At 43.7% G+C, this 60,948-nt stretch overlaps 1 protein-coding gene across 1 annotated transcript; it reads right to left on the bottom strand.

Moving 5' to 3' along the window:
• Positions 1 to 826: 826 nt before the first annotated feature.
• LOC118082805 (cysteine-rich venom protein helothermine-like) lies at positions 827 to 50,810 on the bottom strand. The gene is made up of 9 exons (XM_035110633.3): positions 50,752 to 50,810; positions 19,974 to 20,286; positions 17,014 to 17,075; positions 13,806 to 13,925; positions 12,717 to 12,804; positions 7,652 to 7,800; positions 6,428 to 6,522; positions 1,523 to 1,611; positions 827 to 1,228 (listed from the first exon to the last, which is right to left on the bottom strand). Exons 3-9 carry the CDS (start codon positions 17,071 to 17,073, stop codon positions 1,101 to 1,103), a joined length of 729 nt encoding a protein of 242 aa, XP_034966524.2. The 5' UTR covers positions 17,074 to 17,075; positions 19,974 to 20,286; positions 50,752 to 50,810; the 3' UTR covers positions 827 to 1,100.
• Between the last annotated feature and the right edge of the window lie 10,138 nt (positions 50,811 to 60,948).

Genomic DNA, 60,948 nt, shown 5'->3' with positions numbered 1-60,948 from the left:
TCCACTAACATTTCTCAGCCTGCAGATTGGCTGTGTGCTTCTGCCCAGAGCCGGGCTGCCTGATATTTGGATCCTTGCACTGACCCAATGCTAGGCTAAATTGGCTTAGTTGCAACCAATAAAGTTCTGGCCATTTCTCTTTCTTTGTGGGATTGTTGCTGTCCACACTCTGAGCAAAAATGGTCAACAATTTGCTACATTCCATAGTCACAAGGAAATCAAAACATTTTCTTTTGTTTTCTCAGGCTCAAAAGCTTTATTAGTTTGTAAAAGGTAAAGGTAAAGGGGCCCCTGACCATCAGGTCCAGTCGTGTCCGACTCTGGGGTTGCGGCGCTCATCTCGCTCTATAGGCCGAGGGAGCCGACGTTTGTCCGCAGACAGCTTCCGGGTCATGTGGCCAGCATGACAAAGCTGCTTCTGCCGAGCCAGAGCAGCGCACGGAAACGCTGTTTACCTTCCCGCCAGAGCGGTCCCTATTTATCTACTTGCACTTTGATGTGCTTTCGAACTGCTAGGTGGGCAGGAGCTGGGACCGAGCAACGGGAGCTCACCCCGTCACAGGGATTCGAACCGCCGACCTTCTGATCAGCAAGCCCTAGACTCTGTGGTTTAACCCACAGTGCCACTTGGGTCCCTAGTTTGTAAAAGGTAAAGGTAAAGGGGCCCCTGACCATCAGGTCCAGTCGTGTCCGACTCTGGGGTTGCGGCGCTCATCTCGCTCTATAGGCCAAGGGAGCCGGCGTTTGTGGGATTGTTGCTGTCCACACTCTGAGCAAAAATGGTCAACAATTTGCTACATTCCATAGTCACAAGGAAATCAAAACATTTTCTTTTGTTTTCTCAGACTCGAAAGCTTTATTAGTTTGACTGCAGATCAAACAGAGAGGAAAATTCTAATGTTAAATTCATTTTTGTAATAACTAGAAACAATTACAATTACATGTAAAAAAACTATTAGAAACATTTTACTTATAAAATGGTTTTGACCTGTAGTAGTCTATGGATCAATAATAATCAAAAATGAACAATAGTCTAATTTAGCAAAGCATATTATTTTAATACAAAGAGATGGTTGTTATAAGTAAGAAATTCAGGAGCCTTATATTATTTCTGTGGGACATTTGCAAGAAGACTGACAGTCTTTCATTATAGGATGATCACATCCCACTTGATCCTTTAAGCTCGCACAATTGCTATAACGATTTCTTTCCTCCTTGCATGGATTGGCTAAAAATGAGAGAGAGAGAGAGAGAGAGAGAGAGAGTGTTACATACAGGAGAAAATTTAAACAAAACAAAACAAAAATGACTCTTTAGGAGAGCCTCCTGCTGGATCAGACTAAAGGTTCAGCATCCTGTTTTCCACCATAGCAAACTCTGGTGTTGAATATTTGTTTTTAAGAGAAGGGTTATGGTTTTCATGTACAAGGATTAGTTGGATAATTTCAAAAACTTCTTTAGGGGCACTCAGAGTTTGCCAGTATCTTTTTGCCTCATAATAGTTTAACATTCTCAAACTTACTGCACAATCCTTTGTCACAATCATTTGGGCAGTCCCCACAGGGTTTTCCTGCTTTGTAGGGGGTGGCAATCTTGCCTTCAATGTTCCCTCTGGAATGATAAATGAAAACCAGCAGTTTATATCTTTTCCCCCCTATCAGTTGAGATCACCTCTTGAGAGATGGCCTTCTTCAATGGCACAAGTTGCTCAATCTTTCACACAACAAATATGTTAAGAGGGGAACGGGCTGCGTGGGGTATAGAAGAGAACAGCTGGCCAGAGGGGCTGATGCCCCCTCCAAAAAACAGGTGTTGGCCCCTGGTCATGTGATCTGCATCAGGGATGTGGGATCCTTTCCAGCCCAAGGGCCACACTGCATTCGGGAGAGCTTTCCAGGGGCCACATTCCAGTGTTGGTTAGGGCCTGAACAATTCATGTAAAGCCTAGTTTCAACACACATTCACACACCCCTCTATCATTCATCTAGGCACCAAGCGAGTAACTTGCTCCAACAAAGGCCGGGGGCAGACTGAGACCTTCTATTCAAGCGCTTCCTCCAGAGCTGCTTCAGAGCCTTAAAGGGCCAACTCCCTGGCCATTGGCACTCTTCCTTCATTCCTTAACTTCACCTCTGGTGTGCTCCTAGTGCCTACCTGTTGTGCTCGCCTGCCTGCCGATGGCTTCTCTTTCTCCTTCGCCTGCTCCGAGCGAGAGCGCGGCCGGGTGGCCTCCTGCCTGCCTGCCTTCCCTTCCTTGCTCGGCCATGCTCGCTCCTCCTCTGGCTGCTGTGAGGGCTGCGTCAAACCTCCAAAGATGGCAGGAAGGCGGCCCAGGGAGGGAGGGAGGGAGGGAGCAGAGCCGCGGGGCCTTGCAGGATCAGGGCGGCGGGACAGTGAGGGCCCGATCCGCAAGGCCGGCAGAAGGTCGCCACCCCCAGCCAGCCCGTGCAAGGCCCCACGGCTCCGCTCCCTCCCTCCCTGGGCCGCCTTCCCGCCATCACTCCTCCGTGGCTCCACTCCACTCGCGTATTTTGTTTTTCTATAAACTCTGCGTGAAGCGTACTTTGAAGGGCCACTGGGAAACTGGGGTGTATGATTTATGTTAGCACTCTTAATACCCAGTGTTCCCCAATATTATTTCCTAATATTCTTATTGGGCATAGTCGGAAAAGAGATTCCCAAAAACGATGTTTCTTTCTGTATGCTACAACAACTGCAAGAATGTTGACAGCAAAGAAATGGAAAATGCAAGAGGTACCAACTGTGGAAGAATGGCAAGTGAAAATGATGGACTATATGGAACTGGCTGAGCTGACTGGGAGACTCTGAGATCAGAGAGAAGAGTTGGTGGAAGAAGATTGGAAGAAATTTAAACTATATTTAAAGAAGTATTGTAAGATTGATTAATATCAGGGCCGTCTTAAGCGCCCCTGGCGCCGTGGTGCGCCGGATCTCTCCGGCACCCTCCCGCCCCATTTTCCAGCGCGGTGGGCGGGCGGGCACAGCGCGATCTCTCCGGCGCCCTCCCACCCCCTTTCCCAGCGCGGTGGGCACAGTGCGCAGCTGCACAGCGGACCGGCCGGCCAGCGGGCGGGCGCAGCTCGCGGCGCCCTCCTGGCGGGCCGGCGCCATGGTACCCTGCGCCACCCAGCCTGCACGTAGGGCCGGCCCTGATTAGTATGAATTGATTTGGAAGCAGGTGTAAGCTGTAGGTTTTAGAATTTATTGTTTAGTTTTTATAAAAGTTAAAAATTAAATTGTTATAAAGGAAGTATTTAGAGTAAAATTGCTAAAGAAGATATATAATATGAGCTAAAGATAGGATATAGAAATTGCCAAAGATGATTGAAAATGAAGCACAGATAGGGAAAACTCGAAGGAAGTCACCCTAAAACGTGAAGAAAGGATAATGAATTCAGAAGTTATATTGTGTTTGTTATGGTGTTTATTTGATATGTATGTCTTATTGTTATGTATTTGTTCTTTTGTGTTTTAAGAATAAAATGAATAAAAAAATGGGAGGGGGAATTCACAGATTATTTTACAGTTCCAGCAACCATCCAATGAAATCCATATGACCTTGGCCAGATCATTCCAGCTTTCAGCAAGGGGCAATTGAGAAAGAGCATTGCTACCCAAAGTTTAACTGGCAGGCACTGAAGATCGGGGCTTAATCTAAGCCAGGCATCCCCAAACTTCGGCCCTCCAGATGTTTTGGACTACATTTCCCATCATCCCTGACTACTGGTCCTGTTAGCTAGGGATCATGGGAGTTGTAGGCCAAAACATCTGGAGGGCCGCAGTTTGGGGATGCCTGATATAAGCTAAGGTTGAAGCTCCAAACTTCTTTTCTTAATGAGAGGTCAAGTCTCAGGGCTGTGTGTGAAGTGTTTTTTTGAGGATATGCCGATTCATTGCTGTTGCTGTTGTGGAATCATATTCAGCCTCTGCATGACTGTGATTAGAGAAAAGGGTTACAACACCCGCTTCCTTGCCCTGCAACACGCCTGCAATGGCCCCATAGCTCTCGGAGCTCAGCCTGCCGTCACCCTGCAGTTCACAGTGCCACCTGCTGGCAGTCAAGTGAACTGCCATGAGACAATACTTTTACATGTTTATTATGTAAGATATATTCAGCAATGAATATGAGACATAGGGTAGATTTAAACACAGGGGGGGAAACGCTATAAATTAGACAGAAATTAGATCATTTTAACAAAAGAAAAAATCCCTATGAGAAATGTAGTTTTACCAAATTTGTATCTATCTTTTCTTTTCTTAAATACTCTTCTACATATTTCCATTCTGCCTTGCTTTTTTGTACCGAAATATTTCTGATTGCTGCTGTCATCTTTGCCAAATTCATAAACTCCACTAATTTTTCTTCCCATTCATCAATTGTTGGTACTTTCTCCCCTTTCCAATTTTTGGCTATAAGGATACCAGCTGCCGTGCATGCATATAGCAGTATATTTTTTCCAAATTTGGTGATATGCTTCGATTGAAATACATATAGAATGAATAATAAATTTATAATAAATAGATAATGGGTCAACATAGCAGTTAATTTATGTATAGAGATAAGCATATATAGATATATTGGTATATGGCTATTAGAGAAGAATTAAGGTAGACAAATTAGACTAAAATAAGTAAGAAAAAGAAGAGCAGGATAAGAAATAATTGAAAGTGATGTTCAAACAATAGGAAGTCTTTTTAAAAATATATTTGTATGGTATTTTTTGTGTCTTTCTTTTTTGTATGAGTCCCCCCCTTTTATGTGTATGCATATGTACATATACATTATATATATGTGTGTGTGTGTGTGTATATATATATATATACATTTTATCTTTTCTTCTTCCCTTCCCCCATTTTTTCTCTTGTATTTTCTCTGTCTTTATTTATGATTTGGAACTGGTTTCTGTAATTTCAATTTATGATTTTGTGTTTGTAATTTTAAAATATGAAATAAAGTTTTTTAAAAAAATTAAGAGAGAGAAAGAAAGAGAGAGAAATGTAGTTTTAAACAATTCCTTCTCTCTGGCGCCATCTGGTGTTGCATGTTTAAAACCCATTCAATTCCTTGTTTCTTTACTAAGGAAGCTGTGTCCCTAGTGACATATGAGGAAGGCCGCAAGTAGGGAAGCACCAATATGAATAGGTAAATAAATCTAGTGACAGGTTATGTGCTGCATCCAACTAAATAGATTTGTTTTGCTTAACAATTTTCCTTTCCTCCTGTAAGAGGAAACCACCACATAAGATACTGCAGGCTGCATTGAAAAAAAGAGGAAAGCAATTACTGAAAGGAACTACAGAGCAAGAGTACTTCAAGCTTATAATATGTTTTGTTTGCGCTTTGGAGGTCAAGATTGAAATCTGCCAACTCTGTAGGATTGACCCCTGCAGTTGGCTGCCCTCCTGGAGTTGTGTCATTCACATGCCCCCCTCCAGGCACAGGGGACCACATTATGTAGAAGAAAATCCCAGGTGGCTGCAACCAAGAGAGAAGGCAGAAAAGGGAAACTCATTCCCATATGCACCAGAAAAGGATCCTTGCTGTACCTCCCAATGCTGACAGAACATATAAATGGCATGAAGCAGACTCTGGTGGGCAATAGGTATAGAGGAGGGGTTGGCAAACTAAGGCCCACAGGCCGGATCAGGCCCAATTGCATTCAGGATCTGGCCCGCAGACTGTCTGTGGATCAGCGTGGGGGTTCTGTTCATTCAGGCTGCACCATTTCCCTCCCTGCGCCATTCCATCCTCTCCCTCACACACACCGCGGCAGCACCTCCTCCCTCCCTCCCTCCCTCCCTCCTGGCTTCTCCCTGCCTTGCCTAGAGGAGGAAGGGGGCTGGGCTAAGATGGCTGAGCACCATTTTAAGCAGCCCCTCTCCAGAGCCAGCCCTTTCGGGCTGCTAATCTTCCCTCCACTGCTGTTGCCACTGCCCTGGTGCTCCTGTGGGCCAGAGAGCGGAGTGGACAAGCTTGCTCTGCCTTCCCATGAGAAGCAGCAGCAGCGTCGGTGGTGGCGGCAGCAACAGCCCCAGGGAAGGTAAGCGCAGCGGTTGGGGCTGGGGGTGGGGAGGAGGACTACTTGCCCCCCTTGCCTCTTCTTCCAGCTCCCCCCCCCCGTTCTGCTTCTCCGGCCTGCCACAAGGTCTGAGAGACAGTGGACCGGCCCACGGCTATTTTTTTTTGCTGACCCCTGGTATAGAGCTTGGAGGAAACTGGAAGCAGCAGGATGGAGTCTGGCTGAATCTGGTTTTCCAGTTCCCTGTGAGGATTTCTCAAAAAAGTACAATGTTATTGGTCAATCCTACAAAATACAGGTTGGCTGCTAACCCTAAACTTAAACGTTTATGTCCCAAGATAAAAACAGCATTGCAAGAGGCAGAAAGTTCTTCTGTTAATACATACCCAGGACAGTACTGGCAAACATAGTAGTACTGGTATTTTTTGTCTGGGCAGAAGGCAATAGCACATCCACATTTATAAGAATTATACCAAACCACCTGCGGATACACAAATGAACATGAATGTGATCACACTGGAAATCTGAGTGCACACCATGGCAACCTTAAGGAGTATTGAAATGGACCCTCCACCCTCTCAGTGCTGCAATTCTGTTGCACAGACCCCAATTTCCCCTAACATGTACAGTGCAACAGGTTTGCCTTTAAATGCAAACTGAATAGAATTCCCCCTCCTACATCCCTACGGTAGTAATAATAAATATGATTTATTACAAATCAGTCTAAGAGACATGCACTGAGGTGAACCTCTCTGACAGAATCAGCAGTTTGTGCAATGTATTCAAACTTACTTCCCATAAAGAGCTGTTCAGGAGAAAAAAAACGTCTCTGTCTACCTTGCAAATGCATTTGGGTCCATGTGATTTGTTTTAAATACACTGGAACCTCGGTTTATGAACACCTCGGTTTACGAATTTTCGGTTTACGAACACCGCGGACCCATCTGGAACGGATTAATTCGCTTTCCATTACTTTCAATGGGAAAGTTCGCTTCAGTTTATGAATGCTTCAGTTTATGAACAGACTTCCGGAACCAATTACACCCATGCTTCGGGTTAAGTACGCTTCAGGTTGAGTACTCCGCGGACCGTCTGAAACGGATTAATCCACTTTCCATTACTTTCAATGGGAAAGTTCGCTTCAGTTTATGAACGCTTCAGTTTATGAACAGACTTCCGGAACCAATTGCGTTCATAAACCGAGGTACCACTGTACTCTTGTGAACTGCTTTGAGTAATTAAAGATAGTGAAATAGTTTATTTTAAAAATAATAATTGGAAACCCCAATGAGGATGAAGATGTTATGAGCGAATCAAACATAGCCAGGTAATGAACATTCAGCAAGGCTAATGCATTTTGGATATTGTCATTGAATTTCAAGCTTAGGCTTAACTAAAATCAATTTCAGCTGATTTTGAAATTTCTTGACAGTATCCTCCGTTACATCTCTTGGGCTTTGAAAACTGACATATTTTGATTTATTTGTTCTGCTATAATAACTGATATCTGTGCTTGCTAGTCTGCCCCTTCCAAACACTTTTGAAACAGTTAGTTAAACTTTGTAAATAAATAGTTCAAACTTTCTAACCTGTAACCAGTGTCATAGTACCTGAGTGTAATGGCCAATCACAGCTCCTTTTGTCTTTGCTCCAGAAGCATACAGAAAGTCAGCTTCTTCATTATACCAACTCTGAATGGCTTTATTCCATCCCACGAGGGAAGTTGACATGAAGAGATTTTCACCACAGGATGTGCCATCTGCAAGTGGAAAAACAATTATTTACAAGAACTTGAAGGCTTGCCTACTTCTGCATGTGCTTCAGGCCTAATTGCCTTCAGGATCCGGCCTGTGGACTGTCCGTGGATCGGTGTGGGGATTCTGTTTGTTCAGCCTCCGCCATTTTTCCCCTGCGCCATTCCACCCCTCCTCCCTCACACACACTGCGGTGGCACCTCCTCCCTCCCTCCCTCCCTCCCTCCCTCCCTCCCTCCCTCCCTCCTCCTGGCTTCTCCCCGCCTTGCCTAAAGGAGGAAGGGGGCTGAGCTGAGCTGGCTGAGCGCCATTTTAAGCAGCCCCTCTCTGGAGCCAGCCCTTTCGCGCTGCTCATCTTCCCGCTGCCACCACCCCTAGTGCTCCTGCGGAGCGGACGAACTCAGAAGCAGCCCCTGGGTAGGTAAGTACAGTGGCTGGAGGTGGGGGGTGGGGAGGAGGACTACTTGCCCCCTCGCCTCTTCTTCCAGCTCCCCCCCCGGTGCCACTTCTACGGCCCGCCACAAGGTCTGAAGGACAGTGGACCGGCCTGTGGCTAAATTTTTTTGCTGACCCCCTGGTCTAGGACTTAGTCTCTTTTCAATAAATCCTGTAATGACCTTACCCCTAATTCTTCTTTAAAAAACTTTACAAAATTTAACGTTCTTCTTTTTAAGTATGCCTCGGTTTGAGTACTTTCAGGAGCAGATGAAGGCATTTCTTCTCTCTGCATACTTCCCAATGGTCATTCCTCCTCTGGTCACTTTTATAGATACATGACCTGACTGTCTGTCTCCAGGCAACTGTGGTCGTCTGCAAGGGATTCCCACAAGGTGGGGTTAATATTGCCAGCCTTCATGTCTTTATAATGCAGAGTTGGTCTGCTAATGCACTTGGTGCTGGAAGCCAGCTCCCCATGGAGCATGTTCTTTGGGATCCTCCCAGCTTCCATTCTGTGTACATAAGCAAGTCAGCTTGAACTGGCAAGAGAAAGAGGAGGAAGAGGATCCCGGTGGGAGGTGGAGCTGGGGCTGGGACACACTGGGGCAAGCTGAAGATGGGGAGGGAGAGGTTGGTGTAGGAAGTAGAATAATAGAATCATAGAGTTGGAAGAGACCACAGGGGCTATCTAGTCCAAACCCCTGCCAAGCAGGAAACAGCATCAAAGCATTCCTGACAGATGGCTGTCAAGCCTCTGCTTAAAGACCCCCAAAGAAGGAGACTCCACCACACTCCTTGGTAGCAAATTCCACTGCCAAACAGCTCTTACTGTCAGGAAGTTCTTCCTAATGTTTAGGTGGAATCTTCTTTCTTCCAGTTTGAATCCATTGCTCCATGTCCGCTTCTCTGGAGCAGCAAAAAACAACCTTTCTCCCTCCTCTATATGACATCCTTTAATATATTTGAACATGGCTATCATATCTCCCCTTAACCTTCTCTTCTCCAGGCTAAACATACCCAGCTCCCTAAGCCATTCCTCATAAGGCATCGTTTCCAGGCCTTTGACCATTTTGGTTGCCCTCCTCTGGACACGTTCCAGCTTGTCAGTATCCTTCTTGAATTGTGGTGCCCCGAACTGGACACAGTACTCCAGGTGAGGTCTGACCCGAGTGGTACTATCACTTCCTTTGATCTAGATCAGGCATCCCCAAACTTTGGCCCTCCAGATGTTTTGGACTACAATTCCCACCATCTCTGACCACTGGTCCTGTTAGCTAGGGATCATGGGGGTTTGAATCCATTGCTCCGTGTCCACACAAACCAAGTACTCACAGGGTGACAGAGGATGATGAGGGAGGTGGGGGTCAGAGCACAGGAGGCAGAGCAGTAGGACCCAGAGCCAGAGGGGCTCCCATCTCCATGAACACGGTGGGCCCTGAGGCGTACAGAACAGTGGGCAGGGCAAAGGAGGTAGAGATAGGCCAGGGCCCGCAACCCAGTTCACTAGCTGGCCAGGTGGGGCTTTCTAGCTCTGGGAGGAGGTATGTGATTCCTCAGCAGGAGTAGTCTTGGCGCAGGTGAGGGTCACATGCCTAATCAAACCCAGATGCTGCAATCAGCAGGCATAGTAGAAAAGGAAAGCAGAGCGGAGGTGCTCTGTCGCTTCAACTGCCCCTGTTGAAGGACCTTAGCTTGGATGCTCCAAGGATCTCTGTGTTTCAGTTTGGGCTCTGGACTCGAGGGTTGACCTTGGACTGGAGGCTTTGCATACCAACTTGCGGCCAGGTAGGCCAAGGGTTCAGGTCATTAGACATCGCTGAAACTGAAGTGTGAACATGTTGGGAATGTGGTCTTGGGAGAGCACATCTCTGAGACTCTGTCCTACCATATGATGCCCAACATCTTCCTGACACAGCACATATGGAAGGCCTTGAGGTGTCGCTCTTGACGGGTGTTGGTTGCCCACAACTCGCTTCCATAAAGCCGTGTACTGAACATGCAAGCCTGGTAGACTTTCTTCTTGGTTTTTATCATTAGCATCCTATTCTCCTATACCCTTTCAGAGAGGCGAGCCTTTGCCATAGCTGCCTTGTCAATATGCTTGCCCAGTTTAGTGTCATTGGAGAGATTACTGGTTATGGTGGAACCCAAGTAGGCAAAACCATCTACCACCTCAAGCATGTGGACACTAATGCTGTTTACGTGGAGTGCTGGTGATATCCAGGATGTTTGTCTTTGTCATGCTGATGGTGAGTCCGTTGCTCCCTTAATTGTTGAGCTGAAGGCATGGGAGAGCGAGGGAGAGAAGAATATGCCAAAGAGAGTTGGGGCGAGAACACAGCCACTAATTCTTTAATGTTCCCATCCTTATCAATACGGAAAGCAAACACCACCATACCCATATAAGAAAGTGGTTCGTGGGGACTCAGAGTTACAAGATTTCTGTTTCAGTCTGACTGGAGCACTCCTGTTACAGATTAGGGATGCATTGCATTTTGTTGAGAGTTTATATTTGTTGCCTCTCATGCAGACCCTTTGGCCACCTCATGAGAAGAGAAGAATCCTTGGGAAGACCCTGATGTTGGGAAAGATTGAGGGCACTAGGAGAAGGGGACGACAGAGGACGAGATGGTTGGACAGTGTTCTCGAAGCTACGAACATGAGTTTGACCAAACTGCGGGAGGCAGTGCAAGACACGAGTGCCTGGCGTGCTATGGTCCATGGGGTCATGAAGAGTCGGACATGACTAAACGACTAAACAACAACAATGCAGACCCTGGGGGGTCTTCTCAGCCTATCAGCTTTGCGGTGAAATACATCCACCTCTAAATGGTAGAGGCTTCTGCATACAGGGTACACAGAAGTACGCTCACTTGTAAAAATGGGAAGGAAATAAATCTAAATAAGCACAAACCAAAATAGCCTGCCTGACAAGGACCGGCGATCACCGTCTTGCAGAACCCACAGAAGATTGGAAGCATTGGGTCATGGAATATTGAGCGTGCTGGCAGAGACTGAGAGGGAGAGAGAATAAGGGCTCATCCACACTTCTCCTTATCTTGCTGCCTCCCCGTGGGAAAACCTGCTGTTTACCACTGAATCAGAACAAACAACAATTGGTTTTTCTGCAGATTGACATTTAGTCTGATTCAGTGGCAAGTGGTGGGTTTCCTCAGGGAAAGTGGTGGGATGAATGAAAAACTACTCAGACCTGTGCTTGGGAAGCGGAAAACCTCTTGGGAGCCTGCTTTGTGGGCACAGGACAGGCAGAAGTGGGGACAAGCCCAGAGAGGGAGAGACAAGGGAAGGAGGAGGAAAAGTACAGTACCTTCTTGAGCTCCTAACTGTATCCTGGAGGGCAGGATTTGGAGACAGAAGAGGAAAGGGAAGAGGGAAATGTTCCTTTTCATACTCTTTGGAAAGTTTCACCCTGCTATAGACCAACAAAAGGCTCAACTTCAGGTCTGACACCTATCTCAAACTTTAGCACTTCAGCACTTTTACATGATAGTGGGGTCAGCTTTCAGGATGGTGGGAAGGAGAAAAGTGTTCTTTCCCCATTTCCCCCCTTGGAGATCCCCCCCCACCCCTGTTCTGTCAGACTCCCCTTCAAGTTATAGCAACACTGCAAGATTTCACTGTAGTTCCTCACTTGGGCATTCATTCATATGTATAAAAGTATAACTTACAGCACCCAGGTTGTTTCCTGGATACCATTTGCTATAGATGGCAGAGATTAAGGCTGCTGGAAGACTTATTGGAATATATGTGAGACATTTCAAGGAGCACAGTCTTGGCTTGTCAAAAGAGAAATACAGTGGTGCCTCGCTTAACGAATGCCCTGCTTAACGAAATTTCCGCTTAACGAAAGGATTTTTCGAGCGGAGGTTGCCTCGCTAGACGAATTCGTTTTATGAAAAATTCATCTAGTGAATCACGGTATCCCATAGGAATGCATTGAAATTCAATTAATGCGTTCCTATGGGCAAAAAATAATTTTTAAAAATTCAATGCATTCCTATGGGATTCGCTAGACGAATTTTTCATTATAAGAAAAGACCCGTGGAACGAATTAAATTCGTCTAGCGAGGCACCACTGTATGGCTAGGTTTGCATGTATAGGGCAGCTTCTGTGGCTCCAGTTCTGAAAAGGCATTCCCAAACCCCAAACTTGGGGAGCAGATTCCAAGACCTGCATATATTGCCTCAAGTGTGGTATGAAGATATACGGTAAATTACATTCAGCTGCAAAGGCCAATTGGCATATTTTAAATGTGCCAGTCATATGTTTATCTTTTGATATTGGACTGAATTAAAATAAAAGTTCAAATTAATTTTTTTCAAAGAAAAACATTGCATTAAATATTTGTTATTACATATTTGTTCTCGTCTTCAGCAAATAGATTTCATGTCTTCTAACAAAATTCCACTTGAAATAATCTGTTTGAATTCATATTTGCTGGAAGAGGGGTTCTTTACTTACTTAGTGTTCTATCAGGTGGCTCACTGTGATCTAATGTACATTGGTCTGCCCACTGTTGTGCCATCTTTCGTATATCATCATTCCATTCCTAAGTACATATAAAAATACATTAGTGAGTTACAAGTTTATAGAATAGTAATGCCCAGAAATGCATCAATTACCAGTGGGTTTTGTAACTATGGTGATGTTGATGTTCTAGCTAAACACTGAAAGACAATTTCTCAGCTATTGGCAGAAGCTTGGTTCAATAAATCATGGCCAATGGTGGAAATCAAGCCTTTTTAAAATTATAGGTATTTAGAAGCACATTATGTTCCCAGGATTTCTTGCTATGCTTCTCTTATGTAATTGAATGAGGTGCATTTTTGTTACTGCATTTGGAACTTAGTCTATTTTTGCAAAGAATGGAAGAAAGGAAGGAAGAAAGATTTATTTAGCAATGTTTTTGACATTTCCCCCCTGTAACCAAGCATTTAAGAGTGGAATTTGGGTAAACAGCAATTGCAAATAGGTCACTTCATAGGAAACTCATTGCCAGAAATGGCTAATGTTGCCAAATTCATTCATTTATTATGTTTGTGTATCTTGTCTTTCCTCCAAGGCAGCATGTGGGGTTCTTCTTCCTATTTTAGCCACAGAACACTGTAAGGTTAATTAGGCTGAGAGCCAGAGGCTGAGCCTTGGCTTAATGGTTTAGTGGTACTTCAACCTGCATCTCCTTTAGACCTAGTTTGCCACTCCAATCCTTACATCACACTGGATTTACTTGTGTAGTAGTTTATGTACTCATCATCAGTTAATAGAGATAGTTGTAGCTCCTGTTAATAATAATTAATAATTCATTTATTAATAATAATTCATTTGTTACCCACTTTTTACAAAAAAACAAAATTTCAGAGTGACTTAACAAGATAAAATGCAACAGGTAAAAACAAAACCATGTTGCAATATTCTACTATATTTTGCTCTGGTTTCATCATTTTCCTACCTTCAGCAAATGATGATTCCCCCCCCCCCCCGCAATTAATTTTAAAAATACCAGTATTGTTCCTGCATACATGTCTGTTGGGTTTTTATAATGTATCTTACCATCTTCACCATGTTGCTAGCAGGTGGTTGGACTTCTCTGCGTAGCTTATTGTGTGTGTCCACAATCTCCTTTTTCTGGTCTTCATTGATGGTGCTCAAGTTAGTGAAATGGTCAGAGACCTGTAACCAAAGAGACAGTGGCCAAGTGTTCAGATGCAACCATCGCAGACTGATAAACCATGGTCTGATAACAAGCACTGTGTCTGTGTGTTCCCTCCTTCTCTCTCTCTCTCTCCTCTACCTTTCTCTCACTCCCCTTTGCAAGTTTTCTGGCTTTGCTAAACCACAGTTGCCCATTACATCAGAGCTAGGAAACTGTGAATTAAGCATCAACTAAATGCTGGTTTGCAAACCATAGCCTAACCACATTTACAACTTAAGCCACACTTTTCTGGTTGAGGCATAATGGGAAACAATGGTTTAGTTGTTGGCGTATTTAAGCAAACTACTGCGCAACAAAAAGCGTTTTAAGGAGACTGCAAAGTATAATCAGGAGTGGATTTAATTAAATAAAAAGAACAGAAGTTACACTAATCATAAGAACATTACAGAAATGTGACCCACCACCCAGATACACATTTCTGTGGAACAGTAATGAACCTCAAACTGTAAATCACTCAACATTAGTAAACCCCAGAAATCTTACACCAAGGAAGTACTCAAGGCGTAATGCTCTGGTCCAATAATGAGCCATTATGGGATTATTATTATTATTATTATTTTGGGGGGGGTTCATATTTATGGAGCAGCTTTTAAAATGTGAATCATGTACACTATTATATACATAAAGTGAAACAGAAAGAAAATAAATTGGGATTGCGTCTTTATTGACAAGCTAACACAGGGATACAGATAAGAGTTCCCAGCAAATAAATATTTTAGTTGATAAGTCACATGAAAATAAACTCAGCCCAGAATGATGTACATTTGGAAACATATATTTGAACCAATGTCCCAGATTTATTAAATATAAACTTATAAATAAACAGTTAACAATAGCATTAAATTTTTACAGTAGAGAAGGACAAGAATAATGTTATAAGAGGATTATCAAGGAAAACACAATTATAGAGAAAAACAGAAGAAGAACATGCAGACTGTAACCACAGATGAAGTATGGGACTTTTAATTTAAGAAAGAAACTTTGTGGGGAAGTAAAATATTGGGTAAATTTTTTTGGGGGGGGGGGCATTGTTGCTTCTTCAAAGAAGAGAAAAACGACTATCACATGAGGGGTTGATGTCCTAAGGCAGAAAGTGGTTGGTGTATGGTAATTGTGGTTATCAACGAAGTCATCAAAACTGGAGAACAGTATGTTAGGCATAATTGTTTAATTGCACATTGAAGTGGAGGATGTTTGTATATATGTCGGAAAGGGTTTAACACTGGAAAATTCTACTAAGCTAGAAGGAAGCTCTCTCTGAGCTCTAGCTGAATTGTTGTTCTCTGCTAGCATTTGTGTGAGTGTTTAACTCCCTTAATCATGCGATTCAGATATTCCATTGCGAAGTCACCATTTTGAAAGGGAGCTGGCTTGGCCATTTGCTCCCAGGCACATTCAGGGAAGGATGCGATGATGAAGCGTCTCAAGAAGCTGAATAGCCTTCGGCTTGATGCAGGCTAATGCAGACCATGGGAAAAACAGAGCCTTGATTTCAGCTCTGATCGTAATTAAGTTATATATTTAAGAAGAAGAACCTATGCTTGAATATGCATGCTTTATAAAACCTTCTGGATGAAAAACATTGATGTTTTTGTACCTGTTTTTGAAGAAGTTCTGGTTAGTAAAACTTTGAATAATACTTATGAGTCTGGCCAATTTTTGTTCCAAAAGGACTTAGTTTCTATGCATCCGATTGCTTCATGCTTCACAATATTAATATCTGCAATACAGTAATATTGCAACTTATGCACATTTAACTTGTGTGCATTCAGATTTAAACTTGTGACAAGAGAGAGAGAGAGAGAGAGAGAGAGAGAGAGAGAGATATGATATATTTATAGATATACATATATGGGGGGGGGCTAGAAAGAGAGCAGGGACTTTGGGAATCCCACCCACCTTTGAACCCAATGTGCTTTGACTCTACATGATTTTGGCTTTAGGCATGATCCCCGGAATGTAACCCCTGCTTAAGTTGTGGGCTTACTGTAATTATTAACCCATTCATGCATCTACTGAACTTTGTAAAGTATTGTGTATCTAAAAAGCACTAGACACAAGTCTTGTATATATCTTTTGAATGGATATTATATGCTAAAAAGAAAGACAGTAGAAAACCAGCTAAAATAGAATTGATCAGAAAATTATGGGAACTGTTAGGAATAATAAAATTGACAACAATGATGGGGAGAAAATCAAGGTGTATAAATATATGCAAAGCAATTGACACCCTGTGATTAAAATTTATCAGTTAAATTCATCAAATAAATAAGTGTTAAGGCTCTCAAGGACAGGAATCAATTTCATGCTTTTATTTGATTTTTGTAAGACGATAGCAGTATTATAATAAATCTAAAGTAGGTTTAATTTGTAAAGTAGCTTATTTATTGTGTATTACTGTAATAATATTATTCCCTGTGAACTCTCTTGTAATCCTTTTGCCTCCTTTTTGAACATTTTGTGTATTTCTTTGGAGAATAATAGAAAGTTATTTGTAATTTAACACTAAAACAGCAGCAGGGAGCAACAAAATACAGCAGAAATTATTAAAAAACAGCAACAACAAAAACTGGAGAGTTAAAAACAGAAGATTACAAACCTATAATCTGGATGTAATAAATGAGAATAATTTAGTTTCGAATTCTTTTGACCATTTGTTAGTGCTCTGTCCTCTGGATATGACCCACCAGAGGGGTATGAGCTGTGAAGTCAGTTCTCTGAAAGAAGCTCAATTAGCAGGAAAGCACCTTGAGCCTGGTTGGGGCAGGATTTTGCTCTCTAGGTAGGGGGGGGGAAGGAGTGACGAAAAGGGCGCAAGTTGGGCACCTGCCTGGCAGCTTAGGGCTATTTTGCACAGACATGCTCATCTCAAGCTTGGCCAGCACAGACCTCAATGAACCTTGAAGGGTGGGTGTGAAAGTGCTTTCCCACTCTCTGGCAAGATATCCTTGGATTTGATTTATATAGGTGGTCTTAGCAAAAGCATCAGGAACCAGTTTGCCTTTTATGAACACCCCGCTTTCTACAAATAAACCAACGTCCTACCTGTGCAGCGGATTGATGCAGCACTGCAGCCAGGCATGCGCACAAAATGAACAGGATCATGGCTGAAAAGCAAAGAAACCAGGACATATTTGTCATCTTAACTGCAATATATCTATGGCACTGAAAAATCTACCTTAATTGTGTAATTTGTAACTACGTGAGGGGGCCCCTTAGGGTTGAGCATGCCCTGCTTGCCATTTTCATAAGCCTCTGTAAGTTGGGTGACCTGCTTTACTCATTGAGTAAATTTCAAAGATCTGGCCGGTCCCTCTTCTCCCCACGAATAACAGAATCATCAGGTTGGAAGGGACATAAAAATCATCTGCGGCCGAGAACAAGAGGAGCCTTTCTAAGTCCTTTTACCTCCTGGCTTACACTTAGAGTATCCCCTGCTTCTTAGGATGACATAACACCCAGCCAGGAGAAAGGCCCCACTACCCACTCCTCCTGGAAGCATCTCCAGTTGTCTATCTGGCAACACATCCTTTCTGCGTTAACACGTCTTAACAAGTAAATGGATGTCTACCAGCCCTATTATCGTATCAAAAGAGACAGGTTCAAGCAGCTCAGCAGATTCCCTCTCTACTAGATTAAAAAAAAATCACAGGCTTGGCTGCAATCCAAGGATATCATCTAAACCACCACAACCCCAATCCTATAACAATATACATAATAAATCCTTAATGTAGAAGCCAGCTATTTCAGACAGACAGACAAACAGACATCAGGAAGCAGCATATCACAGTAATTCAAATCTTTTGGGGTTTTATCGCGCTCTCCCTCCCCCCACCCCTATCCACAGGTAAGAGAAAAAGGCTGCTACAGACTGACCTCTGCCACTCTGGCCTCTCCTGATAGTACACCAGAACTTTGTTTCCTTCTGAGCTGGGAACTGTGACTAAGTACTATAGGTAAGCAGGAATCTGAGAGTTGTTCTGAGTTTGCTGTGTCATCATGAGCCCTCTGCAATGATCCGAGAACCTATACTTCTGAATGGTTAATGCTAGTTATTTGTTCCGCTGACGACATTTTTCATTAACTGAACCTGCTCTCCTTTGCAGCTGCTGATGGAGAGCTCTTGCATTAATCCCACGTTTGGAAAAGAAGGGTTATAATAGGAATGAGTGACAGTGGCATTTAGTTCTTTTTTATTTTTAAAATGTGTCGTCTGCTGTTGAGGCTCTGAACACTTTAGAAATATTTTGAAAGAGATACAAAATGTAAATGACAAGAAATTAAGAACAGGATCATTCACCAGGACTTGTGTTATTTTTAGGTCTCCAAGTTAACAAGTTGTTGTGGTATCTATGAAGAAAAAGTCCTTGCTAGCACATTAAAACAGTAGATTGAGATGTTTTACTCCAGTGCCAATGCACAGTGTCGATTTTTTTTTTTATCACTGAAAAATATTTCTGATCTATCCAGAAGCTTGTAAGTAGTAGATACAGTTTTTTAAAAGGAGAAAAAAGTTAAATAATCATATCAGTCCATCTTCATGGATAAAGAGTGAACTTAACCACAATTCTGGGTTTAGATGACTCACTTAGCCAAACCTTGGCTTAGCAGCTGTCCTGTATCAAATTTAAAAGTCCCCCCCCCAAATGGGTGCAAGCTCCTCTGTGGGAACCAGCACATCCATGTGGCGTGCTCTCCTCAGGGAAGCTCACCTGGTGCCTTTGTGCACCAGGCAAAAACATTCATATTTGCTCATGCCTTTGTCTAATTAAATCTACGACCATTTAAACTGTGTGTATACAGGGAGATACTGTTTTTGTTACTATGGTATACATTTTTGTGTTATATTATAAACTGCTCTGTGTCGTCAGATGAAAGATGGTATAGGAATAATAATAATAATAATAATATGGCCCTACTCTGGCTTACTGTGATGTGTGAACCAGGCCATTGTCCACTTTAAATCTTTGCTTTTGTCAGCATTGCTACAGAGCCACCAAATCCAGTGCTGACAATACTATAGAACAGCATGGAACTTTAGAGAAAATTAGTCTAGAAGGCAGAGGTCTAGGGGGCAACCACCTCCAAGGCACCTTTAAGGCCAGTAGAGCACAAGCTATATCTGTGCAACCATATATATTTGGCTACTAATTTTTTTATAAAGTGAGAGGCACCACAGCATGACAGATTTGCCTTCTAGACTAGGCATCTCCATACTGCGGCCCTCCAGATGTTTTGTCCCACAACTCCCATGATCCCTAGCTAACAGGACCAGTGGTCAGGGATGATGGGAATTGTAGTCCAAAACATCTGGAGGGCCGAAGTTTGGGGATGCCTGTTCTAGGTAAACGTAGGATGCTGCTGTTGCAATCTTGGTGCAAGCCACAGGGGCCATTGCCTCAGCCACACACAACTCTTACATCAGAATATTGCTATGCAAAATGATTCAGAATCCATACCTCTTTCATTTGCAAAATAAACCCTGTCCCTTAGTCCAGTGGTTTTACTCCTTAAGGCGGAAGTGGCTTACCTGATCAGGGTGTTGTGAAGAGAAATTGAGTGGAGAAAACCATATCTACCACCTCAGTGGCATAGTGTGGGTTGCCAGAGCCCAGGGCAGGGCATGTGCTGCACCCCACCTGGGCAGCTGAGGTGGGGGCGCATGCAGAGCCCGCGCAGAGGGTGAACAGAGCCTGCCTCCAACAGGCTCCTCGCTCACTGCCTCCATCCACCTGCCCACTAGACCACCCTGCCTGCCACCACATCTCAGTTGCCAGTGCTCCTTGCTTGTTATAGGGGAACATGATTGTGCCTCCTCAAAAATGTGTGCCCAGGGCCAACCCCCCAACCCCCCGCTATGGCTCTGCACTACCTAGAGCTTCTAGGAAAAATGGAAGTTTAAAACCATAATAATAATAATAATAATAATAATAGAACACTGTCGTGAGTTAAGCGATATGCCACCACAGCAATGTAACTTTGGTGATATCCCCAAAATAACTTACCGTTATTTTCCTAGGGAGTTCAGAAGAATTCGTTGTACCTTTAGGCGGTTTCCTTCCTTTGAAAATGAGTGGATTTTCTTGCTTCAGTGAATATATATATATTCTCCACACACCCTACCTCTGTTGCTTCCTGCTTTGCAATGTGAGTCACAGAAATGCCTGTGTGAAGTAGGATGTGAGAACTGTGTCACTGTCTTCTTGCAATATTTGTTTTTGTAATAGCTTTTATTTCCTGATATTTTCCTGGCTGTGAAAATGTTGCTGCTGTTATAATCCTACAGTTGTGCTAGATGAGGAACAACTTGATTTTCCTCTGCAGAAGACAAAAAGGAAAATAAATGAGGAGCTTTCCACAACGAGTGGCTGAATTGGACTAAAAGTCACCCCCAACCCAAACACATTTTTAATAGAGGCTGGGTTACCAACAATATCAAACTAATCCATTTTTAAAAAAACTTAACATTGATTATTAATTCTCAGCTAAATGAGAGTCTACTTTTTGTGTTGAAATATAAGGAATTCTTCACATAATGGATCCTGAGGATTGATGGCTGAGTTCGTTTGCCAAGGAGAATATGAAATAGTTCTCCATTTGGCTTATGTCCATTTTACTGCCGTCAAAACTGGTTTGATGGGAACGTCTTTTATGAAAGCATACATTACTGTTATCTTTCAAACATAATGGACTGAGAAAAACTTGTAGAACTATTTTGTTCTGTCTGTTATGGTATAATTACCAGTGCAAACGTGACTTGGTGAGGACTGTGAAAACAAAGGTTATTGTACTATATAAATCAGGTTACAGGTAGGTAGCCGTGTTGGTCTGAGTCGAAGCAAAATAAAAAATTCCTTCAGTAGCACCTTAAAGACCAACTAAGTTTATATTTTGGTATGAGCTTTCGTGTGCATGCACACTTCTTCAGATACCATAATAATTATAGAACACTGTCGTGAGTATCTGAAGGTATCTGAAGAAGTATCTGAAGGTATCTGAAGAGGTATCTGAAGAAGTGTGCATGCACACGAAAGCTCATACCAAAATATAAACTTAGTTGGTCTTTAAGGTGCTACTGAAGGAATTTTTTTAAAAAAATATAAATCAGGCTTATTGTCAGAGACTGGGCATAGGAGAAATGGTAGAGGCTGCCTCCCCAGCCTGACCCTTCCAGAGAAGAGGAAGACAGTTCTGAATTACAACAGGGATTTGAGGGGGGTCACAGCTCAAAGGCAAATGAGGGGGAAAGCTGGGAAATATTGGGAGAGGAGGAAGAAGAAGCACAAGAGGGGGGGGACAGCTGACGGACACAGTGACTTTAGAAAGCATTCCAGACCCCCCCTCCCAGAACCCAGCGAGCCTTAAAAGTAGGAGAGCAGAGAGCTCAGAGGCAGAGGGCACATCTCAGTACCTGCAGGGGTGGCGCATAATGGAGAGGGAGGGGGTGGAGACTCACTTGGGGCAACACCACTATTCCAAGCGGCTGCATTTCCAAGCCTCTCTCTGTGAATACAGTGGTACCTCGAGTTACAAATGCTTCAGGTTACAAACGCTTCAGGTAACAGACTCCGCTAACCCAGAAATAGTACCTCAGGTTAAGAACTTTGCTTCAGGATGAGAACAGAAATCCTGCTCTGGCGGCACGGCATCAGCAGGAGGCCCCATTAGCTAAAGTGGTGCTTCAGGTTAAGAACAGTTTCAGGTTAAGAATGGACCTCCAGAACGAATTAAGTTCTTAACCAGAGGTACCACTGTATTGAATAAAAAGCAGTTGGTAAGAGCTTTTCCATGTCTTATCCATTCCTGGCGACCTGCTGTGGGGGTTGGATCCACTGCTGCCTGACACGTGGCTTCCTCCAGCTTGCCATGGCTCAGTTTTTGAAAAGCAATTTTGTATGAATCAATTACTTATTCCCCCCCCCCTTTGATTTCCTCCTATCATCTTCTGCAGTTGTTTACAGTCTGGAAGCACATGGAACCTTCGTATTTCAGATTCATGTAACCAAATTCATCATCTCTGACTCTGCACTTTTTCTGGATCCTTGTAACACTTCATACAACATAGTAATGGCTGAAAATGCCCAAACCACTGGAGATTCTCCACAGGCAGTGGGACTGAAAACAAATGTGCTAGATGAGGGCCTGGAATGGGTGGATCCAAAGACGCATTATTCCCATGATACACCCTAATGCACATCACTCCTAGAGCTGGCATAGCTATCTTTCTTTACATTAAGTGACAGTGGGGTGGATTTTTTTTTAAATGCTTACCCAGGAAAGCACAATTAGTGATACAATCATATATTTGTTTCATTAGAAGTAAGTTTCAGTATTTTCAGTTGAGCCTAATACCTGGTAAGTGAGTTTAGGATTGTCACCTATAAGGGTTAGGACAGCCACAAGCACCTGCTTTTCTGCTTCATGAATTCTTTCAGATTCAGTGTTTCCTTGCTCCAGTGCAAAAAAGTGGAAGAAAGATTTGTTACAGATAATTTGAGAATCATTGACTGGCAAATGCCTCTGTGGCGAGATACACCGGTAAAGGGCCCCCAGACGTTTAACGGTCTATTGACCCAGTACCTCCCCCGCCTATTTCTTCCCTTGCTGCCACCAACCAGTAAGACTGATTGGAATCCAGTCAGGTGAACAGTGAACAAAACAATTAAGTTTATTTTGGTGATAATCTTACAAGCATAAAACTTATTCACGGTTTCTCAAAAACGTTTACTTAAACTTAACCTTTAGTACAGTATTAGTTCCCCCCTTTTCCTCCCTGACTGAAGTTCCCTTCTTATTACTCTTACAGATTCTGCACCACAGCTCACCTCACTAGCTTCTCTAACCCTCTCTCTATCTCAAAATCCTCTCCACCTCTCTCATCAACTCCCATAACTCAACTCAACTAACTGCCCTTCTGACTGACTGCTTCTCCTTATATACCCCTGCTTCTGCCTGGAGAGCTCCTATTGGCTATTTACCTCCCTTGCAACTTAACTCTTTCTAGACCCCTAGAGGTGAAACGCCACAGCCTCTTACAGGGGCTTCCTCTTTAGCGGTGTGTTTGAGCCTGTCTTTAGTGCAAGTGATGGATTCCACGTTCCTCACAGCAGTTTAGGGATGTGAGGTTCAAAAAGGTGCAGCTGCTACAATACATGAGGTGCCTTAATTGTGTTCATCTCTATGGTTATGAGACACGCTTGAGACTGCCATGGAACCTACATAACTTTGGTAGCACAATAGGACAAGATGCCCATGTTTTTAATTTCTGTATTTCTGAAATTTTAATTGTTGCAAATGCCCCCTACCATACCTGCTGGTGAAAGGCAGGCAATAAATTTAACAAAAAACAAAACAACCCACCAAACAGACAAACACAAAACCCCCCACAATGTTACATTGAATTTCTCATTTAACATATCTGTTTCTTTGCTAACCTCCCTATCCTTGCACATTGGTATGATAGTAAGGTTGAAGGATATTAGAGAAAGTTAAGTATGTAATATAGCTTGGCTTCAGGATGCCTATGAAGAGAGTGTTGGTGGCATGAGATAAGACTTGTTGATTCATGCTAGCCACAAGAATTAGGTTGTGCAAAAATATTTTAACAGGTATCATCGTAGACTCCCAGTAAAGCAAAATAACAGGAAGCTGCATCTTAGGGTAAACCATTTCAGTAACAAGTGGAAACATTGCTTTGAGCCTCTTGTAATAGTCTACTATATTTGAGAAAGTTAATCTCTATTCACTGAATGACATTCGCTGTGCATGTATCATGTTCAGAGAACTCCCTGGCACACATGAGACCTCTCCCAGCTGCACTCGGAATAAAGAGGAGCATCAGGCATGCGAAACATAAAACTTCTTTTGTGGTTTGATTTCCATAAGTATAAGCACAGCCATCTGACCCAGAACTGGAACTTCTCTGGTAATAATGAAGACTTCCACTATCAGCACCAGAAATGTGATTTTGTTAATTGTTCAGCTACAGTGCTTTGCTCAGCAGAGGACATGTCTCTTCTCCGAGGTTTCTGTTAATTTCTCTGAGTTAGAGTCTTGTTGAAAGAGCCCAGAAGTTTCTTTGTTGCAGCAAAGTCTACCCACCTTCAAAGTTTTGCTCCTTCTTTGTGATGCTTATCCAGATTTGAGGCTAGATTGGAGCCAAAGCCACCAAACTGGAAAGCAGGATATAATTCAGGAAATGTTACCCTTGTATGCTTTCCCAGTGGAAATGAGTAGCACATCTCCAGAAAGAAGGATAAAGCACACCCTACTAATTGACATCAAATTGGCCTAACCGACTTAAAGTTATATTACGAGGCCGTCTGATTTTATTGGATAAGAGATTGGTGCCAACAAGAATATTTGGAGGGCCATGACAAGCCATGAATTTTTAAGTGGTACCATAGTACTTTAAATGTATGGTGTGAATGTGGCTAGAATTGTGTGTTGTGTGTGTGTGTGTGAACGGGGATGTAAATTGAGCAGCTATTGACACATTATTTATACCTCATGGAGAATGTGCACATAATCCTCCCATGAAGAGGGAAATGTGCACATTTCTTGGTCCATATGCATAATCCTCAAAATGCTTTAGGGAATGTCCATATTTTGACTGAATTTTGTAAATTCTCTAGACAGTATCCCAAGGCAAGGCAAGGCAAGGCAAGGCAAGGCAAGGCAAGGCAAGGCAAGGCAAGGCAAGGCAAGGCAAGGCAAGGCAAGGAGAACCATCCTCAGGGGTCTTCTGTGATGTGAATGAGGAGGCCATATTTGACACCAGGGGAGCCCAGAAACACTCTGGGAGGTGGAAGATGGTTGGCATAACTGTGGAGTCTTGTGTGCCTGCTCTTTCAAAAGTCAGTTTTAAAAAATATAGAAAGAAAATACATTCTTGGAATAGTAGTACTGGTGGAAAGAAGACTGACCAAGAGGTGTGAGGGGGAACAAAAGGGTCCTTTCTTTTTTCAGAAATGTTCTATAGAAGTTGCTGGGTGCTCTGCAGGCATCACATCTGGCAAGCTCTTTAACCCAGTCACCTCCTTATTGTATATATTACTATGTAATATATAAAAAGGTAAAGGGCCCCTGACCAACAGGTCCAGTCGTGTCCGACTCTGGGGTTGCAGCGCTCATCTCGCTCTATAGGCCGAGGGAGCCGGTGTTTGTCCGGAGACAGCTTCCGGGTCATGTGGCCAGCATGACAAAGCAGCTTCTGGTGAACCAGAGCAGCGCACGGAAATGCCGTTTACCTTCCCGCTGGAGCGGTCCCTATTTATCTACTTGCACTTTGACATGCTTTCAATCTGCTAGGTTGGCAGGAGCTGGGACCGAACAACAGGAGATCACCCCGTTGCAGGGATTCGAACCGCCGACCTTCTGATCAGCAAGCCCTAGACTCTGTGGTTTAACCCACAGAGCCACCTGGTTCCCATATGTAATATATAGCACATCTTAAAATGTATTACTACAGAAAAAAAATGCTACATTTGTGTTTTGCCAACATGTCAATAATTTTAATAATAATACTTTTATTATTTATATGCTGCCCCAGCCACTCTGGGCAGTTTTCAACAAAATGTTAAAACACAAAAACCCTCAAACATTAAAAACTTTACAGGGTTGCCTTCAGATGTCCTCTAAAAGTCAGATAGTTGTTTATTTCCTTGACATCTGGTGGAAGGGCGTTCCACAGGGCGGGTGCCACCACCGAGAAAGCCCTCTGCCTGGTTCCCTGTAACCTCACTTCTTGCAGTGAGGGAACTGCCAGATGCCAGAAGGCCATCGGTGCTGGACCTCAGTGTCCAGGCTGAACAATTGGGGGGGGGGGAAGAGATGCTCCTTCAGCTATATAGGACCAAGGCCATTTAGGGCTTTAAAGGTAAGCACCAACACTTTGAATTGTGCTCGGAAACGTACTGGGAGGCAATGTAGATCTCACAGGGCCGGTGTTATATGGTCTCAGTGGCCACTCCCAGTCACCAGTCTTGCTGCCGCATTCTGAATTAATAGCCACTGGCGCTCTAGCCATCTCAACAATTGTTTCATCGCTCTCAGCTCAGGGGAAAACCATGGGGCTGTCTGGGCTCCATGCAATCGGAGAGGGCGCTTCGGAGCCAGACAGTCAATGGCCCTGGTTAACTTCGCATGACAATGGGTCACCAGGGAATTTTAACAACGAGAAATGTAAAGTACTACACTTGGGCAAAAAAAATGAAAGTCACAAATACAGGATGGGAGACACCTGGCTTGAGAGCAGTACATGTGAAAAGGATCTAGGAGTCTTGGTAGACCACAAACTTGACATGAGTCAGCAGTGTGATGCAGCAGCTAAAAAAGCCAATGCAATTCTGGGCTGCATCAATAGGAGTATAGCATCTAGATCAAGGGAAGTAATAGTACCACTGTATTCTGCTCTGGTCAGACCTCACCTGCAGTACTGTGTCCAGTTCTGGGCACCACAGTTCAAGAAGGATATTGACAAGCTGGAACGTGTCCAGAGGAGGGCAACCAAAATGGTCAAAGGCCTGGAAACGATGCCTTATGAGGAACTGCTTAGGGAGCTGGGTATGTTTAGCCTGGAGAAGAGAAGGTTAAGGGGTGATATGATAGCCATGTTCAAATATATAAAAGGATGTCATATAGAGGAGGGTGAAAGGTTGTTTTCTGCTGCTCCAGAGAAGCGGACACGGAGCAATGGATTCAAACTACAAGAAAGAAGATTCCACCTAAACATTAGGAAGAACTTCCTGACAGTAAGAGCTGTTTGACAGTGGAATTTGCTGCCAAGAAGTGTGGTGGAGTCTCCTTCTTTGGAGGTCTTTAAGCAGAGCCTTGACAGCCATATGTCAAGAATGCTTTGATGGTGTTTCCTGCTTGGCAGGGGGTTGGACTGGATGGCCCTTGTGGTCTCTTCCAACTCTATGACCCTATGATCTTCTGGATATGTTCTTTGTTAAGGTGCCTGGTGCATTTTGGTGAGGCTCTAGTCAGAGAAGCTTGTTGACCTGAGCTTGGTGAGAGAGTAGCCTAGACAGAGATGTACTTCTAGCACATGGTGCCCTGAAAGGCTGTACAGGTTTTGTTCTCAGCTGTGCCTTCAAGCAACATTTTGGTTTCCTTATTTGTCTCAGCAGCAGGAGGTGTGGAAGAGGATTAGTAGTGATTTCCGTCTTAGCTGATATTACTCAATAGCATGATTATATGTCTTCAAGAAGGGTTCTGTTGTTTTATTCAATGTGAAATAGCCTTTTGAAAGGGTTCTGTTTGTGCAGCTCAACACTGCTGTAAGGGAGAAGGGAACCATGCAGGCAGGACTCACTTGTGCACAGTTCCCCAGGCAGCTGGATCTGGTTTTGGTGTGTGTAATGCCCTTAGACTCATAACCAGTAATCAGGAGATCTTTGGCATGAACAGTTTCCCCTTAAACCTACCATACTTTGAAGCTGGAACAATAGCAGAAAAGATTTCAGGACAGCCTCTGTCAATAATGTGATGGACTTTTGTTTTCTAGGAAGGGTGAAAATTCTCACAGAAAAAGGAACAAAGTGTATTCATTATGTTGCAATATTGCCTCATGTTAAATGTCAAATAATTAAAGAGGATTTTCTCAGGGTTACTCTGCTGTGGGTTGCATACCAGGAAGGGGTGAGGCAGGAACCAGATCCCAAAGTGTGCAGGACATGTGGATCCACCCCATTTATCCATAATTCTCTCACCCATAAACACCCTTCGCCTCTATGCATTCTCTCTCTCTCTCTCTCTCCCTCTCTCTCCCTCCCTCCCTCCCTCTCCCTCTCCCTCTCCCTCTCCCTCGGCTAACACCAGTCTTGATCTCCCTCCCCTTACACTGGCACCACCACCACTACCGCTGCTGCTACTACTACTACTTATTATTATTTCAATTAATTAATTACATTGTATACTACCCTTGATCCGTAGATCTCAGGGCAGCTCACTACATAAAAATACAAGATAAAAAGAGAAAATGCATTATAAGAACAAGAACAAAACCAAACCAACCAATATTCCTGATTCCCTCCCACATGCACATATTAAAAGATACAGGATGTTAATCAGCCAAAGCCTGGTTGAAGAGGAATATTTTCACCTGGTGCCTAATGGTGTATAATGAAGGTGCCAGATGAACCTCCTTGGGGGAGGAGCCACTGCAGAAAAGGCCCCTTCTCATGTTGCCACCCTCTGGACCTCTTGTGGAGGGGGCACAAGAAGATTATGATTGCAGAGTCCAGGTAGGTTCATATGGAGACAGGTATTGAGGTATTGAGGTCCTGAGCTGTTTAAGGCCATTTGAGGCTTTATAGGTCAAAACCAGTACTTTGAATTGGGCCTAGAAACTAATTGACAGCCAGTGGAGTCAGGCCAGGATTGGTGTCATATGACTGGCCACCAAATTCTGCACCAGCTGAAGTTTCCGAACCATCTTCAGAGACAGCCCTATGTAGAATGCATTACAGTAACCTAACTTAGAGGTTGCCAGAGCATAGACAACAGTAGTTAGGCTATCCTTGTCCAGAGAGGAGTACAGTTGGGTCACCAGCCAAAGCTGGCTAATTGTCATAAGGGGTAAATTGGGGGGGGGCGATGTGCACAGAAAGAAACAATAGCCATGCACCTCACTAATCACCCCAAAGGGAAAGTTAAAAAAGACTTGAAACCAAGATAATAGTCTCCCCATAAGCCGAGTTGTTGTGAAGTTGATATTGTAGAGAGTGCTTTGCAAATTGTATTATTGAGCTGAATAGGATCCTATAGTTTGCATTGCTTGCATTGTATGAATTCTGACTGTATGGCTGTAGCCCTGGGATGTCTTGTTTAGAATGCTTTCCAGTGCCTCTGTGTCTCTGCACCAAAGTGTGTCAAAGGGCAAAGCAAAAAGGAACAGGATGCCCAGCTCAAGGCTGGATGGTGGCTGGCTTAGTCTGACGCGCAGTCTGATGCGCAGAACAGGCAAGATAAGTCAAGGCTGCTTGAGGCAGGCACCGGGGCAGCATTAGTCAGCATGTGTTTACGCACATGGCGTAATGTGTGTTTATGAGAACAACCGGACACAGGAAGATGCGCACCCCCCCTTGCGTGCGTGACCCCTTGCGTGCGCACTCTTACAGAGGAGGGGGAAAGAGCCCAAAAGAAGGGTATAAGAAAGCTTTGCAATTTGTGTTGCTTTACTCCTGTTGTGAAACATGGGTCACCAGGAGTCTCTCTATATAGAGATTAAAGCTCTTTCTCTGGAACTCAACCCGGTGTCGTTTTGACTATCTTTTGTCCTTGCCTGAGTGCAACCTAAAAGGGACCCTTACTGGCTGATAAGGCTACAATATATATATGTAGATCACAGTATGTAGGGAGGGATGATTCTTCCCTCCCTAAAAGTCACCCCCAGCAATTAGGCTTAGGAAATCCCCCCCCCAGCATTAATACAAGCTATCCCCTGAAGCCTAACTATCATACAGTGGGGAGATCATAAGAATTGTAGAGTTGGAAGTGACCCTAAGAATCTTCTAGTCCAATCTCCTGCAATGGAGGAATCTCAGATAAAGCATACATAACAGATGGCTATGCAGCCTCTGCTTAAAAACCTTTAAGGAAGGAGAGTCCACAACCTCCCAAGGGAGACTGTTCCACTGTTGAACAGCTCTTATTGCCAGAAAGTTATTCCTAATGTTGAATCGGGAATATCTTTTCTTGTAACTTGAAGCCTTTGTTTCCGATCCTACCCTCCAGAGCAGGAGAAAATGAGCTTGTTCCCTCTTCCATGTGACAGCCCTTGTGATAGTTGAAGATGACTATCATATCTCCTCTGTCTCCTCTTTTCCAGACTAAACATACCAGCTCCTTCAACCGCTTCTCATAAGGCTTGGTTTCCAGACCCTTGATCATCTTGGTTGCCCTCCTCTGCACATGTTCCAGCTTGTCAACATCCTTCTTAAATTGAGATGCCCAGAATTGGACACAGTATTCCAGGTGTGGTCTGACCAAGGCAGAATACAGTGGTACTATTACTTCCCTTGGTTGGGACGCTATGCTTCTGTTGATGCAGCCTAGAATAGCATTCACTTTTTCCTATTGCTGCTGCATCACACCGTTGACTCATGTTAAGCTTTTGGTCCACCAAGACCCCTAAGATCCTTTTCACGTATACTGCTAGTACATGTCTTGCACTTAGGCATCCATTTCTTCAGGCCTCTTTTAAATAAAGTCATAATGTAGAAAGTGTGGCCAGTTGAATGTTTGCCAGTAATGTTTGGCCTGTTGTGAAGTAGTGGTCCTTTGAACAAGTATTGCTGGGTGGGCCCCTCAGGCAGGTGGTAAGTTAGTCCCCAAAGTGGGAGCATGTGATGGGGCTGGCTGGTTGCCAGCATTCTCCAGCCCCTATAAATCTTGGAGTTAACCTGCTGGGGGAGGGAGAGAACATGCCGTGTATTCGTCTTGCTGTTTGATGTTCTGTAGCTGGTGCCAGATAAAGCCTGGTAACTTGTCCGGTGCCTGCGGGTGAAAGCGACCCCCTCCTTGACATGCTCTGCTGGGGCTTATGACTTGCGAGGGAAATGGACGGACCTGGTCAGATCAGGTTTCTTCAAGGCAGTCAAGTCCTGGAAGGAATCAGTACCCTGGACAGTTCCCAGTGCCTGAGCTCTGAAAAAGGTTGCCCTAACAAAAACCAAAACTCTTCTGAGGTATGAAGGTGGGCAGTACCAGTTCTGCGTTAAGCCTTATAGGTTTCTTCCATAACATGTACATTTCTTTATTACACATTCAAATATAAACACACACACACAGAATCTGAACGGCAAGATTGAACTGGGTCAATACAGACTTGAAGGAACCTTGCATGGTGGGTACAAAGGTGGTTGTTCGTTCCCTGACAAGATGTCCTTGGATGTGATTCAAATAATTGGCTTAGCAAAATGAACAGGAACCAATCTTCTGGGAAGAATTCTTCTATGAATGTCCAAACTGGCAAATTCACAAAAGTCTTACTTAAGGAGCAGATTGGTACAACACAGTAACTGGCCAAATATGCACAAATTGAGCAGGATCATGGCTGAAAAGCAGAGAAAATAGGGCTTATCTGTGGCTTGTGACTTCTACAAATCTACATCATTTAATTTTTTGTCTCTTTTGGTGCTTTTTCTGTGTGTGTATGTGCATGCACATTGTGGCTTAAAGTTTGGTTATTCCTGGCCTCAAAACCAGGGAGCCTATAATGCAATGCTCACAATCAATTTCGAGTGGAAAGCTTGTCTTTAATAATAATAATAATAATAATAATAATAATAATAATAATAATAATAATAATGGGGGAAATATAATTATTAGTGATCCTTTCAAAACAAGTGGGACCTGCAGCATAACATTTTAGGGTGACTGCCATTCAGGATTTCATCCACTACCCATGTCCTTTTCAGGATATTCCATCTGTTCTCCCTTTCCCTAGTTTCCTACTGACTGTTTGAAGAACTGTGTTTGCAGCTCCCACTACTGCATGGGAGAGGGGAGCTGTGCAGGCAGGACCCATCGGAACACACAATTCCCCATCCAGAGAGACATTCACATACAGTATTGACTCCTGCCTTTGTGTATGTAGGCAATGTGCTTAGACTAACGAAGACATCAATGCCTTGCCTCATCAGTCAATGACTGGCTAACAGTTGACCACAAAGAGAGATCATGTGTCATAATCAACTGCTCCTTAAGTGCAGGCTGCAACAATAGGGAAAGAGATTTCAATGAGCATACAAGGGGACAACATTAACAGTCTCTGACAATAACGTGATGGGCTATTTGTTTCCAGGAGGAAAGAACAGAGTGGCTTCATTATGTTGCAATGTTGACTTAAGCTGGTATGTTTGAGAATTCAAAAGCATACTTCAAAGTAATACCATAAAGTTTTCTAAGTTATCTAAGTGCTTGCCAACATTGTTCTGCAAATAGAACTCCACAAAGCTCTATTATCCAGGACCAGCTCTGCCATGAGGCACGGTAGGTTTCTTGGCTCAGGCAGCACTTAAGGAGTCTCTGCAGAAATTACCACCAGTTTTGATCATTTTTTGAACATTCCACTATGCTTTTATTTGTACAATGAAGCCAACAGTTTTTAGTCACATTTTTCCTCCCAGTGGATAATTAAATGTGATAGTTGTGTTGATTAACTGCTGTTTCAGATTCTGAGCTGTAATTCTGAGCTGTAATGTCAATCATGAACATTCAGCAAATCATTGGTCACATAATTGTATCCATCTGATTCTGTGACTTGTAGTTGCTATTAAGACTGTGCTCAGCCCCCTCCACCCATCCTGTAGCCTTGATCTAGGGGACCCGAATCAGGTAGACCTGCTTTGGGGCTACCTGACAATCACCTGCCCCAGATCCAGTCCTGAATTAGTTTGGGGGGCAAGGCTATTGCTTAGTTAGGTTTTTTTATATAAAAAACTTAAACATATAGCTTATAAAGAGATCTTATTAACTTGCTCCCTTTGCTGGGATATATTTGGGAGAATAAAGGGTAAAAGAGTAAACCCTACACAAATCCAGGGTGGAGTCCCTAAGGCAGTTGTGTGGCGCTTTGTATGCCTCCTTCTGGCAACTCCTACAACCAAGCTGGTGCTCCACCTTCCAGGTCCAGGACCTCCAGGCACAATGCCCAGGCTTGCGCCCCAGAGTGGTCTCTTCGGTGCTATTAATTCAGCGGTTCGGTTTCACTCCTAGAGGCACATTCCATTGTCAGAGTGTCCCCTACTGGTGTCTAGGGTGGGTGTGCTGTGGGGGCACAGTGCACTGTTGGAGAGACCCCCACCCACTGGAGCTAAGTGGGGCCACGCTGCCCAGACATGCAGTGGGAAGCCTGGCTGGCTGACATAGCTAATGCCACCCTGTTTTGAGGGGCTCATTCATGGCACCCTGCGAGCCCAGTGCCACTTTGCGAGACCCACAAAAACAGTGCTGGGGTCCCAGGATGTCATGAGTTGTTGGGTCCTTCTCAAGGCACCCCCCAGCTGGAGGACAGTGTGAGACGGATGCAACAGCTCATGCTGTGGCAGGGCGCCATGAGGAATGTGCCCCCCAAACTGCGCCTGGGGCAATGACCCCCCCCAGCCATCTCACCCAATGTCACTGCTCCAGCTGGAGGCCACAACAGCTCATGGCACCCTGCACCCCCAGCACTGTTTTAGTGAGCCTCGCAAAGCGGCCTTGGGCTTGCAGGGTGCTGTGAGTGTTCCCCTCAAAGCAGAGTGGCATCAGCCAGCTGGGCTTCCCACTGCATGGCTGGGCAGGCAGCACAGTGTGGCCCCACTTAGCTCCACATCATGCATTCAGCAGAAGCCATCTGCTTCCCTTTTCCTGGCACCCCTGCTGGCACCGATCCAGCAGTCATCCACTGCTCTTCATGCATGCTCACATGCATGCTCACATGCATGCTCACATGACTATATTCTAGGTATAGTCCTGGTGGCGTGGGGTGCTAGGGTGCTGGGCCGGTAGGCAGGGCGCTGCGCGCTACGAGGGCGGGGGCACCGGAGCGATCTCCGCACCTCAGCGCCAGGGCGCCCGACCTGCTCGAGACTGCCCTGCTCACATGCACTTCCAGTTCTGTTCCCCAAATCGAGACAGCTCATCCTTCTCCGAGATGCCATCTTCCCTCTCACCTTCAGCTACAGACTGCTTTTCTTCACTGTCTAAGCCCCTCAGCTGCTCTACCACTCTCTGGACCTCCAGCTGGGGTCTTGGGTGGCCCCCTTGCAGTATTTTGTAAGGCATGACTCTTCCCTCACATGCAATCACAGCTTTCTCCACAAGGAGGCTTCTCATGCACTCTGCTTGCAGTTGTTTCATTTCACTGGACCAATAGTTCTGCCACTGTTCCATTTTCTCAAACTGCTCCTTTTGCTGCTGGCTTCGCTGCTCCAGTATCAGCCTGAACTGCTCAAGGTGTGTTGCTGTTTCTCCCTTCCCCCCCCCTTTACTTTACACATTGCTCACAGGCCTTTTCCACTTGGAAACATAGATCCCACCCTGACGCCAGTGTTACAGGCCACCCCAATCTTTGCCCAGTGGTGTGGGATATCATGGGCCTTGACACTTGACCTATCACCCAATATGGGCCTCCTCTCCCCCTCTCCCCACCATCTTCCCTCCCAACCACAGATATTCCTCATAAGCTTGGTTTCAGTTACATATTTATATTTATTATAAGAAGAACACTGTAAATAGTGAGGTTGGAGGGAAATGAAATGACACTTTATTTTGAATCTGGTGCATAATGTGACCAGCATCATATCTACTATGAGTTCCCCCCCCCTTTTTTTACAATTAAAAGGAACATAACTTTTAGAAAATAAATGAACAGAATACCCAGAATCTTTTTATTCATAATACAGTGTCCCTCATTATCTCTTACACTTACTAAAAACTAGAAATGAATTGAAGTTTTAGCATATATTAGCACATCATTAGTCTTAGTTGTCACACAAGAAACATAGATTTGCACTAGCTAAGGAGGTTTCATATAGTCTTGTTGCATCTCTTTCATGTGAGTGTCTGCAGAAATATTTTATTGCCTTTCCCCTTTTCCAAGAATTGCATAATCTGGATTCTTTTAACTGAAGAGTTAAGTCATTGGACATGATGAGTGGCATCCAGTGTCTGCCCATTTGCACAATGGAGCATCCTTTCCACAACAGTAGTTCCAGTTTCTTTTCTTTCCCCTCCAGCTGCTCAGGTGCCTCCAAAATCTGTTCTGGAGTAGATTGCAGGGCACAGAAGGTTGTAGGGATGGGGGAGTCGAAAGAGAAATCCCATTTCAGAGGATGCCTGCTTGCACTATATCGGCTCTCACCCTAAGACTCAAACATTTTATTTCACTCATATTTTTTTCTTAACAATCTATTAGGAGAAAAAAAACCCCAGTGATAACAGATTTTTCTTTAACATTATTTCTTTAATATATTTTGATTCTCTTCTGCTTCCCAGGTCAAGCCTACTAACACTCAGACTCCCTCCAACACAGGGTGCTGTGAGTGTCAATTAAATATAATTTTGGAATATTTGAAAAATTAGTGATAGTACTACGTTGGACAAATGGAATATGTGAATCATTTAATGCTTGAACCTCAGTTTGATTTAGCTCAGAGTAACAGGAAATGTCTGCTAGGAAGTTGATCACATTACCATCAATTTTAATATCATTAAGATATTGGATGACTCGTAAAACATGTCTCTCGAGTTAATGCTCTGAAATATATCTTGACTATCTCTATCTAGCTGTATACACTATTTTTGAATTTAAATAGTAGGCTGCAGCAATAATTTTATTAGCCAAATCTGCTATGGAAACAATTAAGTCAACATGATAAGAAACTACATTATCTCCTTCTGCTTTTTCAGTTATCCTTTTAATCTTAATGCAGTCTTTTCTACTATTTCCCATTTGTTCTAAGTGGTCTTCCATTCTATCTATAATTTGTTTGTTTGTGGGTTGCGTACTTCATCTTTCATTCTATTCAGCTCCTCATTAATTAACTGTAAAATCTGTTTTCCAGTCACTGATTGTTTTTGTAGCCTTCCAGTGCCTACAAGCTACTTTGCTGAAAATAGGAGCAGGGAAGAGGACTAAATTCAGTCCCCTTGGTGACCCTCCCAAACAGGTGCTTGACATTATTTTAATACCTTTGGAAAGGGTTCTGTGTGCACAGCTCCATCTGCTGGTGAAGAGTGGAGAAGAACCATGCGGGGAGCATCCATTTAAGCCCACAGTTCTCCATCCAGATGAACAGACAGGCTGGTCAGAGTAATCAGTGTCATAGAATCATAGAATTGTAGAGTTGGAAGGGACCCAGAGGGACACTTAGTCCAACCCCCTGCAGTGCAAGAATGTCAACTAAAGCATCCATGACAGATGGCCTTCCGACTTTGGAGAGTCTACCACCCTCCAAGGGAGTCCGTTCCACTGCTGAACAGCTCTCACCATCAGAAAGTTCTTCCTCCTTTCTTGTAGCTTGAATTTGTTGGTTCAGGTCCTACCCTCTGAAGCAGGAGAAAACACTCTTCTTTTACCCAGACTAACCATACCCAGCTCTAGCCTTTTCCCCAAGCCACATCAATGAATGACTGGTTAACAGTGATGACAGAGGGAGAGCAATACTAGTGGAAGAGATTTCAGTAAGCGTACGTGGGAAAATAGCAGCCTCTCTCAATAATGGAATGGGCTATTATTTTCCAGGAAGGGGGAATATTTTTACTCGTTTGGCTGGGTGGAGGGCTTTTAGGGGAGTGATCTACATGAAGGGGAAAGTGGCCATTAGTTTTCTGGTGACAAATGGCAACAATGCCTGGTTGTGTGGTGTGATAGTTCCCCATTGAGATCAATCAAAGCTATAATTGGACAGGTTGTGAAACCTTTGTTTCCTTTTGCCTGCTAATCCCTGAGGGCCACAAACCTGGCTTACTGGACCTATGTTTGTTATGATATAGTGCAGAACTTCAAACGATAGAGGTACATTCACTTCTGCCCCTATGACTGCTTGTTCTAAGGACAGTTTGTTCATCTGTTGGTATAATGCTTCTTCTTAGCTACTTAGCTATATTTGGTATCCTACGCATACAATTAGTTTGACTGGAGGTAGGGTGTGTGTGTGTGTGTGGGAATCTTTCTGCTTTTCCTTCTACATTCAGAAGTCCCCCCCCACCTTTTGGCCTTATAACCCCCTTCTTTACATGTCATATATAAAAATGGAGAAGGTCCATGTTTGTTAAAGCCAATTTTTCTCTGAAACTGCTTGCCCGATCACGTTCAAATTTCACCACGAGGTCACATGCAAATATGTGAGTGTTTGCATGCACTTAGATTGGACAGATGTCACACCTATGGCAGGTAAAGCAGGTAAAACCCACTGTTCCTGAACACAAAACTCAGACAGCCGAAGATGCTGGGAGCATAGAAGTTGCAAAACAGTACCATCTAGCGACGGCTACACTGCTACTGCACCTGGGAAATCTTCCCTCTCCACAGCATTTCGGCTCAGCTTTACAGATTGGGCTGAGAGGAGGTGGGGGCTCAGGCACAAACTTTTGTAAACCAAGAAAACCTTTAATAAAAACTATTATTTTAAAAAAGGAATTCCCCAGGAAAATATGCCTTATTTTTTGCATAAGCCACATACATTCACAAGAACAACAGTAAGTTCTGTCTCCCTCTGTCAAATATAAGGGGAAGAAATGGAGGCAGTGAGAGATTTTACTTTCTTGGGTTCCTTGAGCACTGCAGATGGTGACAGCAGTCACGAAATTAAAAGACGCCTGCTTCTTGGGAGAAAAGCAATGACAAACCTAGACAGCATCTTAAAAAGCAGAGACATCACCTTGCCGACAAAGGTCCATATAGTTAAAGCTATGGTTTTCCCAGTAGTGATGTATGGAAGTGAGAGCTGGACCATCAAGAAGGCTGATCGCTGAAGAATTGATGCTTTTGAATTATGGTGCTGGAGGAGACTCTTGAGAGTCCCATGGACTGCAAGAAGATCAAACCTATCAATTCTGAAGGAAATCAGCCCTGAGTGCTCACTGGAAGGACAGATCCTGAAGCTGAGGCTCCAATACTTTGGCCACCTCATGAGAATAGAAGACTCCTGGAAAAGACCCTGATGTTGGGAAAGATGGAAGGCACAAGGAGAAGGGGACGACAGAGTATGAGATGGTTGGACAGTGTTATCGAAGCTACCAACATGAGTCTGACCAAACTGCGGGCTGCATCTATACAGCTATAAAAACACTCTGAAAATGCTCTGAAAAAAGCTCACAATGGAAAATTTCATAGAGTTCCAATTTCAGCTCTCCAGCGCCATCTGGTGTGACAGTGTTATAATACATTTATATATATTTTTTAACTTTTAAAAACTAATGTAGCTGAGTACCCTGTACATTTTCCATCTTCAGGACTGTTTAATATGAAAGAACATTAAACAATGCAACCATTGTCCCTCTGATGCTCTGACGTTATCATGTATTTTGGCTCAGCACCCCCAATGTGAGCAGTGCAAATGCTAAGCAGTCAGTGTGACTTAAAGCACATTTAGGTATCTGCTGGATATCTTCTGCATTACGCTGACTGCAAAATTTTGATGATGTTATAGCTATTAAATGTCAGCATGACCACCATGAGCTTGCTCTGCAGAACAGTCAGGAAGATAGCATCAAACACAAATGGACTTATGCCACATGGTGTTCTGAGTGGCTGGCTGTTCAGAGGATTGTTGTCTGTTGTTTCTTCAAGTGGCATTTAAGTCTCCCTATATGCATCACAGGGAGCAGGCATGGAAGGGGGTCAGTACTGATGTCTCATGCTCTACCACCTCGGCTACTCTCTTTATTATTTCATTATACACAAACACACATCTCCTGTTTTAACAAACAAGTAACACACAAAATAAATCACTCATGATTTATTACTAATAGATCTTGATTTACTAATAAATACATATTCCCTGTAGGGCCTCCAAGGGTCATCCCTAGGAGTGGGAAAGCTGATGAAGGAGCAGTCAGTCAGTCAGTCAAATACCCTGTTCCCATGGGCGTACCCAGGATCAAAGCTAGGGGGGCACACCAGCCACGCCCCCTAGCCACCCGATTGGCTAGCTGGCAATGATTTGGCCAGGATCCCCCCAGGAGGCTATTGGAATGTAATATATCAAGTAAAATAATAATATTGGGAATAACTGGGTACACAAATCACCCTGTTTCCAGTGGCCCCTTAAAATATGCTTCATGCAGAGTATGCGCAGTTAGAAGTTGACCTGGCTAAGCAAAACACCACCAAGAGTGTAGGGTATTATTTCCCTTGTGTGAAACCCCTTACTAGCTGTATGCTTGTCAAAGCATACAGATGAAAAACAAACTGATGGGTTTCTTCAACTGAAAAACAAACTGTCTCTAAAGGCTTTAAACTAAAAATAAATACTTTCTTCCACATCCAAAACCTCCCACAAAAACCTCCCACAAAACTCTCATTAAACTACCCGAGAGCTATCAGCAAACAAAGTAATTATACTAAGGTTTAACTAAAGGAATCTCTTAAACTAAGAACGAACAGAGTGTGACCCATAACGAAATGCATCAAACTGCAAGATCTAACAAAGAGAGATGCAGGCGGCTTTCTGGCAGAGCCTTATATACAAAAAACAGAGCCCACGCCTGTGAGCAATTAAGAGAAACGCTTGCACCTGTTTCTCTTAAACAGACAGTGTTTACATTAGACCGGCATGAAAGTAATGACTATTCAAAACAAAATCCAACACCCTCTCCCGGTCTATTGTCTAAATACTGAACATTCGTATCTTACTTATATCTTCCCATATTTAGGTGCTTGCACAAATCACTGTGTTTCTGAAAAGTTAGAGGCTTGGTTAGACCGTCGGCTACGTTATCTTCTGTAGGACAGTACTTTAACTGAATGAGACCTCTCTTAAACTGTTGGCAAACATTTTGGAAATGTATATCCACGTGTTTTGTTCTGAATTTAAAATTTCCTGTCTTGGCCAAAGATATACAGGGTTGACAGTCTTCCCAGACCATAATGGATAACACACACGTTCCTTGAACATCATTAACCAAACTAATATTCTAGCTCTCTGCATAATTCCGAAAGAGCACAGAACTCAGCTTCTGTAGAAGACAAAGTTATCAGACCCTGCTTCCTCGAACTCCATCCTATCAAGGAGTCTCCAAATTTGATGACCAAACCGGATACTGATTTTCGGTCTGGCAAGTTTGCCCAGTCACTATCAACAAAACAACTAATTAGTTCAGTTCCAGAATATGATAGCTTTAGGCAAAAATCTTTGGTGCCTTTTAAATAACGGAAAATACGTTTTACTCCAAGCCAATCATGTTTCTTTGGTTCAGAAACTGATCTGCTGAGTATACCAACTGCATAAGATAAATCCGGCCTACTCCACACGGATAAATATAATAAACTTCCTATAGCAGACTGATATAACTCAGGACTTTCAAACCTTACATCATTTTCAGATTGAGCACTTTTTATAAAATCTACTTCCATAGGTGTCTGCACACTTTTACACTCAGACATGTTAAATCTTTGTAGTAGTAGCTCAATTTTACTTGTTTGATTTAACAGAAAACTTCCATCCTCACTTCTTGTGATTTGCACTCCTAGGTACTCATGTATTTCCCCTAGGTTTTTAATCTTAAAGTGACCTTGTAGCCGTTTTGCAAAAGTTTGAATTTGGGCTTCAGTTTCAGCTACGTAAATCATATCATCAACAAAAACCAAAACTAGTTCTTTTTTATTATTTGAACCTCTTACATATAAACAATTGTCGGCCACACAACTTTTAAATCCCAAGCTTGTAAGCACATTATCTAGAAAAATATTCCAGTTTCTAGCCGATTGTTTTAGGCCATGTGAGGGACAGGGGATATCGCGAAGTCCCTCCCCTCCTGAGTTCAAGCCCATCCCCGAGCGCAGGGGAAAGCAGGGAGAGTTCCGATTCCAGTGGGGAAGCAGGAAGTCGTGTCCGAGGCTCAGACAAGGGTCCCAAGTGGGACAGGAAGGGGCAAGCAAGGGGGGCAGACCCACCCCCCCAACTCCGGAATTGCGCAGAAAGCGGAGAGGGAAGAGGATGGGTCTACCAAAGTTGTTATGTTGGAGAAAAACGCGCCAAACGCCATTCGGAGGTTCTGATTCAAGCTGAGAAGATGTGTCCTTGTAAATAGCATTGCCTTCAGCACTGTAAATACGCAGCACCAATAAAAGATAAAATGCAGAGCTGTGTAGAGTCGTTACTCTGAAGTAGCCCGCTCCGGCCACTGTGACAGGCCATATATGGATTTATGCAACCGGTAAACTTGTCCAAGTTTTCCTTCTTTAAACCCTAAAGGTTGTTGCATATAAATTTATTCTTCCAAAGGTGAATTTAAATAGGCTGTGTCAACATCAAAATGGTTGACCTTTAACCCTGTTTGTGCTGCATAGACTAACAGCATTCTCATCGTATCACTCCTAGCTGTGGGAGAGTAAACAGCCATGTAATGGATGCCTGGTTTTTGCGTAAACCCTCTCGCCACTAAACGTGCTTTACATTGTGCTTCTCCCGTGGCAGACCTCTTAACTCTATAGACCCATCTGCACCCTACTGCCTCCTTGCCTTCCGGCAGTGATGTGACAGAATATACTCCAAGGTCTTTAAGAGACTTCATTTCTTTTTCCATTGCCTTTTGCCACATATCTTTCTCTTGTTTGGGTAAACTTAATACATCCTGATAACATTCTGGTTCACAGGTGACACAACAAACTCTTACATTCGTGGCACCAAACCTATCAGGTGGTTTCCCTTTCGTTGTCCTTTCGGACCGTCTAGGTAAATCAGGAATTACTTCCTCCTCCACTTTTACATCATTTTCAAGTGAATATGAATGATTTAACTGATCAACAGCACCATCATCTAACTCTGTATCACCCTCTTAGTCAGATTTAGAGTGTTCCCTCTTCTTAGGGTGAGTCGTAAATTTTTTATCTAAGAACAGAATATCAGGATTACCATGCAGGTGTGCCCATCCATTCTGTTCACAGAATTCCGCACTTCTGCTAACAATTACTTGTGTTTGGTCTTTATCAGGATTAATAAATCTCCACCCTTTGGCTAGACTTTGATATCCACAAAAACGCATTTTTTGGGATTTGGGTTCGCCTTTTCGCCTCTGCGCACATGGGATTAAGACCCAGGCTTCACAACCAAAAACTTTAAAATGATCAACTGGAGGTTTCTTTCCATATAACAGAAAATATGGGGTGTTTTGAACTGAAGAGTTAAATAATCTATTCTGGATATAATTAGCACATAAAATTGCTGCCCCCCAAAAAACTGTTGTGGAAGCTGGGAGTCAAATAACATGGCTTCCATCATTTCCTGAAGATATCTATTTTTCCTTTCAGCTACACCGTTTTCTTGTGGGGAGCACGGATTTGTGGTTCTGTGACAAATACCTTTTCCTCTAAGCCATGCTTGAAAACTGCCACTCATATATTCTCCCCCTCTGTCACTTTGCACTTTACAAACTTTAAAAGAATATTGTCTCTCTACAAATTTCACCCAATTCTTAATCACTTCAGCTGTTTCACTCTTCTGTTTAAGGAGATATGCCCAACAAAATCTTGTTTTATCGTCAATAATTGTGAGCACATATTTAGCTCCTCCTATGCTGGGATTTACCATAGGACCAATTAAATCAGTATGGACCAGTTGGAATGGCTTATCACTTTTTCTAGTACTTTCAGGATATGAACATGAATGCACCTTCGACGCCTTACAGGCTCTGCAATCCAAATATTTTCCACAAGCCTCTAATTTACACCCAGTAGCAAAAGACTCCAACTTTTTAACATTTTTCCAGTTTGAATGGCCCACGCGTCTATGCCATAAATGGGCACATTTCTGGTGCTGGGGAGTGTTAGCACACTTGGCTTGAACCTCACATGGGTGGTTAACAAAAGCTGTATCAACTAAAACATACAAACCATTAACTTTTGTAGCAGTGGCAAACACCTTGGACTCTTTCTTAATTTGGCAATAGCCTTTTCTGAACACTACCTCAAAACCAGCTTCTGATAAACAGGATACTGACATTAAATTATTTTCTAACCCTGTAACACAATAAACCTCAAAGTTTGTACTTAGACACTGTATATATGTGTAACCATGAGCTGTTAACCATTGCCCTCCATCTGCAAGACAGACATATGATTTGTCAAGTTTAGCCTTCTTGCTAATACAAGCAGGGGAATTAACTAAATGTCTGGTTGAGGCTGAGTCAATAACCCATGACTGTGAAACAACCCCCTCAGAGTCTGCTACTTTGGCAACAACAAACCGAGTTTTAATTTGTTTCTTTCCAGAAAACTTCTTTTTCTTTTTCTGACTTCCATGTGAACTTGCTCCTCTTTCAGGATGAGGGCAGTCACGAATTAAATGTGTGGGGTCTTGGCATTGATAGCATCTGTGCACAATAAATGCCTTCTCATCCCACTCACAATTAGGACCTGTAGAAGCTCTAACAGCTCCTGACTGAGGGCGTAGAACCCCTTTAGAACCTTCTTTCTTTTGTCTTGAACGTCTTTCTTGTTCAGTAACAAGCCTCCCATAGACATACCCCATAGTGAGTTCCTGCCTAGGCATAGACTCAAGTGTTTGAACAAGATTTTCCCAAGAAGAGTCTAGAGAACTAAGAGTTATGTAAGCTCTATTTTCATCATCTATCTCAACGCCTACTGTCTGCAATTCTGCAAAAAGTGCAGTCAGCTTCAATAAATGCTCCTTCACACATTGTCCTGGAGCAAGCTTTGTGTTATACAAAACACGCGTTAGCCCAATTCTGCTTCCAGCAGTTTGTCTAACATAAATGTCCCTTAATGCCACCCAAATTTCGTTTGCTGTAACTAAATTTTGAACATGTGGTAGTTGGGAGTTCATAATACTCAAAATGAGAGTGGAACTGGCTATCTCATCTTGCCTAAGTTCCTCTTCTGTGGGATCATCATTTAGTGGGTTTTAAACTACTGTCCATAGACCTTCTCTTTTTAAATATGCTTTGGCTTTCAGGCACCACTGTGCATAGTTTTTGTCATTTAGCCTCTCAAAAGGAATTCGTTGAGAAAATGTCCCCTCTGCCATGGTAGGAATGTACACTGCTTACTCACAGCACTGGTTTAAACTACTCAGCGTTCCCTGCCTTTCAGCAGCTTCCTTTCTAACCAAATAGCCCAGGGCTTTCTCAGGTTTCAGCTCTTTCACAGCTGCAGTAATTACTATGCACACAGCCACAGCCACAGCCTTCCACTTTCTCTGTGGGAAGATAGACTATGTTTTTCTCTGGGATGTCTTAGCTACAAACTTCTATAAATGCAGGTCCCAAAACCAGCCTGCTGGGCCCATAACCTATCGGAATGTAATATATCAAGTAAAATAATAATATTGGGAATAACTGGGTACACAAATCACCCTGTTTCCAGTGGCCCCTTAAAATATGCTTCATGCAGAGTATGCGCAGTTAGAAGTTGACCTGGCTAAGCAAAACACCACCAAGAGTGTAGGGTATTATTTCCCTTGTGTGAAACCCCTTACTAGCTGTATGCTTGTCAAAGCATACAGATGAAAAACAAACTGATGGGTTTCTTCAACTGAAAAACAAACTGTCTCTAAAGGCTTTAAACTAAAAATAAATACTTTCTTCCACATCCAAAACCTCCCACAAAAACCTCCCACAAAACTCTCATTAAACTACCCGAGAGCTATCAGCAAACAAAGTAATTATACTAAGGTTTAACTAAAGGAATCTCTTAAACTAAGAACGAACAGAGTGTGACCCATAACGAAATGCATCAAACTGCAAGATCTAACAAAGAGAGATGCAGGCGGCTTTCTGGCAGAGCCTTATATACAAAAAACAGAGCCCACGCCTGTGAGCAATTAAGAGAAACGCTTGCACCTGTTTCTCTTAAACAGACAGTGTTTACATTAGACCGGCATGAAAGTAATGACTATTCAAAACAAAATCCAACAGAGGCATGGTCAACATCCACGCCCCCAGAGGAAAGGGGGCCGTTTGCAAGGCAGCACATGGAGCCACCCGCGCTTGCACTCCTGCCTCGCCTGCTCCTTTAATAGCAGCAGTGACTAAAACGAGGTAGCAGCAGCAAAGCTGCCTCCGTTGAAGGAAACCTGGACCTGGACCTGGGCTAACTTCAGCCCACACTCTTTCAAGTCACAGAGAGCACAGCACAGAAAGTGCTGCCCCACAATGCTCCATGGCCCAGGTCCAGGTCCAGATTTTTTTCAATGGAGGCAGCTTCGCTGGCGCTGCTGCCGTTACGCTTCAGCCAAGCAGGCTGTGTCCCTGCCTGTCCTCTCCAGCTGCCCTGCTTCTAGGGGGCAGCTGCCCCCCCTGCCCCATGCTGGGTATGCCCATGCCTGTTCCCTTTCCACAAAGAGTTTTATTACAGGTGCCCCAAAACATGGTGAAACTCTTTTAAGACCAGCTAGCACTTTAGCATTTTAGGGAGCAATCCCAACCCAAGATCCCTCAGGGTGCCTGACTTAGGATCTAGCGGATCTCCTGCTTATCTGGCCAATTCCCAACTCAGCCGGTCTTTCCTGACTGAAGCCCCACATTCTAGCTCAGCCACAGAAATGCTAACATAACTCCCTCATCTCGGCCCAGCTGGGGCTCAGTTAGCTGAGCTGAGGCCAGGGGCTCTTATGCCGGCATAAGTTTTGAAAAAAATGGATGTTGGGGAGGAGAGGAGGGAGTGGAAGTGGCAGGACCTGGGCAGGGGTAGAGACTTATGTTGGATCCTAACAGCATTCAGCTTGGTCATTTGACCTGGCAACTCAGCAGAACATACACTGGCGAAAAGAGTGGCATATGTCAAACTCTATTTTCTTTTCAGTTGAATTGGCACTTTTGAACAGGGATAATTTAGACCTGCTTAATTTAAGCTGCTGAAAATTCTGTCAGCTTCTTGTACTTAGGATTGCTCTGTTACTTCTGAAAAAGGTGAAGTTGCTGAGTCTCCTTTAAAGGCAAACCCTGCCGATTCCAAGGGCATCACTGAACATTGTAATAAGCCTATTGCTGGTAAAGGTAAAGGTAAAGGGACCCCTGACCATTAGGTCCAGTTGTGACCGACTCAAGGGTTACGCGCTCATCTCGCATTATTGGCCGAGGGAACCGGCGTATAGCTTCCAGGTCATGTGGCCAGCATGACAAAGCCGCTTCTGGCAAACCAGAGCAGCACATGGAAACGCTGTTTACCTTCCCGCTGTAGCGGTTCCTATTTATCTACTTGCATTTTGACGTGCTTCCGAACTGCTAGGTTGGCAGGAGCTGGGACCGAGCAACGGGAGCTCACCCCGTCACAGGGATTCGAACCGCCGACCTTCTGACCAGCAAGTCCTAGGCTCAGTGGTTTAACCACAGTGCCACCTGGGTCCTTAGCTATTGCTGGTACAGCAGTCTAAATTGTGATAAAGGCTGGCTTGAATAGAACCAAAAGTTGTGTGCTTATCCTTAACAGGGAGTGCTACCCAATGATGAGCAGGTTGAACAGCTCTTCCTTGACCAGTGGCACCAGCCATTACAGCTCCTCCCAGGGAGCCTATCCAGCGCCATGGTTCAAAGATCCCTCTGGCGCCCCCCCCCCCGTTTCCCAGAGTTGCTGACCTTTTTACAGTGCTGCCGCGAGGTCTAAAGTTTGCACGGAGCACTGGTGTGAAAAATGTCGATATACATAGTCGCTTGTCTGAACATTTCAGAGGACTGATGTTGTATTTATTCTGGCAAAGGTGGGGATTTTTTTTAATGGCTTAAGAAGGCAGATTGCTTTTGCCAAGTGGAGCGATCTCAGTGTGTGGGTGCCACGGGGCGAATGTAGGATACCATTCCCCATTGCTTGTTGATTGAAAATGCCCTGTGTATCTAAAGCACGCGCAGTGTGATCCTAAGCAGGTTTGAATGCAAGAGCAAAACAAAACAAAACTCTGAAGCAAGCTTCCCCCCCCCGCCCCTTGCCAGCAATACATAATTTACACAACCCTAGGAAAGACCTCCGTTGAACCGCGTGGGACTTACTTCAGAGTAAAGAGTAAAGGCGGTTGTGAGGGATTGGGGCCCTCCCTGCCTTGGGCTTCAAAAGAACTCCTAGATGTCTCCCCAACCTGATCCCAGAGTTTGATGTACCCTTCTGTGAGGGGGGAGGGGATAGCCTTTAGGGTCTGGGATGAATTTTGAGGGAAAGAGCAAATTTATTCCCACCTTTTCCGCTCACCTTCTCCGCCTTCCGCGCACAACAAGGCTCCGTCTCTTCCTTTCTTGTGGAAAGAGCTCGGAGGGGTGGGGGGGGAGGGGATAGAGAGTGGCTCCAACCTTGTGGCTAGATCGCCACCACGGTGCCAGCGGGGAGAGCTCCGGACTGCGGAAAAGCATCTGGAGCCTTCCTGCCGCAGGGATGACCGCAGGGTGCTGGAGGCACGCAGTGCAGGAACGGAACCCCTGCTCTGCCTTGCTTACCTCCCCACACTCTCCCTGGACTCTCTGGAACCCCCCCAGACCTTGGCGCCCTGGTTCCCTGCACCACTACCCTCAGTGGTAAAGACGTCCCTGGCTCACTCCATCTGTTCAGCACTTCTGCCACTACTCTTGAATCAGGTGAAAGGAGAGAGTACTGCTCTAGAACTAGAGTATTGCCTCAACTAGAACCAGGGCTCTCAACACTGGACCCGACCTGGTGGAACACTCTGTCTCTTGAGACCAGGGCCCTGTGGGCCCTTATTTTTTTCCGCAGGGCCTGTAGAGGACAGAGTTGTTCCGCCTGGCATTTGGCCTGGAGCCAGTCTGATCCCCTCCCCCATTTTCCCTTTCTTTTTCCCTTTTGTATGAGGCTGCATTTTAAATTTTAATTTTAATGTATTTAGTCTTGTTGTTGAGTTGTCTTTTAACTACAGTGGCACCTCGGTTTATGAACACAATTGGTCCGGAAGTCTGTTCATAAACTGAAGCGTTCATAAACTGAAGTGAACTTTCCCATTGAAAGTAATGGAAAGTGGATTAATCTGTTCCAGACGGGTCCGCGGAGTACTCAACCTGAAGCTTACTTAACCCGAAGCATGGGTGTAATTGGTTCCGAAAGTCTGTTCATAAACTGAAGTGAACTTTCCCACTGAAAGTAATGGAAAGTGAATTAATCCGTTCCAGATGGGTCTACAGTGTTCGTAAACCGAAAATTCATAAACCGAGGTGTTCATAAACCGAGGTTCCACTGTAGTTGTTTTATATTTGGTGTTAGCCATTCTGACCCGGCCTTGGCTGGGGAGGGCGGGGTATAAATAAATAAATAAATAATAATAATAATAATAATAATAATAATAATAATAATAATTATCAAATGCCACAGGCAGAAGAAAGGCCCTTCAGAACTTCCTTCTGGAACTGACCAGTCAACCAGGAGAAAAAACTAATGGAGCGAGATGCCACAATTCCAGTCCCAGAAGGATAGCATAGTTGACGATTTTATAGTTGATGATTTTGAACATTTTTGAGAGAGAGAGGAGAATTAGTTGAGTTGTACTCCCCCGCCCCCTGCCCTCCTGGCATAGTTTATAGGGCTGCTCACCAGCCACAAGATTCAACATACGTAGTACCTGTATCTACAGCTTTGGAAAGTAGATCAATTTGTTTCAAGCTTCTCCAACACAAAAACAAAGTTCTCTTTCTTCCCTTGCTCGTGTAGTAGGGAATCTATCTAAAAACAGCAATACCTTTCCCCCCTGGTTTCATAACTGAGAAAAAAAACCAGATGAAAATGCACCCAGCTAATTTGCACCATCCCAAAGCATCTGAATGAATCTCCTAAAGTGTTTGTAGTTCTACGGTGTCCTGTAGCAGCCATTGTGAAATAAATAAAATGAACAAAAAGTGGGGGGGGGGAGGACTTCAAATCAAGTGTTTGTTTTGCTGCTCAATGACTGGGAACAATTTTGGTCATGAGGCAATGTCAGCATCATCAAGTGCAAAAAGCCTGAGTTAAACAATTGCTTAAACATCCTTCTGGCCTTCCCTGATAGTTTTCCCATTCATTAGAACAAAAGACCAATAAATCCGAAGGCAATCCTGCAAATCTTTTTTTAAATAACCTAGGAATTTCATTTGTTTTGCCTGAGCTTATGGGGATCATGAGATCCTCTTGAAATATATCCACATCCCATCCTCTATTTGCTCAGTTTTGTTCCCTTACGAGTTGCTCAAGCTTCTAGTGCAAGCATTTTCTTCTTTTTAGTAAAAGGGAAGATCTGATGCCATTTGGAACTTTTCATGCACCTGATCTTCAGGTATAATTATTGTTTTTAATGCTGAAATGTATTTTATTAGGCATTGTTGAATAAATAAAACGGGCAAAAAGTGAACAAAGGACTTCAGATCAAGTGTTTGTTTCGGTGCATAATAATTGGGAACAGTTTTGGTTATTCTCTTTAATGTCATCATTTTAAAACGAGTAATGCTACACGCTGTATAAAATTACAGTCTGACTACCTGTTTCACTTAGCAGAGAAGGAGTAGCAATGTGTAAGCCAGACATGGGCTATTAAGCGTTTGAAAGCTCCCCTGGAAGCAGGCAGAAAGCTGGAGAGAATCTAAGGCAAACACACAGCAAAGGAGGAGCTGCCTTGGCTGCATTATGTGATTTCTCTCTGCTTACCGGCATTTCCCTTTAGTAGCACATTCTGCCTACTCTATCCCCTTTCTGCCTCTTACAAAGGTAAGACAAGCAGAGGAAACAAAAGTCCCATTGTGCCAATGGAGCTGTGCGCCTGGATGCAACACAATTGTGAATGCAACTCTGGCACCTAGCTTTGCTTAAGAAGCCAATTAAAAAGCATAAGGGCCTCAGCAGGAAATGAATGGTGAGCAATTTCTATAAGGTCTGATACACCTGTGTTGCATATGTTAATATTGCATGTGGCAAAGTTCAGCTGCCTTACAAAACATGAGACGATTAGTTCATCCAGCTCAGTACTGCTGACATGGGCTGGCAGCCGCTCTCCGGGGTCTCCGATAAAGAGAAAGATGTGGGAGAGTGAGGCTTAGTGGTTTGTGGTTCTTATTCTTGTTTTTATGACATACTTTGCATTTTATTTTGTATTTTGTATTATTATTTTTTGTAAACCACCCTGAGATCTGCGGATGAAGGGCGGTATACAATTTTGATAAATAATAATTACAATTTTCCTAATGAGGGGATATGGTCAATACCAGGGCAAAACTGCCCAGAAATGCCACAGGCACTTCACAGCCTTTTGCTGCCCGCTGTTTGACAATGCCTTTCCTGTATACCCATGTAAGCTTATTCCACAATATACCTGTTATTTAACATGACATGAGAGCCTTTGCTTTATAGAACATATCATTCATGGATCACAAATGTAGCAGAAAATATGGGTGGAACCTTTAATCAAATAACAAAAAGCAAACATTCTTATTAAAGGTTAAGTCAACACAGTTTTCAAATTAAAGGACAAAGCTGAATAGCTCAATCATAAATAAGACTGTAATAAATCCTCTTACAAACATCCTCAGGTTAAACAGGAAATTCAGTAACCTTGTAGCCCCCTATTTGTATGCATTTGCAGTTGAGGAATATATTTCATAAATCCAATGGACTCTAGCATACCCTCCAACATTTCTCTGATGAAAATAGGGACATCCTATTCTATAATGATAATTTTACTATTTATACCCCACACATATTACTGGGTTGCCCCAGTCACTCTGGGCAGCTTCCAACATCTATAAAAACATAATAAAACATTTTTTAAATAACCTTCCCTACACAGGATTGCCTTCAGATGGTATGGGGGTTGGATAACTCCATACCCTTCAACATTTCTCCAATGAAATAGGGATATCCTAAGGAAAAGTGGGACATTCCAGGATCAAATCAGAAACCGGGACAGCTTCTCTAAATCAGGGACGTCCCTGGAAAATAGGGACCCTTGGAGGGTCTGCTCTAGTCTACCAATGCTTAAGACATAATAAAACTGTTTGCCTTTAAGGTGCCACAAGACTCTTGGTTTTGCTACAGCTCAGATGGACACAGCTTCCCTTCTGGACATTCCAAATATCGATCCTCTCCCTCCAGGTTAGATTTGGTATTTGGACTTCAGAACAAAAATACAAAAGAATGGCCTTGGCCCAGTATACCTGAAGGAGCGTCTCCACCCCCACCGTTCAGCCCAGACATGGAGGTCCAGCACCAAAAGTCTTCTGGTGATCTCTCATTGTGAGAAGTGAGGTTACAGGGAACCAGGCAGAGGGCCTGCCTTCTTGGTTCCACCCTGTGGAACGCCCTCCCAGCAGATGCCAAGGAGGTAAAGAATTATGTAGGTTTTAGAAAACATCTGAGGGCAACCCTGCACTGGGAGCCAGATGGACAGGATATAATTATAATTATGATTATAATCATCATCATCAGGCTCAATTCACTTGCAAGGTATTGAGGCGTCTTTACCCAACATTCCTCAGGACCATGGGTAGGCAAACTATGGCCCAGGGGCCGGATCTGGCCCAACCGCCCCTTCTAAATCCAGCACACAGACTTTCCGGGAACCAGCATGTTTTTACATGAGTAGAATGTGTCCTTTTATTTAAAATGCATCTCTGGGTTATTTGTGGGGCATAGGAATTTTTTGCCCCCCCCCCAACAGTGGACTGGCCTCCTGGTGAAAAGGTTTGCTGACCCTTGCTAAGGACCCTATAATACAGGCACTTCCAGTCTGTTCTAGCTTTAGTAAAGGTAAAGGGACCCCTGACCATTAGGTCCAGTCGTGACCGACTCTGGGGTTGCGCGCTCATCTCGCATTATTGGCCGAGGGAGCCAGCGTATAGCTTCCAGGTCATGTGGCCAGCATGACAAAGCTGCTTCTGGCAAACCAGAGCAGCACATGGAAACGCCGTTTACCTTCCCGCTGTAGCGGTTCCTATTTATCTACTTGCATTTTGACGTTCTTTCGAACTGCTAGGTTGGCAGGAGCTGGGACCAAGCAACGGGAGCTCACCCCGTCACAGGGATTCGAACCGCCGACCTTCTGATCAGCAAGCCCTAGGCTCAGTGGTTTAATAGTATTAAAGTTTCAAAGTCAGTTGGCTAAGCAGTTAATGTTATTTATCTGCTTTATCTGTTTTACTTCTTTGTGTGCTTAAAAGCCATATACTGGAGTTTTAATTGGAGGACAGGCACTGGGAGAGCAGCTGTTTTGGCTTGGCATTTTTAGCTGATAAGACATGTTTAGAAAACCCTCTTGGTTTTCTAACTTAAATCGACTCTATTTTAATTCTTCTATCTTTTATTTCTTCCCTTAACTTATTGTTTTTACCAAGAATGTGTACATTTCAATTTTAAATCAATTAATCTATCCTCTTTCTTCCTCATTAATTAATTAATCCCGTCCCCCCTACTGCTGTAGCCAAATCCTCTAGACATTTCAGTGAATTCCATTTATCATACCCAAATCAAGCCATACATATCAGTCCATTGAAAATATTCTTTACTTATTCATCCTACTCCCACCCTATCCCAAATCCAACCCCAATGTTCTTTCCACAAATTCTGCCACCCCACCATGATTACACCTGTTGTCCAATCCCTCCCCTCTTCCTTTGCGCTCTTTTTCTCCTCTATGTCTCGAAACCGGATCTTTACATTGTCCATCTCCATGTCTTTCTCCTTTTCCCTCTTTTTTCCTTCTGTCTTGCAGCTTTTACCCTGAACTCCTCCTCTCACTAGGAGTTCAGAAGTGTCCGCTGTTTCTTTCTTGAGGGCTCCTTGGGAAAAGTCTAAGTCTCGCCCCACATCTCCCACTTGTGGGGCATTATATTCTTCCTGTTCCTCTTCTTCCAGAGTTTGTATTTGTAAGTCTTTTGTACTGTCTCTGTCTCTCCATAATTTGTTAAGCTCCTGCAGCTGTTTGAATCTTGCTTTAACACTTGCTTAATGTCCAGGAGCACAGAGGAGATCTTTTGCCAAACAAGGTCTTGTGATGTTGTTGTGGCTAAGTCTTTCTCAGACATCTCAGATTTCATGTGCCTCTAGTTGTTTGGGCAGCCAGAAATGGCAGGGATCAAATTCCAACTCTCTCTACGCCATTTTGATTGAATTGGGTATATTCCTCCTTTATTATAAAATATCATTTCCTTCATGTATCTCTTAAACCCATTGTCCACATTTTAACAGCTCTTTTTTAAACACCCCCAAATTGTTCAGTTCCAACTTCAGTTTTTATAATCCAGATCTTAATAAATTCGTATTCTCAGGTCCGTTCACTGAGCTGTCCCTGGACCCGGGTACAGCTTTCAAGGGGACTCTCTTTTGTCAAATAACGTTGCTTGCAGGCTCTTCTTTAAAATCAATTCTCCCCCCTGCGCCTGCAGCAGAGGGGCTTCTAAGTCCGCTTCCTGATAAATTAGATATTTTCAATCTTTTTGACAGCCAAGGGCTGAGTCACTGCCTCATTGTCTCGCGGGGGGGGGGTAATCGACTCCCTTTTTGAATTACCCCCTATTGCCAATTGGTTCTTCTAATTAAATTAAATTCCACAGTCTTTGGTAATTTCGAATAGTTTTATCCTTACTTTAGGGGAATCCGCTGCTCTCCTCCGCTGGTGTCAGGGCTTCGTCCCGCGAGGGTAAGATGATGTTCAAAATGGCTCCCGCGTCGCTGCCTCCACTTTCTCCGGGGCTCTTTCGGAGCTTACCGGGAAGTAAAGGGGCCTGCGAACGGAGCGCTGCCGAGCACTTTGTCCAACAGAAAGCTCAATCTGTGGTTCTATGGGGGTCACGACGCCCTCGCGACTCTCCCCCCCCTCGCAGAGCTGGGTTGCCTCAGAGCCCGAGGCGAATCCTGCCGATGGAGCTGGCGGCAGACCGGAAGTCCTACATTTGGGTATGAATAGAGTGAGCCTGTGACCTGGACTCAGGAATTAAGTACTTATCATCACAAAAGAATAGCCAGGCTCTCCAGGTAAACCCATTAACAGCCAGGTAAACCCATCAACAGGTTTTCTGCCAGATAGGATTTTGCTGTACCGGTAGTAGACTACCCCTTCTGTGATATATGTATGATGTATGGGGGATGGTCTTGGGATACAGGGTGGGCAATTTCTAAAGTCTATCTAAGGGCTTGCACATCTTTGTTCAGGGTTCCTCCTCCCTCCTTTGTGTGTGTGTGTGTGGGGGGTGAGACCCTGTTGCAACAGTTTAATAAAGTTCAGGCTTACTAGCTGCTTTGCTTCTTGATATTCTCTGGTTGGCCTCTGTTATTTTCTCCTACTCATAGAGAACCTATATAATAACTCTATACGGGCTCTTGGATACCGCATAAGGGGAAAAGGAGCAGTTTTTTCTCACAACAGAGGCAAACAATCACTTTTACTTTAGGGGAAAAGTAGATAATTCCAATATTTTTAAACATCAAACACCATTTATAACCATTGAGTTCATTTGTTTGCTGTGACATGCTTAATTGAGCAAATAGCATGAGGGGAGTTTATCAAAGAACATTTTTATAGGAGCAAGTATTTTTTCTCTCCCCTGGACTTTTACAAGATGCTTTTGTCTTTTAGTAAAGAAACAGTCCTTTTCGACGGCTAATAAAACATAGTGTGGTTTCCATTTATAGCTTGTATAATGAACAACAGTGTACAGCAGGCACGTCCAACAGGTAGGTAGATCGTGATCTACCAGTAGATCACTGGATGTCTGTGGTAGATCACTGGTAGATCACTGGCTCCCCCCAAAGAAGCTCAACAAGTTTGGTTCCTCTAGAAAAAGCTCAACATTTTCACCCTTCACCCCCCAAAACAGGGCTTTCCTTCCTAAAAAACTCAACAACTTTGACCTGACCCCCCCCCCCTGAAAAAAGGGGGTAGATCACTGCCAGTCTTTAACTCTGTGAGTAGATCGCAGTCTCTTGGGAGTTGGCCACCCCTGGTGTACAGTATTACAGAAACCTCCACAGGGTTCTGTCTTGGGCCCAGTCTTATTCAACATCTTTATCAATGACTTGGATGATGGGTTTGAGGGCATCCTGAGCAAGTTTGCAGATGACACCAAATTGGGAGGGGTGGCTAATACCCCAGAGGACAGGATCACACTTCAAAATGACCTTAACTACAGATTAGACAACTGGGCCAAAGCAAACAAGATGAATTTTAACAGGGAGAAATGTAAAGTACTACACTTGGGCAAAAAAAAAAAAAAGAAAGCCACAAATACAGGATGGGATACACCTGGCTTGAGAGCAGTACATGTGAAAAGGATCTAGGAGTCTTGGTAGACCACAAACTTGATATGAGTCAACAGTGTGATGCAGCAGCTAAAAAAGCCAATGTGATTCTGGGCTGCATCAATAGGAGTATAGCATCTAGATCAAGGGAAGTAATAGTACCACTGTATTCTGCTCTGATCAGACCTCACCTGGAATACTGTGTCCAGTTCTGGGCACCACAGTTCAAGTAGGATATTGACAAGCTGGAACGTGTCCAGAGGAGGGCAACCAAAATGGTCAAAGGCCTGGAAACGATGCCTTATGAGGAACGGCTTAGGGAGCTGGGTATGTTTAGCCGGGTGAAGAGGTTAAGGGGCGATATGATAGCCATGTTCAAATTAATACATAAAAGGATGTCATATAGAGGAGGGAGAAAGGTTGTTTTCTGCTGCTCCAGAGAAGCGGACACGGAGCAACGGATTCAAACTACAAGAAAGAAGATTCCACCTAAACATTAGGAAGAACTTCCTGACAGTAAGAGCTGTTCGACAGTGGAATTTGCTACCAAGGAGTGTGGTGGAGTCACCTTCTTTGGAGGTCTTTAAGCAGAGGCTTGATAGCCATCTGTCAGGAATGCTTTGATGGTGTTTCCTGCTTGGACTGGATGGCCCTTGTGGTCTCTTCCAACTCTATGATTCTATGACTTACGCATCACTGTGGAGCAAGCATTTCCCTTCCCCCTGATGAATTCTCCCCTTGTGTGGCCTTGATGTGTTTCTGAGGTGTTTTTTGTTGGGCACCCTGAGTCCTTTCAGGTTATCTTTCCCATTTCCTTCATACATTCAAGCAATGAAGATCTCTGTGTTTTATGTTTGGAATTAAGCTGTGAATAAGCCCCCTTCTTCTCTACATAACGTTCATGTGGTATCTGTACTCTTCACCTCCGCCCTCCCTGCCTAATTTTATACAGTAAAACAACCCCTGATCATTAGGTCCAGTCGTGGACGACTCTGGGGTTGCAGTGCTCATCTCGCTTTACTGGCCGAGGGAGCCGGCGTACAGCTTCCAGGACATGTGGCCAGCATGACAAAGCCGCTTCTGGCGAAGCAGAGCAGGACACGGAAACGTCGTTTACCTTCCCACCAGAGTGGTACCTATTTATCTACTTGCACTGCTAGGTGCGTACTCTGGTCCATGGGGTCACGAAGAGTCGGACACGACTAAACGACTAAACAACAACAACTGCTAGATGGGCAGGAGCAGGGACCAAGCAACGGGAGCTCACCCCATCGCGGGGATTCGAACTGCCAATCTTCTGATTGGCAAGTCCTAGGCTCTGTGGTTTAGACTGACATTTCACTGTCATCCATTATTACCAGGAAACATCTTATTAGTCCCCCTGTCCATGGAAAATGATATTAATCCAAATATCAAGGTTAGTCAGTCTTCTTTCTTATAAAAGCAGTAAGACAAATAGTTGCTTCCCTTCCCTTCCCTTCCACCATAGAAACTTGGACCCAAAATGTGCGGAATGTAGCACTTATGGAACACTTGACTCACCATCGGAGGGTGATAAAAGGAATAGGAAAGAAATATGGGGTTGAATGTATGGTCTCGATTTACCGTATATCATTTCCCTTCCATCTCAATCTCAGCAGCCCCTATAGAGAAATCATCTTACTGCTATAGATTGAAGTATGCCTAATGGATGTGAGCTGAATTTGTAACGTAAAAGATTCTCCAAGTCTGTTTTGGATGACTGCATATAAGACTTAACATCTGCATGTGTATTTGTCTTGGAAGACAATCCTTTGTGTTTGGTAACTGTTTTTTACATTTTCAATAAAGTTGATTTTAAAAAAAGAAAAGAAAAAGAAATACTGGCATGTGGATTGTACATAAAAGCTGAGTTTTAGATCCATGTTCTCATTTCCACATAGCCTTGGAAAACCTCAGCTCTCTAACTTTTCTGCATATCAAACTTATATAGGGGGGAGAAAAGAAGCTGTAAGGGAAATGATTGGGTGCCACCTAGTGGATTTCCAATTACATTTCACCCATCCACCCAAATGCAAGATGCTGTGTCATGGTTCAATTTGTTTTGGATTTTACAAGAATCCAATTTTCTGCTGGTTGGTGGGGAACCCATCTGTGGGAAGATGTGGGCCCACTAGAGCAGAGGAATGGTGGCAGGCTTGAGTAGAGAGATATTTTCACCCAGTCCAATGCCACTTGCCTGGGACAAAGGGGATTTGCTCTGCTGTTTTCCCATAGTCTTATTTGTTTTGCAAGGTCACACAGAATAGCTAGGTGGTTTCGTGCTCTGTAGTAGAACACCTGCAGTTTTGTTGAGGACTAGTTTGCTGATACTTGATCCAGTCCGCCCCCCCCCCCCGAGTTACTGGCAGTGGGCAAAATGCAAATAATTGAATTTTAGTTGTATTTTGGTATATCTCATTTTAAAAATTAAGCACTGATTGTTTAATGATAGAGAGGAGGATTTCAAAGTTAGGTCTCCAGTTCCTCTGCTGTGTTTGTTTCAAACATATGAAGACAAGGAGGGATCTGGCTAAATGGCTTACTGAGAAGAAAAACATGCAGGCAATATTCTACCCAACCAAAGTGTGTTGCAGTCTAATTGGTTTGTTAGCCCTACCAACTCCTCATAAACTACAAGCTCTTCTCAGAGAGGAACCATGCTTAGGAACTAAGCCTCAGAAATAAATGGCATGAACATGCACAGAGTGAACATGCACAGAGTGCACTGAAGAGACACATCTGTTTGTATTTAAGAAGGTAATTCCACAACAGGTATCCTTTGTGTGAACAGTGCATCTTGCCATCACCACAATAGAAGAACTGGCTGAATCAGGCCAAATACCTATTTAGTCTAGCATCCTGTTCTCACAGTAGCCAACCAAACATGCACAGATGTGCGCTCACTTGTGCACTCTCTCAGTCTCTCTCTCTCTCAACATTTTTAAACCTAAAGAAAAAACAGGAATGCAATACCGCAAAACTGCTCTCAAATCTAAACAAGCACACCAAGCCTACCTTTACAATAAACAGAAATGTTTCCAGTTGCAGCACACACGAGCCACCCTCCCTTTAGAGAATGGGAGAGCGGCCTGTGTGTTCTGCAACTGGAAACATTTCTGTTTATTGTAAAGGTAGGCCCAGTCCTCCCCCTCAAATGCATAGGATGAAGTAAAAATAGTCCTTTGAACCCTGAGATGTGTTTTGAGGGCTCACCCCATTCCTGTGATTTTAATCTGCTTAAACTATTTTTATTTTTAATTGTTGTAACCCACCCTGGGACCTGCTGGTGAAGGGTGGGCAATGAATGTAAAACTACTACTAATATTTATTATGAAAAGAGACTTGCACTATGTCCACCATCACTCTCTCTTTTAGCAAATATTAATCAAAAAGAAGCTGCTCAGACAGGCGGACATATCCTCCTTCACCAGTTCCAAACAAGATGCTCTGAGCTATTTGTGGGTGTGGCCAGAGCACAAGAGTTGTCAGAACTGTTTCCAGAGCATCTCTGAGTCCAAACAGTACAAGATGTCTGAGAGATAGGAAAGCGTGTGTGGGTTTGTGATTTTGTGCTGAGGATCTGATATTGTACCCACGTAGTGGAAGTTGCCCCTGTAACGAATTGACATAGTTTTTAAAAAATTTCTTTTTTCTTTTAGCCTGGCTTTGCAAGGATTAAACCCACATCCAGCCTGATTGACTGGACATTCTAATGGAGGCGGGTCTGCTTGGAACTTAAAAGGAGGGAGGAGCCATTTTGTCCATTGGAGAGCGCAAGGGAGTGGGAGCGTGGGTGGTTGAAGGGTCAGGGTAGTGTAGGGTTTAGATGAGGAATAAGTAAGTTCCATGTTACGTGTTTGACAGCAATAACCTATTTACAGGTAGGTAGCCGTGTTGGTCTGAGCCGAAGCAAAATAAAAAAATTCCTTCAGTAGCACCTTAAAGACCAACTAAGTTTTTATTTTGGTATGAGTTTTCGTGTGCATGCACACTTCATCAGATACACTGAAACAGAATCCACCAAACCCTTATGTATATTCAGAGGGTGGGGGTGATGGGAAAGGGTGATGGGCTGATGGGAGTGGTAAACCTGTAGATGGCTGTTAACGACTGCAATAACCTATGACAGTAACGAAGCTTGTACACGCACGAATCTTTAAAGCAACCATTATGAATTTGAGTTAATAAACTTTCATCTTTTATGCGCCAAGGAGAAATCGTCTTTCTTATTTCCAGCACGGTATCGAAAACAGCATAGGTGGAGGCTCTCTAAAGTACAAAACGTCCCTCAAGAGTGGCGTCGATAGTTTGTGTCCTGGAGTAACGCGGTATAGGCTGAAGGTGGACAACCCGGTGTGTCACTAAGTTGCCTAAGCCGATAGGCAAGCTTTTAGAGTGAGGGATTTCAAGCTGGCTGAGGGAATCTCCTCACTGGGGACAAAGGGGGTTGGTCGCACAAACAGCCTTGAGTTTCATAAGATACCTGGCCACGTGTGTTGGAAGCAAACTCCACTTACTAATAAACCCAAGGCTGAAGAGGGGTTTATAAATGATTTGAAGGGAAACAGGGAGGTGAATTTTGCCTCAGGATTCCCTAGGAGTTCCTTTAGTAAGTGAGAGAGAAGACGGGTTCCCTAGGCGCTCTTCTAATAATAGAGTAAGAGGGGCAACTGTCGCACCGTTTTAGCATTAGGTAGAAGGGATCCGTCGCAGCCCCTAGTTCCAGTCACCACACCACACAGAGGCAGTTTAAGGAGGACCAGAGTTGTGATTCCTGCATTGCAGGGGGCTGGACTGGATGACCCCCAGGGTCCCTTCCAACTCTACAATTCTAAGGTCTAGAATCATTTGCTGCTGCAGAAGATCAGTAATATAGTTTGAAACATGGGTATATATATATATATATATATATATATATATATATATATATATATATACCGTATATACACACACACACACACACACACACACACAACTTCTGGCATTGCAGATGCAGATACAAGTAGAAAAAAAATCTGTTGCTCCAGCAATTCAAGATGTAACACGGACGCCAACTCACCTCACAAGAGTCATTGACTGACACCAACATATGCTACTCACTCTCTGACTTGCTAATTATTTTGTCAGCCAGCCCTAGAACTTCATCTCTGGTCACCTCTAATTCATTCAGTTTTTATTTATTTAAGACATTTCTATACCACTCGATTATTCACATTTCTAAATGGTGTCCATAGAAAATGGGATAATAAAACAACAACAACAACAACAACAATCATGAAACCAAAAACTACCTTGAAACACCCACTGGAACAATAAAGTCTTAGCCATGTACCTGATGTTCAGCAAGGAGGATGCCTGTCTAATCTCAGGTGGGAGGGAGTTCCACAGGCTTGGGGCTGCTATACTGAAAGCAGTGCTATCTTCTCAGGAAACCAAATCACCACCAGTAAAATAGAAAGCAGCAGATCATAATGCTTCCCCAATGGAGCTCAAAAACCAGTTATGCTCCAAAGCCCCCAACAAATAAGAGAGCTTTTGTATTTCACCTGAACATTGCTACAACAAGGGGGAGCCTGATGAGGTGCCACTGTAGAGAAGGCCCCGTCTTATGTTCCTGTCCTATTTGCTGTCCCCACTGACGGGGCTGCAAGCAGAGCCTTTCCCAATACCCTCCCAGAAAAACAAAAGAAAACAAAAATTGGTTCAGGAGTGGGGCTCTGCACCAAAATTTTCTGCAGCAAAGACTGACAGAAATAATTAACTCAGCTTCTCTGCAATCTCTATATCCAGTTTTAGAAATCATTTCACTCATTTGACAACTAGTGGCACAATGGCTGCCCTGGCTTTTTTCCTGCTTCTGGTTTATTGAAAAGTGTTTTATTTTTTTTAATCGTTTGTGCTAATGTCTTTAGCAATGAAACATAGGTTAACCCAAATATGTGCATCACCTTTTAAACAAGAGCCCATAAAGGTGAGATGTGGAAATGAGGTACATTGGTTTACTGTCTTTATTAACATTAAACAGTGAAACCCAGTTCAGATCTCATCTTTTTGCATGAAGTTGCTATTTGCAACTCCTTAAACAAACTGCTGCTGTT

The sequence above is a fragment of the Zootoca vivipara genome, chromosome 3, assembly GCF_965207765.1.
Source record: "Zootoca vivipara chromosome 3, rZooViv2.hap1.1, whole genome shotgun sequence".
Taxonomy (NCBI): Eukaryota; Metazoa; Chordata; class Lepidosauria; order Squamata; family Lacertidae; genus Zootoca; species Zootoca vivipara.
The sequence above is the reverse complement of the archived record's forward strand: the minus strand, read 5'-3'. Positions and strand labels throughout refer to the sequence as shown.

Bases quoted from the DNA above. Each gene is read 5' to 3' on its own strand.
- LOC118082805 (XM_035110633.3), bottom strand. From the start codon at position 17,073: ATGATCCTGTTCATTTTGTGCGCATGCCTGGCTGCAGTGCTGCATCAA. The intron at 13,926-17,013 runs GTAGGACGTTGG...CTTTGGTTACAG, and splicing joins TGCATCAATCCGCTGCACAG to GTCTCTGACCATTTCACTAA. The intron at 1,229-1,522 runs GTAAGTTTGAGA...TCTCATTTTTAG, and splicing joins TTGTGACAAAGGATTGTGCA to CCAATCCATGCAAGGAGGAA.